The 72,089-nt window shown below is 37.0% G+C and overlaps 3 protein-coding genes across 3 annotated transcripts in view; 2 read left to right on the top strand and 1 right to left on the bottom strand.

Annotated features, from left to right (window-relative positions):
* Window positions 1-5,156: 5,156 nt before the first annotated feature.
* Smp_138160 (hypothetical protein) lies at window positions 5,157-9,576 on the top strand (the record flags this gene model as incomplete). The annotated part of the gene is made up of 2 exons (XM_018791258.1): window positions 5,157-5,242; window positions 8,772-9,576. The coding sequence occupies 2 exons, from the start codon at window positions 5,157-5,159 to the stop codon at window positions 9,574-9,576; spliced, it is 891 nt and encodes a 296-aa protein (XP_018645538.1).
* A 15,976-nt stretch (window positions 9,577-25,552) lies between these two features.
* Smp_029500 (thimet oligopeptidase (M03 family)) lies at window positions 25,553-46,232 on the bottom strand. Its single transcript, XM_018791257.1, has 13 exons — window positions 46,080-46,232; window positions 45,903-46,042; window positions 45,094-45,209; window positions 44,907-45,038; window positions 44,232-44,269; window positions 42,559-42,671; window positions 41,144-41,198; window positions 35,767-35,931; window positions 33,816-34,043; window positions 31,699-32,042; window positions 30,606-30,834; window positions 28,412-28,543; window positions 25,553-26,048 (listed from the first exon to the last, which is right to left on the bottom strand). The coding sequence occupies exons 1-13, from the start codon at window positions 46,221-46,223 to the stop codon at window positions 25,836-25,838; spliced, it is 2,049 nt and encodes a 682-aa protein (XP_018645537.1). The 5' UTR covers window positions 46,224-46,232; the 3' UTR covers window positions 25,553-25,835.
* Window positions 46,233-57,429: 11,197 nt separating this feature from the next.
* Smp_138170 (ablim, putative) overlaps window positions 57,430-72,089 on the top strand; it is a gene marked incomplete at both ends in the record, with an annotated part of 50,918 nt that continues 36,258 nt past the window's right edge. The window contains 8 exons of the mRNA XM_018791256.1: window positions 57,430-57,433; window positions 57,610-57,793; window positions 58,851-59,191; window positions 59,232-59,266; window positions 61,063-61,179; window positions 64,312-64,480; window positions 70,724-71,206; window positions 71,243-71,278. Coding sequence (XP_018645536.1) covers window positions 57,430-57,433; window positions 57,610-57,793; window positions 58,851-59,191; window positions 59,232-59,266; window positions 61,063-61,179; window positions 64,312-64,480; window positions 70,724-71,206; window positions 71,243-71,278 — 1,369 coding nt within the window. The remainder of the gene's footprint in view (window positions 57,434-57,609; window positions 57,794-58,850; window positions 59,192-59,231; window positions 59,267-61,062; window positions 61,180-64,311; window positions 64,481-70,723; window positions 71,207-71,242; window positions 71,279-72,089) is intronic.

Raw genomic sequence — 72,089 nt, 5'->3', positions numbered from 1 at the left:
ATTAATGTCTACTATGCGCTTTGTATTTGCTGTTATCTCACACAGTAAATCATGGCTCGATTTCCTTATTGCACGAAAGTCACTTTAATTCCGTCTTCAGTTTATTCACATGCAATACGGGTTTGGAAAATATCTAAACGTCTTCTGAAATTCTCCACGAACCCCACGATAGTCTTCGTATATGTTTGCTACTGCACATCCAATTGCCACATAAACAATGCTCAAACGAACGTTCAATACAATTGTCAGTATACGAAATGATGTTAATTCGATGTGACATTGCAACACATCCGAACTATTGTAGTTATTCAAATTCGACGTCGTATTTTTTTCATCTTATGAAGTATTGTGTCCGCGTGGCTGTTATCTAACAGATGATTTCGGCACATCAATCGGCTGTTCAACTACTCGACGATCTAAAGCCTGTCCAGTCCAATTGGTGGTTTGACGACACTCATTCACGCGAATCATCGGTTTACTCAGTCGAGCGAATCTCCTGCAAACTGACAACGATATTGTCGTCCCTACCCCAACACTGACAGCATTTTTCACCGATATCATTGACATGAGTCCAGAGTGACACTTTTGGTTTCTTATGTTCTTTTCGACATTTTCGGTTCACTCATCAAACAAACATGCAACACCCACCGTTTATAATCTTTTAGAGACTTCATCGTGCCACCTTTCGCTTCCGATCTGTATTCTTCGACCCTTATTGATTTTCACAGCAGTTATCAGTTTTTCCAAACTGACTGCAAGCTGATCAGAAGCTTCGCACAAGGAAACCACGACTTATCTACACGGTTATACTTCTGTACTTACAGTTAGTCTGTTAAATATAGATATAACTAGAAATCGACGCTTACGAACAGTTGTCAACGATACTTACTGACTTTATACTCTGTACCGAGAGCAGTACAAACATTGGCATCGATTGATAATACACTTATCGTACTATCACTGTGACATCACTACTCTTGCGGCAAACTTACCTTTTCTCACCTGAGGAACTCAACCACTTGTTAGAGCTATCTTTTTCAACGCGACTTGATAAAACTCTAAAATGTCATGTTTCTTTTTCTATTATTTCTATGGTTGATCGCTTAACATTCAACCAACGTCCTGGTTACGTGTTACTACTCGTTGTTTCCCGATCAGTTTCTTCAGCCTCCTTTCCATTTCTCGTGCAGCTCGGCAATACCCGGAGGATTCATATCAATCGTCTGGCAACCTCCGGCGCGCGACTACTCCCAGCATGTTTGGTATCGATTCAAACGGCCGTTGAATCTGGTGGGGGAGTATTGTAGGGTCGGTAGAATGTCACTGAATATCGAACAGATCATTGATCCCTGTCAAGGTCAAGGATAGTCAACGCGCATCAATCAATTATACGCCATGGACTGGCCCACGCGGCAGTGGTTGTACCTTAACTAATATATTCTTGTAATAACGTCCTTTGTGTTGTACAGTCCCCATAGCATCCATGGCCCCTTGTTACGTCGATGGGGGCAATCCACGTAAGGTGCTGGTCGCGAGGTGTGACTTCAGCGTTAGTTGGTTCGTTACCATTCTCGTCTAACTCTAGTAGGCCCCCAATCATTTCGACATAGACCATCAACGTTGATGCTCTCTACACGTCTCTTGTGTGTGGAGGGGTAATTAATCTCTTGGGTTTTGATGGTGAAACTTCTTCGATAAACGTAACAGTTAACAGAAATACTCTATGCATATGGCTAGAGTCAAATGTAAAGATAACCAGTTCGAGTCAATTAAGTCCATACAATCAACTGATTGGGAGACGGTAATATTGACCTCACTGAAAGACAGTTTGAAAAAGTGGAAACAATTGGAAGATACATTTCTATAGCTGCAAAATAACAAACGATAGTTGTTTAGTTGTATAGACTTTAGTATTCCGCATTTCCTCTCACCGTCCAATGAAACTATCACTATATTTGCCTCTTAACATCTGTTTAGGGAAGTCTATTCTCTGTCAGCTATGTAGCTTCGGGAACTACTAAACCTATCTCAAGAACTGTGAGTAACCTTGTTATTGGAGGAGCTATGTAATTTAATACGAACAAGTTAAATGAACATAGTTGTATAGCCACTTCGGATTATAGTATGTTACTGGGTATGTGGCTGTCAGATATATTGATTCAATGATAATGGTCAAACGGTGCTTAGTTATGAAACTAATTCGAATGCCTTTGCTGTTTGTATGAACTAATGATTCTTTTGTACTTGATTACCCGCTGATTACAAATTCCAAATACAATACGTTCATTTGTACTCATCTAGTTCTATCTGGCTTAAATTCCACTATTTCGGGAGTTCATTGATAGTACAATGATTCTAATATTTCAAATCATCATAATGTCTTATACGTGATTCTCAATATTTTTTTAATTTGTTTGTCTATACATCCACTAATAATGTTCGGTTACCATACTGATGTATAAATACTTGAGACATTCCGACACTCAGAACAGTTTGTTTTCATCTCATTATAATGCAGATAAGAACAGTAAAATTTAATCCTTGACTTATTTCTCGACGATGAGTTTGGTTGATAATCTAATATCAGTGTTATTTCTATTCTAAAATGGTTGCTAATGATTTTAATTACCATTGTCAATATAAACACAGTTCAATCACTAAGAGATTTAATTTTGGTGCTAACTCAATGCTACTAATTTTCCAATCCAGTTGCGTTCATTTTATCTGGTTTAAATACGAACAATTTAACCCATATTAATAAATACATGTACTCTGTTCTTCTCACCAATGTCATTCAATATGGAACCTGTGGATGTCTATAGGATAAGATGGTCATATTAACATGATGCATGATATCTGCCATAGACCTCTTTAACAGATTGCCAACACGTTATTATTAACCTACTCTGAAGTAGGGGTCACTTTAGGCCATGGCGCGAAAGAGGATATCACGTCGACCGTAGGTTGGAACAACGCACCACATGTAAACGTTTCTCAGAGCCATTTTTTCCAAAAAATCTTACAATACTCCATCTCTCACCTGATAAGCAGTACATTTCACACTCTTGATATCGATAATCACATTAAGTTTAACGAAGCATTCACGAAGATCGTGAAAAACTATTGTGTCCTACTACTTACTGAGGTAAAAGCTATATGATATGCACAAACTTCAAGAACATTAACGTCTGACGTCAAAAGCTTTGTCCAATACTGAGAAATAAAAAGACTCAATAACAAGTAATATGTGCTCAAGAAACTATTGCTTTACTTATTCTTCACGTCGTGTTAAGTTTTAGGACTTTTGTGAAAGCATATGAGTACATACATTTAGTACTTAGTAATTATTATTTCAAAGGCGCCTGAAGCATAAATAGATGTACCAGTATTCTTAGTGCCCTAAAAAAGTAACATAAAAGTCCGATTGGGTCACTATAATTATTTTAGCAGCCATCACGTGGCTAAATACACTGTTGTAAGTTGATCTGTCAGACTAGAAACCCATGTACATACGAATTTGAGGCCTTCAGAAGTTTATGTACAGATATTGTATTTACCACTAATTATACCACACAAACCAATAAAATGCCCACTATGGTTTGATGAACAGATGTTTACCTTTCTCCAAAAAAATAATATGGTAAAAAGTTAGGTTACTGGGCCCTATTTAAACTATATTTTAGTGTCAAAAACCTTTGCGAAGGCCTGGGTAGGAGTATGCAGAAATCTTTGAAAGATTCATGTTATTTTGGCGGGGGTATGAAGGATTGAAACGTATTCCAGCGTTGTCGATGGAGGGTCACATATTACCACCGACACAAGATGATTAGTATAGTTGATAGATTCCCATAATATTACAACTAAATATATACAGTAAAAGTATATTTCTCGGGGACGCATTTGAATTCTATTAACCCTTTTATGGGTACAATATCTATGACAAAGGCTCGATATCTTTGGGGCATAAATTAAATTCGGAAACACATTATTCAGCCGAATGATTCCCAGGTTACTTAAAAGACATGCGAATTCGATTTCATATCTCATAAATGTCTGCTTAACTTAAGGTCGGTTACTAGACTATTTTCATCAAAACACGCGGTATAAGTGTGAGAATTGTCATTCATTAAGTCTAACCAGCGTAGTCATCAGGGTTTTAAAGAAGATAGTTTACACTTTTTCTGTTGAATTTTAGTCCGGCTAGTTATCACGTGGTCTATTCGAAATCGTTATGCTACTTATTCGACCTTAGCACTGTGCCAGACCAATGACGTTCGACCAGTATCAGCAACCTGGAGTCCTTATTGGTCTTTTCTACTCTTGACTTTTCCAGTTGATTTCAGAACACCAATGGCGATTTCCACTATGAGAATCATTTGTTTCAAACATACCTGGTTTTTATACCAGGCAAGCAGACTGCCCCACACCACAAAATAAGGAATAACATACGCACAAGATTAAGCCAAAAAGTGGCAATGAACGTGGGAGGCTGTAATCAATAGACTGAGTATAATTTAAGAATGGTAAAATGTATCTTAATGGTCCCTATGTCAAAACGAAGCTTATAATAAGAAGTATATATATATATATATATATATAATCTAGTTGCTCATGCGATACGATTGTATGTATAACATTAGTTCATTATTAGTTTACAGAAGTTACCCGTAATTTAATCCTCACTAGGATATAGCATTTCTATTTGAGTATCTGTATCTAAGTGCGATGGGGTTTGATAAATACGGTAAGAGGTAAAATAATGTGTGTACCATATACAGTCAAGTCTCATATAAGTGGTATTTTAAGCCACAATATATTGGCTATGTAGTTCGTGCTGCTCCACAAGACCTACTCCGGTACTTTGGGTGATTGAGCGGCTCAAGGTATCTAGAAAGCCACCTATATATAAACAGTAAAATGAAGTTACTCGTAGCTGCTGAGTACGAATTGAACGTAATGAATAATCTAATCTCAGATCCAAATGACACGAAAAATGAAGTTCACAGCAATGTAGTCCATAATAGGCACACCATTGAGTACAGAGGATCAATCGAAATATCGGACACATGAAGAAGAAACGGCAGGATACAAGGCGCATAAAATTGTCAGTGTTTCTGGACTGAGAATTTGATCCCCGAATTCACTAAACGTAGAACATGTCAAAGCCCGATGTGCTCAGTGTGGGATGCTTGGAAAAGAAACGAAGGTTAGCAAATAATCGACTAGGAGGAGCTTTAGAAAAGTAAGGGTCAAGACCTTACACCTTCAGCCGAACCGGACTGCAAAGAATAGAAGAATGGGAGGACAGATGTTTGAACGCCTTAAAATTGTAAATAAACTTATAAGTGCTGAAAAGCGATGATTCAGGCTAGACAACCTCGGTCTGTTGATATGATTGACCCTAATTTGTAGATTTAAACACATTAAATTGTAACATCCACGAAAATTCTAATTCTTAGGTTCTGACCATAAACTCCTAGCACCTTGCCCCTAGTTTTCATACTTCTGAACTTTAACGTCCGAACTTAACACTCCTGACTTAGAACTATTAGCGCAAATATACTGACCTTAAATGTTCATTTTATAAGGAAACCACCACCCAATGCGCTCGAAATATGAAACATAATAAAGATAAAGAGTTTTAGAGGTGTGCTATTCTCAACAGTACTTGAAATCTGCTTATCGACTAGCCGAATTGTGATTGGTCGGCCCATGTCGCCTACACTGCATATTCTCACCGAGCAAAGTCCAAGGAAATCAACCTAAGAGTCATCAACCCAGATTTCCAACAGTTATCAGTTGTTTTTCACAAGGTGAAAACCTTCAGAAAAGGAAAAAAAGGTGGAGTATGAATACAAACCAAACAGCATGAAAAAGCTAGTTTACAAGCTTCTTCCGTAAATATGAGTAGCAGTTAGTGCGCACTACCTATGTAGATTAGGAAGAAATGTGAATCTTTGAAGCTTTCGGGAAGTTTCCTTTGGTAAGAAAACTTTCGCCTTCTTCGATAAGCAAAACCTTCTGTTAAAAATTCATAAAACGTTTGAAACCCGAATATATATGTGATCATCAACAGTGACCCAAGTGATTATTTTTAATGACGGTTTCCAGAAGAAAAACAAAATGGTGAGAAAAATGACAAAGATAAGTGTACTTGCATTCTCAGGTTTCAGGTGGAATTGATCCTTAAACTAGCCTGAGTGGTATGAAACAGTGCTTCACAGAAAGGATAGCTTTTATACAAATGCTCTCAGCTTACATGACAAGATGGCGAGGATTGGAGACGTAGTTAGTACGGAGCCTTTAATGCCATCAGTATCTCGGAATCACGGATCAGGATTAATGATGGCGAAATTCAACTGTTGGATTTCCTAATTTGTAAGTTCAATGAACTAAACGATAGAGGAGGCAGCGTCGTTCTGTGCCCGGGAAACACTAACCATACCAGCTCTCATGACAGATCGACTGCTTTGTAGATTTATTCCCTTTAGCATAATTAAGAGTAGGGAACACGTAACTATTCTATCATATATATCTTTGCTCTTGTCAGCCACTCACTTGCAACTATGACCTTTGTAACGTAAATAATAATGACAAATGTGTATGTTGGCATGTGTCCATCTACTTACTGTCTTTCTTACATGACTTGTATAACATGGGTCATATTGTATTCTGATTCTATTCATCACTGTTAAATACTAACATATATGTACGTATACGTGTCCTAAGAACGGTTCTTATTCAGTTTTCACCATCCAGGCTAGTTTGACTCAGTAAAAATGATTATACCATCAACTCAATATCGATCTTATATTATCTAGTCAGCTATGGATGCTAAAAATATAAGGGGTTGGATATCGACCTAGTTGTAGTGCGTCATTGTACGATATTAGTGATAGGTGATTTTCTAAGTAAAATGAAATCTTGTTCAAGGAGATTCGGGGGCATTTCGGAAGATGACATGAATACACCCTATTTATAGTGAATTAAATTAGAGCTGTGTTCATTGGAAAAATAGTTCCATTGCAAATTTTTACAAAGCAAAATTGAGTTAGCTTAAGTTCAGGATTTCCCCAAATATGACTTACAGTACTCTTGTTTTTTTTCAGAATCTATTCCATGGTAGGTAGACATAAGGATGAACTCCGCAGGTACAACTGAAGACCAGAAAACTGACTCGGATAGACCAGTGAAAGTCATGGAGTCACAAGTTCCATTGCTGATTACATTCTGAACGGTGACAAAGAAGATAGACATCTATCCTGAATAAACCAGGGGAACGCAATGGACAATAAGGCGAAATAAAATAGGCTTGTATGTTGAAGTCAGTCTTTCCACAGCAAATGGATGTGAAATTACAAGTCGACTCGGAATATGTGTATAATCATTTTCTATGTAGCACAGAGAACATGTGAAAACCAACTGCATTAATAGCAATCAAGCAGTCGGAGCGTCTGTTCTTATATTTGTTACAGGCCGAGAGTGAACTCGTGGTTTCTCAATTTATTTACCAAGGGAAATGGATCTCATATGAAAGATGAAGACCATAATTGAGCAGAAGAGATAAATGATTATTTCGAGCCGCCCATATACTCAGGACTAACCCCAAGAGCATTATCACCAAATCGACTACCGAGTGAGGCCTTTGGTCATTAGAAGTACAACAGTCAAAAGGACCGTAAACGCACTGGGATGTACATGTTTACTCGGATCAATATGATATTCACTATCCTACTCAACTAGAATTGGTTACCCATAAACAGAAAGGATGCACATGTTAACTCAATTCATAAGGTAGAATCAAGATAACTTTCATCAAACATCAGTACAATATTTGATAAAGTAGTACATGAAAGGCGGCTACTGAAACACGACAATATAGGAATTAATGAGCTACTGCTAGTGTGGATGATAGACTTTCTTCAAGGTTGCTGAGAAAAATAAGTATAAATTCCAACTGTTCTCTGTGAAAACTAGTATTTGTGGAGTTCTGCAAGACTCCATCGTAGGTCCTTTACTTTTTCCATTTAATGTAAGATAACTTTGTATACTGAGAGGCGGGCATTTGGAGTAACATGAGGTCTGAAAAAGCAACAAGCAAAATAAAAGGATAATCGACGACCTAGCAAGCGTAAACAATGAACTTACATTCACTGCGTAAAGCAGTATAGAGCTGACTGCAGTAACAAGCTTAAGATTAGGACAATCTTGGAATAGAAACTATAAATAGATAGCTTCACCCACTACAATGATTGCCGCCCGAAATACTCATCCCCTTCCTTCAACATAGTTTAGTAAAACTCAGAGGGAAAAGCGTGTGGGTTCAAAAGCCGATTGTTTAAAATAGCATCAGTATAAAGATTTTCATGATGAGTAACCAAGTCTTGGAGTCTACTTTCGAAAGAAATGGTGTCCACCATATCAATCTGCTAACTGATTGGATTATAAATACACAGAAGCTTACAAAAAATAACTAACACGTTTCAAAATCCTTGTATCGTCAATATTCGCATCGAAAATTCAAGGTCAAATGTTGCCTCACTCTTTTATACGTACGTTACGTAAGGTCTCGTGCATGCTTATTAGTGTCTCTTGCTATTAGCTTTCAGTATTACGTTTAAGATTATTCTAGATGCATAATGGTTCATTGAGTCTATGTTTTTGTCTCTTTTCGTTTAGGTGCATAAATAATTTCCTCATATTATTAACAACTAACTTTCAATCAGTTAGTAAACTTCTCAATAGCTGTACATTGACTTTGTCTTTATAAGCATGCCGAAAAAGGTAGCCAAAGTTGATAACGTTGATACAAGCAAAGAAATTTTTAATCTTGAGTTAGAAGGATTCCCGCCGGATATTAGTGATCGTGATAGCATTACAATCTTGTTGAAGCATCTTTTCCCTAACAACTGTGTTATCAATGTTGAAAATCTTGCCGAATATATTGTAACACAAGACTCAATTGGTACTGTAGTTAAACCTACATGTGATGATGAAAGCGATGATGATAGTGACGATGACAACATAGTTTTTGCAGTGACCAGCGTGGTAGATTTAAGCCATGAGTCAGCTGTGAAACACTCTGTAGTCAAGGACCTTAGAAATTTCATTCTTGAGGGAGTTAACGCCTCAAAAAACGTCCCGATGAGATGTAAGGTCGAAGAGCTTCTTGATAAGGATACGGACTGCAAATCATTTCTTCTTATTAATGAACGGTTCGAAAACCTACCTCTTTCAATTTGTGCTGAAGCTGTTTCTGCCTTACCATCTGAATTTAAATCCTCTAATTTACTTCCTACTCATCTCTTCATATTATCATGGGCATATTCAGAAGAAGCCAAAGACAATGATAAGAAATATGAATTCGCATATCCTGAAATTGAATTTATTGTTCCCCATGCTCTACACGTGTTGGAATTAGATCACAACAGTCTTACTCGTGATGGTGCAAAGATAAAACAATGCAGTGATGGCGATGATGATGAAAGAACGAACGACTTTAATACTTTGCTATTGATAATTATCCCAATGGACAGATTCCATGATATGTTAACTTCCCTGGCCAGTCACGTGTAAATATACTGAGTTTGCAACTGTTGTTACTATTTTTAATGGATGTGTATCCGGGTATACCTCCCAAGATGAAGTTAACTTTTCTTCAGTTTCTGGTCTTTTAAGGAACAAATACGTAAAACCAATATGTAGCTTTAAGTGGTAAAATTTCCGTCAAAATGAAATTTCGCTTCACTTATTTGCTTTCATATAGGGAGTACCTAAAACAATCAGCAAATAGTTTGATCCGTTGTTTTGGTTGCGTACATTCAGTCATCCCAAAGATACGTGACCTAACTTAGTAGTAAAAATAGTTCAATTATTTTCTCAGGCTTTTTTATTTATGTTTTTTTTCCGACGTTAAATATCTTTGTAAGGGTAGTATGTTAGCTAACGATACAGGTTTATTTTATTTTGGTTTGCTGGTAGTAAATAAATGAGTCGACTGTTGAATTATCGTGCTATATGCATTTCTAGTATCAGTTCCTACTCGTTAGATGCAAAATTTTGACATATCCTATCTTGATTAGAAAATGAAGGGATGAATCAATAATAAAATATAAGGTTGATGTCATTTTATGACCTACAAGGTGAGAAAGTTTAGATGTTAAATGAAATTGTGAGATTAATGATCAGAATATGGGTCAGATAGGTGGAAGGAAATAATAGTGCACTTAATAATCCGATTAAATGTGTAATGGGGAACTATATTGTCCATAAAGTTATACAAGTTCACTAAGAAACAAAGCTAGATGAGTAGTAAGTAAATTAATCGCGTGCTTGTAAGATAATTAGTGACGTTGAACAAATAAGAGCAATAATAACACAAAGATATGTGAATAAAAGTAAAAGCAATTATATTTGACCATGAAAGCTTATTCCTACATTGTTCAAACTTAATTATGCTATAGTTAAAACCGTTAGTGATTTATTACCTCTTGGGTTGACCAATTTATAATTTTGTTCTGAAAATTTTAATTTTATGTTTTCACACGAAGGGACGCTTAGTTGACCTACAGCTTACATTTCCCACTCGGAAGTCCTTGACTATCATTGGTTGACGGATTTTTTAGTACGCTATTTTGTTGCTCCTCCAAGGGTGTTTCTATGAGTGTATAAATAAGCTTGATTTGCGTGCTTAGTGACCTCGTATTTTCTGGGTGCTTGTAGAATACCTTCTTGATCTAGTTAGCAGGATCGGGGACAACGGATTAAAATGGCCTATCGTGTCACTGTGTCTTTGACCGTTCCGTTTACCGAATAAGGTGAACTCGTAATAGCATCAAGCATATCACATGGCCACGCATAAACAGCCACTGCCAGGGAAGTCCTACTCACTGCCTTCTCGAGACAGGGGTGTTGTTTACGAAATTCAGAGGACAGGAAGCGAATGTCCGGAGCTTTAACCCGGTTGGTGGATATAGAATATCCAACTAGGTGAGTTGGAAAACCCTAATTCCAGACCAATGGTGAACATGGGCTTCAAGATCCTAAGGGAACAAATGGTGTATGAACCTATTGTTAGTCACCAGTTACCATGGGACTGCATCTACTTACGTTGCTCCACTGTCTTATGGGTCAGACCTTTAGGTTGAAGGCTCTGGGTGTGGCCTGAGGAAACCACCTACTTCGGTTTGTGCACCCGGGCAGTGTTGTAGCCCACACACAAATCGAACGATTTGTGTGGTGCATATGTGTGTATGGTGTCCATTTGTACCAATATTTATGTGTTCAAATAAAATAAATAGAAGCTAATATTTTAGACATTATATAAGTTAAACTTATTCCCTTGTGATTGTCACTACGAGCTTTTCGTCCTTTCTTATGGACGTACGACCAACGATGGAAGCCAGTCTGATAAGATTACGTTGGTAATAATACTTATAAATTGTGATTCGCTTGGATATATTTGTATGCTAATTTATGGGGATTCTTATGAAGCCACGTATGTGTTCCTGAAAGATTGAATACATAGTATAAATGAAATTTCTCGTCCCTCTTTCTACTTAAGCGTACAAATACATTATGTCGGTTAATTGTCAATAAAGATGAAACGTGAAACATGTAAGCTTTTATATTAACTGCCTTCAAATGTGGAAAATATTCATTTGCAGCACTGTGTAGCACCGAGTCACTTTTAGTTGAGTGGTCACAATGCAGATCGAGTCAATAAGTTTGGGTCTTAACATGCAGTAATTATTATTATTCTCTTTTACAGTTTCACTATAAACACTTTCCACAGCAGTAAAACTAAGTAACGTAATTGTATTTACGTCCATATGCAAGTAAGTACAGACAAGGCGAATGTAAAGCAGCTGAATATATGGAATTGTGGCCTAGTGGTCAATGCATTCGACTTTCTACCGCTAAACCCCACATTCGAATGCCTCTTTACTGGTGGTATCACTAGCTTTTGCATATCGGGTGTGGCTCAAATCCAAGTGTATAAATCATTACCTGTTGAGTGAGTTAGTAATAATATTAAATTGTTTGTAAACTCGTGTTGCGCAAATGAGAGTACACCAACCTTATTTCAAAACAAATATGCATCCTTGGAAATATAAGACAATAGTATTGATGAATGAATCTTTACTAATATTATGGTGCAGTTAATAACTTTATATTGATTGGTAAAGAACCAAAAAGAAGCATTTAACTCATTGCTATGAAAATAAACATGACCAAAGTAATACTCTTAACAATAAAATATGAAATAAATGTATGACTGAAAAATGAAATGTAATGGTCAATTTGATAAAGAAAGTCATAGATTTCTCAAATGATGGGGAGAATTCGTGGTTTGGGTGGATACTTCTGGTCGTGTTGTGTTTCCAAAGCTCTGTGCTTTAACTGCGAGGTTTTCGTTGTTATTCTGAACCACACCATTAGGGCTTACTAAGCCTCCAAATTTTGGTGTTTTTTTCTATCGAATTTGTCTGCGCATTACATGCGAAAATTCAAATAATGCAAAGGGATATTTGGACGTATGCAAATCAAGTCAATCTGCAATCAGTATATGTATCGACATAGACCCTAATTACCATTGTATACAATGTGTTGTATTAAAACGTCAAGCGAACAAGACATCCAACAGAAATACGAGAAAAAATGAGGCTGACGAGATGTTCAAAAACAATTATTCACAAAAAGCTTGTGGAATAATTAATATACTTCTATGCAAAGTACGCTTTGATGATGTCTAAAACAGTGACGAAATCTTCACAATTGCATCACGATGCTCGGAGAACACAGCCTAAATCTATAACTAATCAACGTTTTCATGTCAAGGATTAGACTTCAAATACAAAACTCAGTTTAGATTATACATAATCTAGCTTTGGTTAGTTAGAAAGCCAGCAACATGCATACTCTTGTTATAACCATGAATAACAACATGAAAGTGTTTGATTTATTGCCTAGTGACTGGCTTACAAGAATAGTTACTTTAACAATAGTGAGCGAAGTAGTTAATTGTATTATCCACTTCAATTTTATCAACTTTGGTTTTTTAGTGGTTAACCATATCTTGGAACAGTTACGGGAAGTGTGCTTGGTGTTCTACAGTTTATCTGTATCTGTGTATAAAAGAATGGGTATATCATGCAGCAGTTAGCTATGGTACTTTATACAGATGTGTAATGATACACTCAAAAGCAGCGTATATGTTTGTACTACGCTTGGCAGCATAGAATTAAGTTGATGAAAAGTAGGATGTAAAACCGGGTCAGTGTATGGCACCACCTCACGAACTTATTGACTGCTGATCTAAGCCGTATTGTAAAATTCAAACTTTCTGGTTCTCCTGATTGTGAGACATCGAGTTGGAGACCTTAAATGGCATTGATCAAAAGTTACTCCAATAATGTGTGATATATTTGTTTTCTATGTTCGTCTAGAACTGAATATCCCATACTTTACATTTATAAATAGCCTTCAATTCCTTTTCGAACTATGGTTACAAATGTTTAATTTTTCATCATCACTGAAACTACTGTGTTACGTAGTTTTGCTGAAAAAATTTAATTAACTTTGTTTTCCTTTTCTTAAATAAGAATTATAACAATTTGATCTTACCTAGGTTTATAGTTGTTTACATTAATTTAACCTCTGTCTCGTTTTTCTAATGTTGTTTGGTTCATCATCACACATTTAAGACTTTTTATTTCATTAAACTACATTTAATAATCGTCTTGACTCTGTGATTTTATGTACTAGGTTTATTCATTTGTAAAAGGAACGTAAGACCTAGAATAGATAACTATAATTCAAATTTGCTATAACTCATGTCAACAAAGCAAGGGCGAATTCACTATACGAAAAGTAAAGTGGTCGGATCACCAACACTATCAGTGCCGAAGATGTTGTCCAGAAAGATAATGATGAATGTGCCACAATCGCACCATTCAACTCATGGAGAGTGACACCCCCAAATAAATGAATAGCATTAAAGCCACCAAGTGTATACTGTTCCAAAAGAAGTTGTACATTGTTTCGTTAAATCGTTAATACTACAGGTAGACAAAAGCAATTTACCCTCTCTTCTGTAGCGCAAACATTAAACCTCAAAGTCAAATAAAGTGTTACTTGTTAAGTATAGATATCAACACACACCAAACAAGAGGAAATAAGGCGGTAGATGAGCATTCATAAGAGCAACCATCAAAATGGTGCATATTAATAAATTTGATAGTCAAAATTGATGGTAAAGTTTTTTAGGTCGTGAAATTTGTCTCATTTTTACCTACTGTCCATTCGCCTCTATGTCCAATGGAATGGGTTGTCCTTCAGATATTCAATGATAAGTTTATTTTCGACAGAAACTGTCATTTCCGAGCCTAGTAATAACTTATTACCTCAGTCATGTTTTCTGTTATGCTTATTTTGAACAAGAAGTTTGAGAACTTAGTTTACATGGTTAATAATGAGTAGTGATGTTTAAAAAAGTGTACCGTTTCAATAACTGTTAAATATTCTTCTTCTATGACATTACTTTCCTACTTATTTCAAGGAATTCACCCGTATCTGTCAGTAAATGTAAATTATTCAAAGGGAACAGACATCGAGCATTTTGAAACAAACTAAACTCTACTTCTGCCGGATGACTTGGAGTTTCTTTTAGATAATACGCTATCAATTCTGCCAATGTATGGACTACTCCAGGTAGGGATAAATGAAACTGAATGTAACTGAAGGACGTTCCATGTATGGTAATTGACTTGAGAGTAGGAATGGTCAATTCAGTAGTAGCTCTCAGAAGACGCCTATTCCTCACGCTAAAATAGTTCTATATGAACAGTAGTCTGATGGATATGTTCTTTTAGGGCACAGTTGTTCGTTGCAAGATTTAATTCTTTGACTTCAATTCCTCATTGATAAACATACAAATCAAACGTAATTTAACTTGTGATGGCATGGATTAATTCTTTGTTTATATTTGGACTAAATTTTGATTAATGTTGTTATATGTGAATTGAGTGAAGATTACCTCGAGATAACTCACCGTGTCGCAAGTTTGCATAGAATATACAGAATTTAACTAGGATGGGCGTTCCATCCTATTTGGGACTCGTCATTTGAATGCGCCTGTATCACAGAGTTGAGGCTCACTCAGCTATTCAAACTTAGTATCTTCCACTTCAAACTCCAGAGCGTTATCCACTAAGCTGTCGAATGCAGATTGTCACTTGCTTTTGCAACAAGTATGAAATTTAATTTAATTTGTAAAGGTTTGGATTGTTGATATTACGACTGAATTTCTATCAGTGTTATGATTCATTCATAATACAAAGAGCATTTTTCTCACCAACTTATATAGATACAAATGCTCAAAGAAATGTCTCATTCATAATAAACACTGATTTGAATACTTTTAACAAACATGTATTCCAGACTCAAAGTAACGATATTTTAACGACAAACTGTAAATGTTGGAGTTTTGTATTTTTCTACCGTGAGACTGTAGTTTATTTGGTAATCCTGGTTTATCATTTCATAATATGGTGACCGATCAAATACAGATATAAATTAAAAGATTTCTCATGTATTCTACGAATATTTGCGAATAAATCTATCATCATCATTCAATTCTTAATAAAATACTAATATGCTAAAAATATTTTCTTAATTGTGAATGAATACCACATCAAGCTTATGATTTATTTCATTCTAATAGTCTGTAGCACTGAATGGTTCAAGTCTACTGAAAGATATGGGTTGATTACTTGACACAATTAGGTTGTGAATATCATAGAAAAAAACATTAAATAGTTAATGAAAAGATAGTGACCCTTGATAAATTAGACTGACTGATATGTACAGGCAGAAAAAGAAATTATGTATTGCTCAAACTACTTACTAATTGTCAATAGTATAGTACAAAAGTCAAAATAGCTAATGTATCCAATGTTTTCCGACAACTGAAGCTGATCTTTTATTATTACATAAAGTTTTAACCATCATGTCTGGTGAGATTACCTCACTGGTTCATGGTAAATGTTTAAATTTAACCGAATTGTAATATGATGCTATTACAGTGGCAAATTAGATGACATACCCAACCAATGTTCTAATATAAAAGCTATAAATTGGTTTTTGTCTGATATGTAAATATAACGATGTTATTGATTGAAAAGAAAAATTGTAACCAAACATGTTAAATTTGGAGTGTTCAATATCTTATTCTTAAAAAAATATACATGTATTATGCCTCAGTCTTTTGTCGTCGCTAGTGTCATCTACTTACGTTCATTCTGTAGCGAATTTCGGTATTGATGTTTGTTAGTTTTGGTGTTGCTTTGTTGAAAGTTATCAAAATTTTTTTATAATTTTAATAAACTGTTATAAACGTAAGATACTTGTTATAACACTTCTTTCACTTTCTAAACGTATGTGGGACGTTAATTTACCTTAGACGAATATCTACACTAGATTCCCACCCAGTGTCTATTCTACAGGACTTCAACACAACTCAGATCAAGAACACGAGATTAGCCTGACTAGAACGTCAACATATTTCCACACCGAAATTCGACACAAAGAACAGTCAATACATAATAAGGATAGGGGAATATTTAAACACATATAACACCTGTCATCCTATCTAATGTCTGACTCAGCAAACAACCAATCATTATCATCCTCGCCCACACATCATAAACTATGTTTACTGCATGAATTTAGCATTAAAAATCAATATTTAATCCTACTGTCTGATAAGTTTGAACGCTTAGATTCCTACATCGTAACAACTTGGTGATTTTCAGTTTTTCTGCTCTTGGACTCCTGATTAGGTGACAAGAAGTTAAAAATAACAGTTTTAATATCAAGGTTAGTTTATGAATAGGAAAAAAGGGACATTTATGGGATAAAGGTTCCATGATCTTCTGAACGAGATTTTTAAATTGGTGACACTATTGACAGTTCTCCAGTCAGAATAATGAGAACATAATTCATTGTTTTTTGGGATTCTCTTGGAATCTTCTGAGATGTAGCAATTTAGCAAAGCATTCTCAACATTTTCTTGACTTTCAAAAAACTTCGACAAGTTATCGATAGGCCCCAACACTTTTAGAGTGGTATTATTCAATCTTTTACACATGACGTAAAAATATTTCAGGTAAGTAGAAATATCTTCACGAATGTCTCTATCAATAGATCAATCAGTCAGTTAGCTGTTAACGATATGCGACCTAGCATGTATGAACGTAAGTCAGTTTGCTACAATGCGTTTCAAGACAACGAGTTGAAAAATTAAGCAGGTGAAAAGTGAACAGTAGTAATGATATCGATATCCGTAACAATAATCAATTTGTACCAAATGTTGTTATTAGAAAAATTATAATAATAAGTGAGTTTTTTCTTGATTGACTATCTGCAGCTCAACACTTAATCATCATAGTACCAAAATATAAACGACTGGTTTCTAGTCAGAAATGGGTAGTTATGTTTAGGTAAAAGTGTATTTCACCGACGAACCAGATGGCAGTTACATTATATCTTGACATTAGCTAAGTAATAAATACGTAACTAAGACACCTAATATTGATAAATATGGCAAGACTAAAAACTAGAGGTGAACTTGATCAATTACTAAAATGACGATGACAAAGCCATTAGTTTGTCGTAGAAAAATAATATGATCAAAGGAAATTATAACGTTGTTAGGATATTCACAAGAATATCCCAAAAATTATATTGAGTCTAATTCTAACGTTAAGTGGTATGTCTTCACATGTTTTCAGACTTTTCACATGTCGCTCCTTATTGGTCAATATTTACAGTTGTCCTAACTATAAATTTCACGTGTCGTTTTCCTATTGGTTAGTATTCACGGTCATCCTAACTGTATAAATATGCATTGTCTGTAAATTACTTTCGTTCTGCTTCTGACTCGATAAACAATTCTCATTTAACGGTTGTGTTCTGATTTATTGGAGTTTGGGGAACCGTATTGAGGTCGTACTGGGATATCTGAAGTTGGTCAATCGATAGAATTTCGACTAGTTCTATTGCGATACGTAATAAACGTACATAATATTTTAAGAGGAATCTAGTTTAAAAAGGTTTATCAATTGAGTATATTTTTATTTAACTGTTTACAATACCAAAAGGGGGTTTATTAAGAACCAGATACCTGTTTAGTGTGAGTGTACGGTTTTTTAAAAAATGATAATTTAACACTGTATGCAGATATAATGCTTGACTTCCAAACACTGAAATATTATAACATTTCTAAATAACTTCTTTTGAAGGTATTTCAAAATAGGTTGAAGTGCTGCTATAGTATATTAGTCGTTCAATCTATCTGATTCACATTGATCTCATTTTATGTGAGAAGAATCTCCCCTCATAGTTTTCGATTCAGTATTACCATTGGCTAACCCAAAAGATTTTGTGAACACTCAGTCTTTTGATTCAATGATTTTCTTAATTAGTTAAAAAGCTTGTTGTTAATAATGTTTAATTAGTTCAATACAGTTTCGGCAATTGTGTTTTTTCCTGATTTCACTGACCACCTTGCATTTTTTCATAGTGCAAATGTATTACTATATAAGAGAATTATTTTGAAGGAACAAAATCAAAGATGCATTCGCTAAACAGAGTAGTACTCATGAAGAAACTATAGATTTTATAAAACAGCTTAATCATGTCTGAAGGTGGGGGTATACCAAGTAAGGTTATTTTTAGTCGTTTGTTTACTCTATATAACTGACAGCCTTTCTGTCTCAGTATGTTTTTTATTGAACAGAATAATGTTTAGCCAACTAAAAAGTATTGGATGTAGTTGCAGCATCTGTAAGAACACTGTTTCATTTTCAAAAGACATGTTTTATGGGTTTCAGGGAAATGTAGTCAAATGACGTGCATAACTTATTTATACTTCAGGTATTTTCATGTTTTAGATTGGGATTAGCAACCATCCTTCCAGCAAAGAAAACTTTTCATGCGCTCGTGGATCCTGCTTAAAACATGGTAGATACTTATAAAATGACAGAACGTAATTCCTCTATATTGGCTGGTTACATTTTTGAATTCGTCCTGCAATTGATATGAGGCCTGTTTGGATGGAAGTAAATTGAATACGATTCAAATCTACAGCTTAATAGTTGAAAATTGATCGTTTTAACTATTAAATCATTACAATGTGCACGAAAGGATTCAGTTTACCATCGATAAGGCTTCAAAATGACTTTAAATTAGGTATCAGTGAAATACAACGGCTGATGAAGACCTAACAAGATAAACTGTTATTTTGCCAAATTCTTTGTTCTTGCTTTCTTCAAGAAAATAAAAGGAAATAACTGTATGACGTTTCTCAAAAACGTCTCCCTGCATAATTATTCATGTCACTTTATGGCTGTAGAATATTAATAGCAGTTACTGGACTTCAGTTCTATGATGAATTCGGCAAGACTATATATTGTGAACGAGTCAATCAGGAGCGTTTGAGCGATCTCAAGGTCACGGCACTTAGTTTAGAACCCAATGCTCACGTACGATCGGTTTACAGTGGATTTTAAAGACGTTATAAATGAGTGGCTACAACAGGTGTGATTATTAGGAAGTTCCTTTATTTGTGAATGTGGTAGTCTAATGACTCCTAAACCATGTGCAGACTATCATGATGATGTTGTATCCCAATGTAATATATGTTGGAGGAAAAAGTTTGCTAGAACGGGAACTTTTTAGTTCGATCGCGATTGAGACAAAGACATTAAAATAACTGTCGCAAACTGGATAAAAAAGGACCAGTAACACTGACTGCAAACTTTACAGATGTTACCGAAGCTTCGGCAGTTCAATGGTATGAGTACTGTCGAGATATATGTGCAATAAAAATCACAAGCTTGCATGAGTCGTTTGGAGAATCGTAGAAATAGACGAAACAACTGTGAGGAGGTGCAAATTCAATAGAGGACGAAATGTTAAGGAAGACTGGGTAATTAGCGTTTCCATAAGTATACTTAACAGGTCCTTGGTACATAGGATAGACCATCTCATAAAAGACACCTCCAGCGTGTTAGTACGAGCAGCTTAGAGTCAACTCCCAGTTTTAATGTTCCACCGAGATAGTAGCTTCTCGCTTAACCCAGCCGGTTCAGTTCAGACCACCAATATCAGCCTCTGCCATACAAATCATGTGTTTCAGACATACGCAGTTTCTATACACGCAAATCGGACCTCACCATACCATAGAAAACAACAATTATACAAGATCAGGCCAAAAGTAGCTGTGATTGTGAGACACTAACTAATAAATTGGGAATAACTTAAGAGTAGTAGATTGTATAATAGTAGTCAAATGGAAGCTTGTCAGTTAGTCAGCTACAACGTAGAACCAGGCACACACATGCATCGGTCCAAGTTGCCATACCTCGTTAGCACAACAAGATGAACACCGGATTCATAGAAATAGTTGATTTAGTGGTGGTAGTATATAATAGATAGGTTGTATATAAGGATATAGTACAGAAAGGAAGAACGTTATGAAGGAATTTTAATCTTAAGATTTAAGGGAAGATAAAGAGTGTCTATACCGACTCCATTGTGATCCATTCTGAGCCATGTCACCTAGAGTCTCCAACCATTGGTTACGATAGTTACGCGGACTCCAACCAGGTAGTCTGCATCTGCGAACATGGCTCAGACTAGAAGTTAGTGACTTCAAGCACTGATGCCACGTTTTGGTTTGGCCGCCTGATGTGAACCGCAAAACAAGAAGCCTTAACAAATTACGGAAGCTATTTTTGGGGACGTTAATTCATTTAATTCAAAGCTTGTAAAACTGTAACATTTACTTTTGTCCCTAGCCTATTCTACAGATCATAAGCTTTCGTTTGATGTATAATTCATTGCCATAGCATTTTCTGTTCTAAAGCTATTGTAATTTAGACGTAATCTTTTGTACCCTATTTTCTACTATAATCCCCCAGTTTTGGACATAATTGTATTTTCCTAATTATTGTACGTTGTGGTCAGCCTATTCATCTATTTATTCATGTAACCTTTCACCCTAATCTGAATTGGGAATTCGAGTGCTAGATCGGGGTTGGAATAAAGTGATTAGCGTTCCAGCTGTCTTTGTCTTCTCTCTCTCTCTCTCTCTCTCGTGCTTGCCAGCCAATCAGGGATAGAATAGTTTTCGTCTCTCTACCCCCACTTCGAACTCACGCATATTAGCCTCAAAGGTTAAGCCAGTCAGCCTACCGGGTCAATGTCTTAATCTACATTACACAGGTCATACTCGGCACAAAGTGGGTGGAAAGATTCAAGGACGTAACACCGCCCCTAACTCTTTTCCAACCATCCCCCACACTTGTTAGCATAGCACGTCGTGGTGATCGGTGTTCAGGCATACGTAACACGTGGCCTAACCATCTCAGTCGATGAAGATTCATGACCTCGTCAACTGGTTTACCATCATTTCCTAATACCCTGTGTCTAATCTCACTATTACCTACCCGGTGATCCCAGCAGATGCGAGCAATATTTCTATGGCATCTGATAATATAGTTACTTAATAGTTGTACAATATGAATATATATGATAATAGTCCGTAAACAGATGCTAGAGGTTACCATTCACTTATTCTTCAACCGGATATAACAGGTATATTATTGAATAATAAAGACGTGATTTAAAATGAAAACTTCTTATGCATTTCGTTTAATGAAATGGTTTATAATTTGTCCAAAAGTGAAGAGTGATGTTGATTTATGAAAAAAACCAAATATACAGTCAAAATTACAGGACTCATCATCATCATGATTGAACCATATTTTAAAATATACAATTTATCATGAATTGTTCAATAATCACACAACACAATATTGATCTAATTAAGTCAATTTTAATAAAATAAGGAATTATAACAATGATGACTATAATTATAAATGGTGCACACAATATTGATTAGTAAATAATTTACACGATTTTTTTTTGAAAGTAAACCAGGTTTCGTAATTGAAAAGAAATCACGTCTTGCAGACAATTCAAATAAGATTTTTGAGTGATAAATTAATTGGTGCATAGACCAATCAGAATGATGTATTTCGAAATCTAATGATTTCTGATGTTTAATTTGAGACAAGAAACAATCATATTATCCTTTAAACTTTATTCATTCAGTATCCTGAGGTACAGGTTGTTTGTATTTTATGTATCACAGAATGACTTTGTTTAGACCATCACTGGGAACTAGGAACCATTGGAGAGGTGTATCATTTTAAAATGAGAACATATATATTAGAGGCTGACTGTTATGAGGACCATACTTCATATAAAAAGACTATGTTAACAGTTATTCTTTCAATATGAATCACTGTCAATAGTTTTCATATGTAACAAATAAAAGAATTTCTAACACAATAGCAAATATTATACATCTTGGATTACTTTCGTATCACACGATGAGTTTGAGTCAAAATGATACGGACTAACAGAACAGCGACATAATTACTACCTCCTTGGGTAAAAGTAATATTTAATGCCTGTATATTTATCAGACCATTTTGTAGGATGATATCGTTATATTCTTATACTAGTTAATACGAATAATCTAGATATACCACTTCTATAACTTATTAGACATGACTCCAATTTAAAACCGCACATCTATCATGAAGTATTACCTACCTATTTAATGGCCTTTCTATACGATCAAAGCAGTGGTTATAAGGACAGTATACGCCAGGGTTCAATTACCCTGAATAATTTAACTACTTAAAGAAATAAAGACACAGTTACAAGCGTGTACATCAATATACAGTTTTTTATTTGAACAAAAGGGTCATTCACTACTTTATGTTACTAATAGGTATATATTGCCATTATCTTTAACATGTCCAGAAGCTATTTTCGAACAATCTAGGATGAAATTAAGAAGTCTACACGTTTCAACTATTTCTTTAATATATAGTAGGCAATGAAGATCTCTACATGCTTGTTGGTTTTTGTTCAAAACAAAAAAAATATTACTTCATTCATGTGGGAAAGATTGATATTTATTAATCTTAGCATTTAAAATGTGATAGTTGTATACTTAACGCAAATGAATTTCACCAATGTGTAATTAACTATCGAATAATGTGATAACAATTACTGATATCTATGGCCTATATTTTAGAGTAATCTTAATTGGAAGTAAATATCAAGAATTCTCCCAACATACACGACAAATATTTGAAGACACATATGGCCAACTAATATTAATCGGAAATCATTTTCTCAATTTTTCAAAACTGACGTTCCACACTTAACTGCTACCTAGTGTAACGAACTTTGATACATAAATCAGTAACTTGTTTTAGTCAAAGATGGTAGATACTTACAGAAGGTTGAATGAGTTTTTTCTATGCTCATCGTTTTCAGGTGATGACTTGCACTAAATATTCGGACTAGTAGATGCTCAGTGAAACGTATTGCGATCGTTTAGTTTTTTGATGAAGTATGAACCTTGTTTTTTTTCAATGATAACGACGTTTGACGCATTGTACGATTTGTCAAAAACTGATTTGAGCCTTCGTTTCAACACACGGCTGTTTGACTAACCTCTAAATGGTATAGTGATGTAGACATGCTTTTTGATGCCAAAAGTATAGTAGGTTCGACGTAACTCTGATAATCTTGGTCTTCCTATTGAAGTATTTAAGTGTATTAAAGGGAAAAACTTTTATATTTTTGGGATACTATTAGATATAACTAAGCAATTAAAAGCTTCCAACTCTGTCCAGAACCTACTCTTAATGTCACAAATCAACCACCATCTAAAGACAGGAAATAATCATGAACCGATCTTTGCAATGTGACTATTTAAAATCTAGAAGCACAGAAAGACCGTTTCGTCCTAGTATGAAACTTCCCAGAAGCGTACATAAACGACTGGAAACAAAAACTCGGAATATTCGGTCAAATATGAGGTAAATTGATATTTAAGGTTAAAACCATTTATCATCTATTACAAACACCTTATTAAGGCTTAAACAATCAAAACAATGTTTGAGTATATTTTTATGATGATAAACATTGAAGTCCATAACGCGCGTTCCATCCTACATGGAACTACAAAGTTGGAGTTAACTGCATCAGTACTGACATTCGCATCATGACGTGTACGCGATACCATTAGCTTTAAACACTTAATTTGTTACCCAAAATATTATCCAAATACCGTCTAGCTTGTGTCATAGGGATTGTACAAGTGTAAGAAAATCGAGTAGGGGTTGTATCCTCCAACGTTTAATTGATTGTTAGTCATCATTCAGCTAACTTGCGAGTTATTTGTAAAGTTGTTTATAGAATTCGTCCAAATCTACCAAAATCTTCTCACGTTCAACTCTAAAGTTCGTGCAAAAGAGAAGTTTGACTAATCTTTGTCTTAATAGCAGCCTACACGTATTATCAATCTTATTTTTACGTCATTAACTTTACATTTGAAAAAGTACTTCACTTTTTAATTATTTCTTACATCTTCAGAACTGTTTCTAATATCACTCAGCGGACAACTGTGTTCACGTGACCTATTTTGGACGATTAGTGTTCTGACTCGTTATAACAGAAATATTTATTTTGATGAGAAGGAAACAGTTCAGAGGTGAAAATCTTGTATGCTATTGCATATGTAAATTGTTCAATAATCCCTTTAATCTATGACCCAAATAGCCATCGGCTAATCTAATCATTCTCTTTGAAATAAAATACCAAAGCAACACTTTCAACGTTCAAAAAATATATCGTACGCAGCACTTTCGGCAATGTTTTCATTCATTTAGTGAATGAATGTTGTATCATAGTATCAACTACATTAAACATTGTGTTCCGAACCCTAGCTTTCATGAAATCTGTGTTTTCCCTCCAAATTATTAAACTGTAATATACTAGACGTGTTCATATCAAACAATTACGGATATTTTTAGGAGATTGAATTGAAAACTTCACTGTAAAATGCAATACTTATCCATTAAATTGTCAGGAAAACAGTCTGTTATATCCCCTGCTGAATTATGAATGGTAACTTTTAGGACTATTTATGGACCATGAGATATGTATATTTCCCATTGTATAGTTGTTAAATAACTGACCAAATCGTATTTGTGTTCCTCTTATCATTAGCTTTATTTTGACCTATAGACTATTATTATACGATTCTTGAGTTATTAACAGTCTATTGATTACTTTCCCCCTATTCACAGCCACATTTGGCCAATTATTGTACAAATGTTATTTTCTATTTTATGGTACGTTGTGGTCTGTTTGGTTGGTATATAAACCCAGTATGTTTGTGAATAATGATTCACATTGCAGAGGCTGTTATTGGTGTTCTGGACTTAACTGGCTGAGCTAGGCAGATAGCAGGACCGATACGCAGTCTAGACTGCTCGTATGGTTTTCGTGTGGCACTGTCCCAATCGATAATTCGCTCTTCTCTCATTGGCGGGAATCAGCACGTTCATATATTAAACAGGACACGCACTCAAGCAATCGTTATAACACAGTCGAATGTGCGCGATTCAACAAATTTATTGAACACAGAAAATAATGCGGAAAAATCAACTAAGAAGAATGCGATAGCAATATAATCGGAAACAGTCATTTCGAAATATCTGCGAAAAGCAATTACATGACTTACAAGATAATCCCTCAAGAGCATCTCGTAAAAAAACAAAACATTAAAGCAACACTATTAAAAAGTCCAGAAAAGGTTATATTTAAAAAACTCCAACAAAAGACAATCGAATTTTATTTTTCTCCTAACAAAATAAAAGTTGAAAGACAAATTACTTCAATTATGACGAATTAACTTTTAATAATTTGAAGAAAGCATGATCATTTGGTTCACGTCCAAGAAAATCTTTCAACATATCTGTAGCATCTTTAGAACCACCAGGACGAAGAATTTTTTCACGATAATCTCTTCCAACTGATTTACTAAGGCAACCACCATCCATAGCACATTGAAAACGTGATTCAAACATATCAGCACTGAACACTTCACTCCACTATAGGTAATAATAAATAACAAAGGTAAAGAGTACATCAGATAAGGAGTCAAAACTAAGCAATCATTTACAATTAAATGTTTTAAACCCAAACAATTGAAGTGAGAACCACTAATTCAGAAAAACATTTTTGACACCGATCAACTGTCTGGAATAAACAGCTAATAAGAATTTAGGAGACTTTTGTAAGCAACTCGATAATGAAACACTGTAAAGTTCACGAAATCTATTTTATCCATTTTTTGTTCATGCCGTTTTACAGTTCATAAACGTGATATGAGGGAATTAACGATTGAGCGCTAATTTATTCCTTACTAGTATTTCAACAAATGACACCCCAACGATGAGGGTAAGGAGAGTCCGCTCTCCTCAAAATGCTCCCATATGGCCATACATATACAGCTACCGTCACTGCCTTCTCGCAGTGGGGGTGTTTATTGAAATTGAGAGGACGAAAAGCGAATGTTCGTAACGTTAACCGAGTTGATGAGGACAGAGGACTCAAATAAGGGTGTCGAAAAAACCTGGCTCCAAAGCAATGGAGCACATGGTCTCCGAAATCCTGAGAGAACAAATGACGTATGAACCTATTGTTGATCACAAGTTACCATGGGACTGCATCTCCAAACGTTGCTCTACTGCTTTTTGGACTAGACCTCATAAGAAAACAACTTGTTTCGCTCCTGGCATCCGAGTAGTATCCCAGTCCACATATATTATTCTGTAAGTTATTTGCACGTACATTATGATACTAATTAGTGGGTAAAATTTAGTATTAAGCCAATATTAAATTCGACTTTTCAAGTTTAATTGATTAAATAACTGATCACAGTATTATATACTGGGGCATAAGGGATCAATAATATAACTGAAAAATTTGACAATAAAGATCAAAAAATCGCAGTTTGATCGCTTAAATTTGAAGTAATTAACAATAATAAGTTTATATAATGGAATGTGAGATTGGATTTTTGTGTAAAAGGGAGATAAATTAGCTGGTCGCTTAAAACGGAGCAAATGAAACAGGACTCGAAATTCTGAAATTGGTTTATAGGTAAATCTTAAAAATTATTGCTTAGCAACCTCTACTACTTATCAATGTTTTGTGCATTGAATGTAGTATTCTTTACAAAATGATATCAGTTAAAGAATCCCACTCCCAGGAAAATTAGGGAGCATTAAGCATGTGAAAAGTTAAGCTGGTGACGACGACCTAAAAGTTTAGTGAGTCTAGAATTCTCACATCTAGCAGCGAAAACATCTCCCTCAACTTCTTGAAATATAATCTGTTGGATTAAATTCCCAACATTATTTATTCTGGTGTAAGAGTAGGCTAGAAGTAGCCAAACAAACTTATGGAATCGGTCCATGAAGTCATTAGCAAACGAATTAAGTCATGCAGATAAGTGGAAACTATCTAGTTAGGGTCCTCGAGAAAGTCTTAACCAATATTTAGAGACTTTAAGTGATATGGCCCAATATTGTTTTCAATGGCACAGGTACATTCACGTTTATCTTTCCCTATATGCTGAGTTCTGAACTCTCCTTATATGTTTCTTCCTCTTTCCAATACCTAATCTTTTTTACTACTAATGATGTTACTATTACTTTTACTACCCTGCGATTTGTCTTGATAATTTTGTCCTGTTGTGCTACTGTGGTGTGAACACTTGAACCCCCGAAGCAAACAGGTTCTGCACTGTGTATGACTAACTGGTATCTAAAAAATTATTATTCAAGTCGACAGCAACAAACCATAGAATGTGTTTTTTACTTAAAACAAATGAAAAGACAGTGATTGATGAGTAAGTAGTGTAGCCAGTATCATGTTTACTTTTTCATAAGTGTTAATCGAGTTTTGTCGGCGGCCGGTTTAAATGACTCGAAAGCGTTGTGTGTTTGGATGTTGGGCAGTAGGTAGGTGACGCTCAGAAAGAGAATTTTAATCATTTCATGTCACTCAATAGTTAAGCATAACTAAGAAGTAGTATACATGATCCACACTGTGTATGACGTCTACTACTAATACTAGCTGTTTCAGCAGCCTAAATACTTTTCTAATTGAGCATAAATCGCATTTCGAACTTACAGATTAACAACTCAATGTTGATTAGTTCAGTTTCATTCGGTAGTAGAGATTAGGTGATTGAATAGCCCTTTTGAATTGAAGAGACTCGAAATTCACTCTACTCACAACCAATTCTAATTTAGATATCAGAAGAATAGCATTAAATTATCTGCTAAACGCAGAGTTTACACGTACACGCAAACTTGTAATTGGCATATATAAATTGTACGACAGAATACTGAACAACAATGGTGATGATAGTGAGAATAATAATCAATCAGAGTCATAAACTTACTAAATAGCTATAATAACGTGCGTCATATCCACCGGCTAAATGTCCAAATGATGCAGGCATAAAAGTACCTGGTGTCGGTTCAATACCAATCCATTTTTTGCTTAAATTTGTAAACGTGACTTGTGGATCATCCTGTGTCAGAAAAATGAAGCACAACACAAAATGTAATTATAAACAAAGTTATACAAACATGTTAATAATAATTATGATATGGTTTACACTAACTGCAGTGCACGTCTACCACCCCGCCCAAGACAGAACTCAGCTGGCTACACAACAAGTGACTAAGCATTCGATATTTACTAGGACGAAACGACTGGCCAATGTTTACTAGGTATTCAATGGTTGTCCAGCGAAGGTCAGTTTATGGTAAAAACTATAAAATTCAACTGCCTCTTTAATCAACCTATCATAATAATAACAACAATGAAATTTTTTTTATAAACGACCAATATTTATTAAGAGAGAAAAAGTTGTATATTTCACGTGGAAAATATAGTTTGGTTACTTGAGAAGCGATATGTAGACTTTTTTCCATCATCCAAAGACCAACATTGTATTGACCAGATAAACAATGAAAGTTTTGTGGTTGAAAGTCGAGAGCCTAAACCATTGAGTTACTGGCGCCATCAATATTTATTATAAGATAGAAAATGAATACAACTGTACTAACAATATCGGTTTTGATTTATTTCATCGAAATGTCTCCGAACCATTTCGGTGATGATTATTGTGTTAGACTTAGTTGTTTCAATGCAGATGAGCATGAACTCACTAACATCTGATCGGGGTTATATCTAGGTACATGTGCTCAAGTAGGTTAAAGTCCTACAAATAACCATAATCCGTGGTTGAATTGTCGTTGAATGATAGGAACCAGAATCTAATAGTGTTACGTTTGTGTTATGTACCATTATGCCTACTCACTCTCTTACAATGTCTTGGAGACAATGTCATTCTAATATTTTCATCACCCGTTCTCACTAATTTATCTTATGTTCAACTTAAATTTAGGCGTTTTAATACTATTAATGATATTATTTCTATGCATGTACCATTCTAAGGCTATTTTCAAAATAAATACTGACATCAAGTGTAGAGTGATGATTTCTACGAGTCGGGTAACATTCTTTAAAGTAAAAAGTTGAAGATTATGTCACTGATCAGCTAATACTTGATATTAATTGGTTGAAGGTATTCAACTTCAAGCTAGTTGGTACTTATCATCAAGATGCATCTGTAATGTTGATGGAATTGATGTCCAGTGCTTTTAAAATCTGAGACGTTACTACTGAATACACTAAACTGGTGACTGATCTCCTATGGGACTGAGAAAGATACATTGATTGGTCACTGGTTAGTAACCAATTTCATGTCTGTCTAGTTCCGATAGTGATGCTAATCGGAATCTGTCGATCAAGTCACCTCCAGCCTGAATGACTGCATATCGCGTGCACTATGTTTTTCATGTTATCAAGTGAAGTGTTTAATGCACACGATATCTAGTTGATTGGAATAATAGGTACGTTGCTGTAACTTGATCGGTACTATGGAGATTAGAGTGAAAATCAACTCTGAGATGCACGTACATCCAGCTGACGAGTCCGAAATAGGACGAAACGCGCGTCAAACTAGATTCCACTGCTAGCCACTATCCATCTATCATAATCATTTAAATGAATAAAAGATCCCTATATCGAGGCAATACGCACAGTATGCACATATGCCAATTAGAGACTGACCAGATGCAGTCTTAAAAACATCAATGGGAAGATCCAAACAAACAATACTAAGTGGAAAATGACATTGTTCACTTATCCAGAGAACAATCAGTTGTATATATCTGACCAAATAGAAACGTCTGACGATTTCGTGTGTGATCATTTGAAAGCATTTATTTCATACCAGAAAGTACAAAAACTAAATTCTGATCATTTTATAGATTGTCCCTTGCCAGCATCCAATAACCAAATCTATTTTAAAGTCAACACAACGTAGAATTAACGTCGCATCAAATGATCACACACTAAAGACGGATAGAATTCTCTAGAAATCCATAAGAAAATTGCAGACGGTGAAACTGATTGACTAATAACTCAAACTAATTAGCATGCGCAAGGGGAATCCGAAAAAGCGACAAAATAACAAACATTAAGGACCTATTATTATCTTTACCAAAAAACATCAAACTCACTTCCCAGTTCGTTGTATGAATGGCTTGATCGAATGAGGCTAAAAGTATTTGTCGAGAATAAAATAGACCAGCATTTGCTATACGTGAATTAATTAGATTAGCTAACAAATCTTTTGGAATCGGATCATCATTTGTATCAAGTAGCGCCTTCAGTCCATCAACATTCCATACCCAATTTTCTAGCATTTGTGATGGACACTCGACAAAATCTGTTTCTACAGCTGTACCACTTCAGAGAAAAACACAAGTAAATAGGAACAAATGTTATCAATATAATAGATGGATAGCGAAAAGTAGTGAAATCTTGGATGCCAGTTTCATCCTCCTATTCAAAACTTGTCAAAACTCAATCTACATTCATGACAGTGTATTGATGATCACGTTGGGACACACACCCCAGTATGTTCTGCTCAAAACGCCAAAATTGTTATTTAATGGGCTAGTGAGTTTGCATAACCATCAATGGTAAAGGTTTAGAATTATCCCGTTGTTGATATTCACTACTGTTAACAACAACGTATCTAGTCCATAAGACTTATGACAAAGTAGTTATATCGGGATAATCTGCACACGATATACATATGTTAACAACGACTGATCAAAATTCAGTCAACAATATCAACAATGGGATAACTCAAATCTTTATTCATCATTTAATCATAATATTATACCCACGGCTGCATTTCTGATATTTTTAGGATAGCAATCACTTGTCTGGATTGGTAGCAACATGTAACCAAGCCGGACTGCCCCAGGATACTCATACTTTAACTACTATTAAGGAATAGGCGTTCATAATATTATTGATATTCACGAAAACAGTGTTAATCAGAGCTTCCTGATGACTACCTCTAACCACAAAACATTGTATAATAGGATTTTTCACCCGATGAAAGTGTTTATAACAAAAACAAATGGTAAGGAATAACTGAATTTCATGTAAGAATGAATAATACTTGGCAACAACTGAGCAAAGCCCAAGACAGAGTTGACTGGAATCTATTCAGCAATCTATGCCCCACGAGGGGCATTAGGCGTAAATAACTAAGTAATGCATTACTATCTACTTCAATCACTGAAATTATTTACTCACCTAAAGAAAGCTGTTTCAGTATGTGAGCAAATCTGATGCATCAAATGACCAAACTCATGGAAAAATGTCTCAACTTCACTATGTAATAGAAAACCTTGACCAGTTTCTTTATCTGGTGCAGTAAAATTAGCAACCATTGCTGCTATAGCCAATTGACGTTCAGAGGCTAATGATGATGAGGAATGATCACGTTCATTCACCGTAGTATTATTGGAGTCCATTGATCCACGGCATCCTGGTTGTAAACCGAATACAGCTGCATGTCCATATTTACCTTCACGTGGATGCAGGTCAAGATAGAAATAACCTAACAAACTATTGGATTCAGAATCACTCACTGAATACTACAATGAAAAATTATACAGATAAAGAGAGAAAAAGATTCACACTCAATGATAGGATTGAATGATGTTTAAGTTTTAAATAAAATTTGAAAATAGTTTACATCAAGGACTGACTTTAATTAAACAACTGTCGAAGACTTAAAAACACTAAATAGCTATTTCATCCCGGTAAGGGAATCGTCAATAGTATGCATCTACGACACCATTGGAGATTGAACCTAGGATTTCCAGGTCTAGTGGTGGGCAATTAACATTTAGACCACTGAGTTCGCATTTAACAGTTTACATTTCTAACTCCAACTAATCTGTTATATTGAGCAACCATTATCAGTGGTGGGCAACTGCCTCACTCCTGACACCATTAGACTCCACTGGTCACGGCTCATCATTAGAACTAAGGGAATTAACTCTCAAATGATCACATGATTCAGATGAATGAATGGAAGAAGTTAGCTCTCCTGGACAGATATCACTTGTACATGATTATGGAAAATTAAGGCACAGTATATATAGTATTTCACATAGATTGAGTTTTCTTTCTTTCCAAGATAAACGAATTCTTAACCTATAACATAAATATTGCATACTCATGCTGTTTATGAGAACTTTTAACACTACGAATCAATTGAATTGCACTTGAATAGCCAGTAGTTTGACATATGCTTTAAAAAATTTATTTAGCCCTCATGCAACAAAATCGATGTAAATAATGCTTGGTAATATAAATGGTTAATATTCAACAGGGAAACACTCAAAGTGCATTAAATTCATAAATGAAGGTAACATTAATGAGTTGACTGATGACTAAGGCATAAACCTTACATAATCCAATATGTGCGTATACATCGACGACTACAAAAGTATATAATCGAGTTTTTGACATTCACTACTCAACAAATATATCCATATAGCAGAAGGAATATTATCATTAACCGGGTACAGATTTATCTGCTTGGCTTCCAAACACACTTCAAATGACGGCTATTGATGCTCCCTGGTTAACAAAACCGAAGTATTCATGGTGGAGTTCAAACGTGTGACTTAATGACTAAACGTCCAGCACCTGAAACGAGAGTCACTGCTCCGTCTACACAATCTACAGGATATCCGTAATAATAATGTAAGTGTTACCTTGAACAAGTGTGTGTAGAAATGAGGTGATCAGTTGAGTGCTGTTCTATGTACCCAGAATGGATTTCACTTTCCGGTTGCTGAAACTAATTTTGACGACCTGGGAGCACAAACCAAGTACCCAAATGACAAGTGTTTCAGGCCGATCACACAAGGCCTATTTGAGGGCAGTTCTTAATATGTTAGCTCCATTCAGAATTTGCCACTGATGACAGGAATCCGTAGGACAAGCTGAGGTGTATTATTTTCAGAGCCCACACTTTCTAATCCATTTAGTCCGTTATGAGAAGGCAACATCGCTGCAAACGCCAGTTGTCTGAAAGAATCACCAACTTACTGCCGTCACATTTCAGTACACTTAGTACAACGATATCGCACTTGGACATTAGGTTCTTGCTGTTATCTATACTATATTCTCCAAGCGACCTTCCGGGTTTGGTGGGACCTAAATGGATTATTTTTCCAGCTAACATAGCTCCACTGTGTCATCACAATGTCACACCTAATCACAACGTAATAGGTTTCAACCCCACACTCACCTACTTTAGTTTGGGTAGTCGAGCACTATACCGCTAGTCCTGGAAACAATAAACACAATCTTGACCAAACTGAAGAATAAAGATATCAAATTTATGAACTAACCATTTCTACCTCTTCGTGCCAAACTTCTGCATTCGAAACACGCTCAAATTTTAAACCAAGTAATTGTTGATACAATCGCAATATACCCGATTTTACAGTAGCCAATGGAAAATATTTCTTCAAAGCCACTTCGTCGACGGAATAATCTCGTTCTTTAACCATATTCATATAATATCGTGTATCCCATGGATTTAAGCAATTATTAAACGTGTATCCTAAACGATCACACTGGAAGAGGGAAATAAACTTAGTAAGTACATTAAATGAAAGTTGGAAACAAGAATACAACTGAAGATGATTTTCGTTATGGTATGTTGATGACTGCTTGATCCAATATCTGGTCAGAGAATCGCATCTCCAGCATCTAGAACTCTTTTACAGACGACTCCAAAGACATGGCACTACTATAAACATTCAGAAATGTCGGAATGGAACCGACTCCCTAGATCTTCTCGAGCATACTATTGACGATCAAAGTATTCACATAATATTAAATAAAGCCACCAATAATAATAATAATGTATTGTGCTATGCGGTACATTCAAAACTATGTGGAAGGTCAAGAATTAATCTTCTTCATTGATCGTAAACCTGTAAAGATTTTTTGTCTGAATACAAGTTAAGGGAAAAGGGTAAGGGTTTATGGTCGGTGAATAAAAGGAATACTTGTCCTTTCATGTAGTGTTCAAAGCGTCGTACAGAATAATACACAGTTAGGAGTTCCTTGTCGAAAGTGCTATACCTCGATTTAATGTCTTGAAACCATCTCGAGAATGTGAAATGTTATCAGGTTTTGTTCGCCCATTGCTGTAGGACTACTTCAATTACTCAGTCGGATGAGTTTATGGTGATACTAATGGGTGATTTGGTGTTGTGTTGTGCAAGCACAGTTGACTTGACGATACTGCCTTCCACTCACAAGAAAGTGTACACGCGTAACTAAATATATTCACTGAGTACCTAAGTCAGGTACAACTAACGACACTGGTATTCTTAGTGCGAATACCTACTAAACCAATTATGTTGTAGGGTTATTTAATTCTAAAAGATAATTTTATTTTCCAGAACACTGGTTTAATATTTCCAAGTTTTAAAATAACGAAAGAGACTCAGTGTATCAATGAATAAAGACAATGGCAAATCCGCGGAGAAATTTTTTCGATGGATATGTTTACTTGAGCTGTATATTTAATTTATCTGCTAAAAACAGTAGTTTATGGTAAAATGAATAATTGAAAGCCTTAAGAGGTATTATGTCGTGAATAGTTAGAGAAAATCAGATATTTTAAAAAAGTTCTGTGCATCTATCAGTTTACTTGTTCACGTGGAGCAGATTACAGTGGCCGCATAAAACGAGCTATTTCGGAAAGCATATCCGAACGCTGCTCTGGCTGGCTTTCTAAAGAACTGCAAAAGTCAATCAAAAGTTTAATCATCTAATTGATCCTGATCACTTTGCTTAACTGGAATCGTCCCTCGAAATCATCTTTATAATCAGTAGAACCTGCTCAAGAGGAATATAAATGAAAAACTCGCATACAGCAGAGGTTTTAGCCATTCACTAATTTAAACCTAACCTTTGCGTACGAAAACAATATGTTTGACTCCTCATTCTACCAAAGTCTCAATTTCTTTTCTGGCTCCCATAATTTATCATTTTTGTTTTTTCTAGTCCTTTTCCATTACTTTTTATATCTATTAATTATCCACTATTACAAATATAAATACGATTGCACAGCTTGAGTAAATGAAATCGACGGAAAGAAAAATTTCTTCGCTTAACAGCCTGTTTATTCATTCCAGTCTAAACATGCTGAAACTGAGTGCATCCTGCTCAAAAGTGACTTCACAACTATATCACGTGTAAAACAACTTTTAGCAACTATAGTTACAAAAAGCAACAGACCAATATGAAGAAGACAAAACATCCATTCGCTTATCAGAATCTTACCTCTTCTTTTTTCAATTCCAATAAACGTGCAGTCTCTTTTACTTCAGCTTCCTTTAATTTAGTCCCAACGTTATTTAAAAATTTATCAACATTGGCAGCAGTTTTAGCCATACGTAAATCAAGCATAAAATCAGCATGTGTAGGAAAACCAAGGATTGATGCACGCTAGAAATAAATTTATACATAAGAATACGTAATAGAAGAGAATGAAAGTCACAACCACTTACAATGTGCAAACAAAGATCTTAAGATATATATGGAGTGATAAGCTATATATATTTCAAATGTACTTAACAAAAGTGGAAATCAGTCTGTCAGTCACAATCGGTGTACAGCCTGGTACCAATGTGCGAAGTGATGTAATCGCAATGATAATGAGGAGTATTCATCATTGAGGATATCGTACAAAAACACAGAATGAAAAGGTTTATGTGATGAAGTATTGAGACTTAAAATCTAGGGTAAGATAAATGGTGAATAGATCAGCGCCACTGTAACAGATTCTGAGTCATATCACCCAAAATCTACGACTGCTAATTGTGGTTATCGTGTAGACCTTAACCAAGCGGTATTGACTCAGACCAAAAGTCAATAATTTCATGGACTGATCTCACATTTTGGTTCCTTCCAAATTATTCCTACATTAGTTAACACTACTTATCGGGGTAGGTGATTATTAGGTGCCTAAAACTGAGAAATAATCACAGGTTGATGTAATACAGAGACGGTAGATGGAGAAATAATTTGTTCAAACAATTCGATGCTACAAAAAGAGCATAGAATGTCAGTGCAACAAGACTGGATGGTGGTTAGCAGCTTATAAAGTTTGTGACTGAAGGCGATATCGAGACAATCCGCACAGGATGCACATATGCCAATAAGAGACTGATCAATTGCAGTCCTAGACATCAATGGAAAGATTCAACAAAGAATACAAAAATGAGTGCAACAAGACTGTTTTTCATCAATAAGGAGTTGACATTTATAAGGCTCAGACAACCACAACAGAAATGAAACAGATTAATGATGGTCAATGTCACATTGTTTCCCCATTCTCTCCTAAGTGAATGAAATCCGAATCGATTGAAATTATAAGTGTTAACTTCTGAACGTCAACTCAGTTGTTTAAAGCCAACCACTTATAGTTAAATCTGAAGGTTCTGGCTTTAATCTCAGGTGGGGTAGTAGATGTGAACTGCTGCTGAAATGTCCCATACCAGTACGAAACAGCTGTATATTGTCTTCCTATTCTCAATGGTTGCCGAACTAAGATCAGTTTGCGATGAGTGAGTACTATAATTCAAATCGTACATTAATATTGACCAATTTACTTACTAATTGATGTAGGGTTGACTAGTGTATAACTTCTGGGTTAGCCAGCTTAATTGGATCGTGACGACAATTTAGTGAGATCCTTCGAATTAAAGTCTTAAAACCACAATAATAAAAAACCTAAGATTCCTTTTGGATATTAGGTGGGCAATCAATAGACAAACGAAAAAACAAAAGAGAATGCTCTCACTGAATACGAATACCGAACCAGGCATTCTGAAACCAAGTACACCATTCAAACTGGCTTCCTTCAACGTTCGCACACTAATGCAGATCAGACAACAGATAGGGCTGGCTATGTCTTTGGAAGGTCTTAATGTTGACGTTTGTTGTCTATCCGAGACCCGTATTCAAGACTCTAGTGAAGTACTACAAATCCGCTCTCCATCTGTCGCCTCGAAAAGCTTGTTTCACGTGCGCTTATCCGGGGACCTTGTGGCATCTTCGTCTGATCTTGCTGGCGTTGATGTCGCACTAAGCGCTAGAGCTGAGGCAGCACTAATCGATTGGATCCCCATTAACAGTCGGTTATGTGCTGTTAGATTAGAAAGTTCCATCAAAGTGAGAAGAAATCGGCGTGAGAAACGGTGTCTTTTCGTCATCTCCGCCTATGCCCCGACAGATTGCAGCCCGGATGCAATCAAGGATGAGTTTTACCATCAGTTAACTGTTCTTCTCCAGAAAGCGCGTTCGGCAGATATTGTAGTACTAGCCGGAGACTTGAATGCACAGGTCGGGCGTCTAGGCACAGAAGAGAGTAGTTTAGGTGGCCGATGAGGACTTGTTGGTCGCAGGTCAGAAAACGGTGACTGTTTATTGCAACTTTGTAAGGACTACAACCTGTTCCTGGCTAGCACTAACTACCGACACAGTCATCGCCGATGTGCCACCTGGCGCCCTACCTCTGCATCTCAAGCCTGGACTCAGATTGATCACATCGCGGTCAGCTACCATTGGCGTAGTTATGTACTAGACTGCCGCTCCTTTTGGAGTACCTATCTGGACTTTGATGCATGCCCCTGTTTACACCAACCTTATCTTACGTTTCAGGGGTCAACAAATTCCTCGTCCTAAACGGATCGATGTTAGCAAATTGGTTTTAGCTTTTAATGCTACTAGATGTCAAACCGAGCTAGGTTTAAGACTAGCTAACAGCCCACCGAAAAGTGTCGATAAGCATTGGCTGCAATGGCATGACGCCATGAAAATGATGAGTAAAGTCGCTTGCTGCTTCGCGAGACGTCCCGCTTATAAGCGCTAAGTTTCTTTAGGCTTTTTACAACTCGACAACGAACGCCAGTCTACTCCAGCCAACCGCGAGTTTGAAGATAAACAAAGATTGCTACGCAATGAGATTGCGTAAATGCTGCGTAAGGACAGAGAAGCCTGGTGGTCGGAGTGCGCCAATGAGTTGAAAGCAGCAGCTGCATCTGGTAACTGCTGCAAGCTCTTTCAACTCATCCGAGCCACTGGCATCAAGAAGTCTGGTGTGAGTGAAACAATCTGTGAGGATGACGGGATGCCAATCACTAACATCCATCGACGTCTTGGACGATGGGCAGAATTCTTTAAAGGGCAGTTCAACTGTCCTGCCCTCCATGGCCTGTGACGACTGCTCCACTAAATGAGGCGGAAGTCCGCAAGGAACTTCAACTCTTAAAGCGCTACAAATCACCGAGACCAGATGATTTACCTTCATCCCTTTTTAAAGACGGTGGCGATCTTCTGGTTAAGAAACTGTCTGGCAGTTAGTGTTCCAACATCATGGAATGAGTCGATAGTTATCCCTATCTTTAGAAAAGGTTCACGTCGTTTCTGTAACAACCGTTGGGGGATAAGTATACTTCTGATTGAGTCCAAACTATTGGCTTTCGTCATACTTCGTAGGTTGATCGAAACCTGAGAGATTGACTCGCAAAGAGCAGGCTGTTTTTCGATCTGGTCGAGGATATATTGATCTTATCTTCACCCTCCACCTAATGTTAGAACACCGTCAAATTTATCACAGGCCAACAATCGTAGTGTTTCTTGATATCAGGGCTGTCTTCGATTCGTTGGACAGGACTTTTCTTTGTGATTGTCTATTGAAGAAGGGTGTGCTGAGAAGTTTATTAACATCTTAAAGGCCCTGTATACAAACACATCAGGCAGAGTGAGGGCATAAAATCATCTCTCTCCACTGTTCCATTCAAGCAGTGAAGTTAGGCAGGGTGGCTTAATCTCACCATTCCTCTCCAACTTTGCTATCGATGACGTTCTGGAAAAAGCTCTGATGGATGTAAGTAATGGCGGTGTGAATCTGTTGCCAGGAGAAAGACTTCTCGACCTTCAGTATGAGGATGATATTGTCTTACTATGCGATGATATTCAAGCTATGCAATGTGTACTTAATCAGTTGGCAACTGGTGTTCGTAGGCATGGTATGTTCTTTGCGCCTTCTAAGTGTTGGTGGTGGCGCAGGTGATGAGGCAAACTCACGTATGGTGAAAGCCAGAGCGGTTTATGCTAATCTGGACCACCTTTGGCGCCTTCGTGATGTTAGTCCGGTTATAAAAGGTCGGATCTACAACGCGTCAGTGAGAGCAGTTTTGCTCCATGTTTGTGAAGCCTGATTTCTCCGAGTTGAGGACGTTAAGTGGTTCAATGTGTCTAATCACCGTTATCTCCGACGAATTGATGACATCCATTGGCAACACCATATTATTAACGCAGAGGTCGGGTAACGTATGTTTGGCCACAGCGAAGACAATTTTATTGGTGTCACCATCTTGAAACACCGGCTTTGGTGGTTTGGACGAGTTCTACGAATATCGTCCCAGAGAACTCCACGTCATGCATTATTTTATATAGTTGAGATCATGAGTCAATCGAAGCTATACCACCATGGAAAACCTGGATGCACTGGACGGCTTGGTGGTCTAGCTTCAATTGACTCATGATCTCAACTATATAAGATTACTAAAATCTCCACGAAACCCCCTTCTGATCGTGCATTATTTGCCGACGCTGGGACTGGTTGGAAAAAGAGGAGAGGTGGTCAGTGTATGACATGGTATCGTGGTATGAAAGAAAGTTGTACAGGACTGGCTTCTGTTGGTCCTTCACGACTCCCTGGTTGGGGTCCTAGAGATGGTGCAACACAGTGGCTGGAGACGTTATCAGATATGGCTCACAAAAGAAGCCAGTGGCGATCCTGCTGTAACTTTATTCATGAAAGATGGATGTAACTTCTTTAACTGGAATAATTCTATCTGTTTGTACTTTTTCTAACTGAACTGATTCTCCCATCATTATTATTTCACTATAATACATTAATTTCTGTTCGTTATTGTTCCCGTTTTTCTTACACGCACCTTACATTCTCTATCTCGTCACATTTTCACTGTTACTATGGGGCGTATATGTTTTCGGTGCCCCTTTGTACCAATATTTATGTGTTCAAATAAATAATAAGTAAATTTATTTATTTGAACACATAGATATTGGTACAAGGAGGCATCAAATATATATGCGCCACATATACCATTTGATTTGTGTGAGGGCTGGGATACTGCCCTGGTGTCCCAGCCCTCACAAGATACCTTACTCTATAGGAAATGGTGAAATGACAAATATGCACTGAAGATATCAAATGGGAGAGTTCGTCCCTTGAGTTGTGATGAATAGAATTCGATTGCAGAACATCATTATTAGGGCTACTGTGTAAAATATTTATTTGAGAGAGTTTGTTAACCTCCTTCATGAAGATGATGAAAATTCCATTAAATGACCATTATAAGCATACGGAACTCGTGGTCTGCATGTTAAGCATTCGCGCACGAGAGGAAGTCCCGTGTTTGATATCCGCATGGGAGTCGAGGATGTGTGTTGCTGAGGACTCTCATACTAAGATGAAACGGCAGTCTAGTACCTCTAGTTTTTCGATGTTGATCGAGCTGGATCAACTCACGATTAAAACTATTGAAATGTACATAACAAATGGTTAAACTTTAGTTCAAATAACTGTTTTTAGTTACAAATTCGATTGTCATTACGAATCACTTACTTCTCTCCGAAGTTCCATTAGACGTTTCAGTATGGGTGTATTTTCTTTAATACACCTAAAAACATAAATTATAAGTCAAAAATAAATTCACAGCCCAAGTGAATTTATAAGAAAATACCTAACACTAATTTATTATTCAGGTTCATACTGAAAGCCTAAATACTAGACACTTATAAAATATTCTTCAACTAACTAATATCTACTGATTAATGGAAGTTGTTTTTATCGACTTCGGGAGTTCACAAATCTTTAAAAGCAAAGAATATTGGAGTAGAAAAACATTCTCAATAACTTCTGGAATAGGGATAATCGAACATATAAATATCCCTATCCTTTCTCACATGGTAGATAATGAACACGGTATTAAGATAGAAGTAGTCTTCAAGGTTTTATGTTAAGTCTTAAGCAGTTCACTGGAAAGAGGCAAGACTACGTTCTTTCCAAAAGCAGGAACCGAACTGATGAATTCAAAGAAGTTACATACAGGTACTTTGTTTAGCTAAGCTCACAAATGAGTGACCACATTCTTAATATTCATACTATAAACTCTAAACCTCAACATCGCCTTTATGCTCATCCCTTGTCCTGTCGCTTTCATATGGAATGTTTTTAATTTCACATTTATATTTTTAATCCATATGACTTGCCAATTAAAAATATCACTATTATTGTTAGCTGATTAGAGGTGGTCGACAGGAAACTCTAGACCTATATTTCGTGCTAGTTGTGACTCATCAGTAAGGCATACACCTGTAATCTTCAAGGGACTGACATTGGTCACTGCTGTGTGCAAGTAACTGTAAGTTGTTACAATTACTCTAACGCAACAATTCTCCATTATATTCACATGATTTCACCGTAACCACCGTAATTCACTCCTATGAGTGATATCTATTACTCGTTCTTATATGATCCTTCAAGGGTAATGGCATATTCTGTACTTACTTAAACTGTAACTGATTTAAACGTCCGTCATTGTCAACAAAGAACATTAACTAATTCAATCATAACTTATGTACGTATGTCCTACTTCAACCATTAAAATACAATATTTAAGAATTTACAACTATGTATCATTAATGATGAAGTAAACGAGAACAACCGTTTTCTCGAATTTTCATCCGACAGTCTGAAATCAACAAATTACTTGATTTGACTTGGGCCATATTGTTTGTTGTATGAAGATTAGTGACACTACCAAGTAGCGAAAACCAAATTAGTTAGAATTGGGTTCTGACCTCCAACCTAGAGGTTGGAAAGTAAGTACATGTAACAAAAAACCACCTATTTCAAATACAATCTAGACGGTGATGGAGCGCATCTATGCAAATCTCATTGCATTGTATTTATCAATGATGATGACCAGTACTTTTGATAAACCTCTAAGAAAACCAATAGCCAAACGTTCAATTTACCTCGAATTAAAAGCTGTTTCTAATGTTCTCCTTGTTTCTGGATTAGATGCTTTTTGCATGATCGGGAAGTAGTGTGGATATTTGAGAGATACTTCACGTTTGCCAGAAGGGAGCTATTTTTTAATTCATAGATGCATTAAAAAAGAAATAATACGCCACAACATATTAGACAGCATACAACTAATTTGTACAGGAAAATTCGTAATTAGTATCATTATCATTATGAAATCATTGAGATGTGATTCTCATTTTGTGGTCGACACGTTCAAATAGTTTAATGATCAATTTCGTTCAATAATTAACCTGAGCCACTTTGTTGTTGACCATCTGTATTACACATTCCACTAACTTTTACTTTCAGTGACACAGCAACAATAGAGGCGTAACAATCTTCACTGATAACATTAGGTTGCAAGAAAGCTAACTAGATATCACAACCTATCAATGAACAATAATCTCGCTCTCAATGTATCTATCAATTAAAATGAAAGTACATGCCCATGTTATGAAATCAATTACTTTCAACAATATAAACTAGTAATGAGATTAGACGTGAGAAGCATTTGAGAAACGCGTTGGACATAGAGAAATCAGCTTGGTCTCAAATCGATCTATCCACATACTTCAGTACTATTGAAGTCAAGTATTAAGAAGAGAAGCCTTTATTGAAAGAAGAAAGCCCCGTTTCCTCCGTTTCAACATTCATATACTTAATCATGAGTTTTTGAGGGTAAATAAATGACGAGTAAACAATATTCAACTACGGTTGATTCTCTGTTAACTAAATCTTCGGAAAAACGATCTTCTGATATGATGGAAAAGGATTTTCGCTATAGTTCCTTTATAGCCATAGTGCACAGAAGTACTAAAGTTCAACGAATAAATATCTCCATTATGTAGCGCTTAAATATTAAATTATATGAACAATATTTTTTACTTCACAATACTTATTGCTCTTTTTATCAATATTCACTGATGAGAACTTATCTAAAATTACAATACAAATCATGTACGCCATATATGGTTGGTGTTGGTGTTATCATGGTTAGGTTGCATGCAATCTGCAAACTAAATTAATCCACCTTATTTTGATACAATCGTTGCTCAGGTACTTAAGAATTTAAAGAATTTGGTTGGAACTGGGTCACGCAAAACACTATGGTATATGCCTAACTACTAGTTAAATCCTGTGTTAATTTGAGTCCTGCAATAGATTACGAATATCCCTGACAAGGCCCACATGCCTGTCGAAATTAATGACAATATGGTTCAAAACTAGTTTTGCTTATATTTTATCTCAACTACCAGTCAGCTCTCACTACAGCGTACCATTTAATTTCTTTGCGATCTTCGTATTATTGTTTCATTTTGAGGTAGTGAAACATCAACATATACACACTGATATCAGATTTGACTATTTCAACGTGACTATCCGTCAGTTAAGACTACCAGTGCAACTCAATAAATAAGTGTTCTATCGTTTACTAACTCCAACTACGTCTAACAAATTAGAGAGGGTTGCATAATGTCAGAGTAATGATCAAGCTGAAACAAATTATACATTATCTCTAACGAACAACTGTGTTATCGATGAGAATGCTGACAATAGCTACACTGAAAAAGTCAAGAATGTACAACTACAGAATAACATAACACGAAAGAAACTGAATCACCTTTTTCAAACCATCAATGAAATCAGCAGGACATCCAGCTACAAAAAAAAAACAAATTAACACAATATCAATTTCCATAAGGAAAACAATACATGAGAATAAATTTACTGAGAACGTTTTACTAGCTACTCTAAAAACCGTTTATCGCAAGAAAATGTCATACTTTCTACAACTATTAAAACTCAAATACATTGTATTATTGATTTCCAAACAAATACCCATTAAACAGAAAAATCAATTAAAAATTGTGTGACTGGTGAGGCAACAACTTGACGGTTTACTACACTGATGCTCGACGATGGATTTGTGGCCAAACTAAAAGTATATTAGGAGGTGGCATTGACATAAGTTATACGACAATCAGTTTTATCGCCACAAGATGAGTTGCTCAAGAGAACTATCACTTTTGATTATCTCATTAAATAGAAAAAGAACTCTTTAGTTTCAATGCGTAGTATTCATAACCAATGAAATAAAACTATCAGAAACACGACAAACTCATCAAATAGCCTGCAATTATGGTAACTGGACATTTTTATACAACCATCTACCGTTTTAGCCTTAAAACACTACAAACAATTAACACACAAAGCATAGAACCTCCATAACTCATCACATATTATCTACATTTTATTCAGATAATCTAAAACTTTATCATTGTTATTGTTAACATACTCAATTCCTCATCTGTAAACTTTAACAATGTGTTCTCTTCGTTTAGAGCACGTTGGAAATCAATACATAGTTGATTTTCTTCCTTATTCAAGGCTTCTATCAGTTTTCTTTTATCGTCATCCAGGTGAAGACCTATTGTTTACAAATACAGGTATTCATTAATATCATACAGGAACAAGCAACAAACCATTTCTCCGACCGAGCTGAACTTTTCTATCTACATAACGACGATATTCACCGGAGAATGATGAATCTATATTCTTTTGGACAGAAACAAACTTTTCAAATACGTCCTTCCGCATTCTGAGCAATGAAAATTTAGGAAAATAACAGTAAAACATGACGAGTAGTATGACGAGTATATAATCAGACATTTAGAACATCACGAGGAAATCAAATGAAGGGAAAATAATAGAACGGACATTCATGCGGAAAGGAGATATGAGTTTTCCGACCACAATATGTTACGAATGAGTCATTTGTTTTTCGTCGTAGATTATAATTTTCCTAAAACCTACAACCAAGAAGTTTACGTTTACCTATACGTTTATCTTCATGACCTCGGACGATAATGATTAGGATTCTGTGAGTATCTCAATAAATTAAGTAGTAAACAATGTGCATAGAATGCCTAATGTCCATGCAAGCTAATAGGAAGCAATACAGTTAGACCGAAACAGATGTTGCTGATTGATATTTATTCCATAGACTTGACTGACCCCAGACTTCTTAAGCGCATAACACAAAATTCACAGGACGTTACATTAGTTTTTATGATATACTCATTTATAATAATTTCTCACCAGCTGCAATTAGCAGGCTATGCAAGCTAAATTTACTCAAGTCTTATTCACATAATGATGACCCCAATCTCCCTCTTTTGAGCGAAGTTTTGAGGACGTCACAATATTTCCCAACAGCTTGGGGAAAACCACAATTTTCATATTAATTTTAGGAAAACCCCGAAATCGGGAGGTAGGGACAAAGTTAACTTACTCCAATTCTACTTCAACATCGGAAAGTTTACGAGTGGCATCACAACTGGCATCTCTTATAGCTTTACAAGGGAAAGTGTGTTGAGGGAAATCGATGGCATTCCTTTCTGTTTGATATTCAGCTTCGAACAGAGAAATAGGCTAGAGACATGTCGATGCAATCAGTATTGTAATTTACCAAAACCACTGACTCAAAAGTAGGTTTAGATGACCCCACTTTGTCATAGACTGAACGAGCATAATTTATAAGAGCTGATGTCCTTTTGACGATATCTCCCACAGAAGTAGACCACTTAAGACGACAACCTGAAGCAACAGACATTTTCAAAATAGTGCTAACCTAGACAAGTGGAGCTAGTAGTTTTTAGAACTACGTCCAATATCCAAAAGGTAACATATGTAAGTGTTAATTATTTGACACACTTGACGTTTGAATATTTAGTTTATTTAGCCGTAATGCAAAGTCATTTGCATGTTTAATCAAGAAATACCATAAAATTACGTTTCACTAATTTTTTGGCTGGGTCACTTGAAGGGACTACATGTTCCAGGTTCAGTTTCAGTTTGGAAAGGACAGGAGGCTTGATGGCCTGTGTTAGTCCTGGCAATGACGGTCTCTCAGCTGATCCAGCTTTCTTTTGAAAGATTCGACGGATGAAGCCTCAACCACGTGCTGAGATAATTAATTCCACTCCTTGATGGTTCGATGGGAAAGTCGATAGTCAGCTGACAAGTAATTCGTTCTGGGCTTGTGAACTTTTTTGGAGTATCCTCGTAGATTTTCTGTTTTGGAAGACAATAAAAATGAGGGCATATCAGGTGCAAATTTATCATTAAGCAATTTGAAAACTGTAATCAAGTCGCCTCTGATTCTTCGATATGACAGCGGGAATAGGTTAAGCTTGGTCAGTCTAGTACCATACGGAAGCTTCGCTATTTCGGGAATCAGCTTAGTGACTGTTCTCTGAACTCTTTCCAAGAGTTCACTGTCCTTTTTAGGCAGGGGCTAGCTGCTTGTATGCAGTACTCAGGTTTAGGATGCACGAACACTGTATACAAAGTCAGATACGTTTTAGCGTCGAAAAGACTAAAAGCCCTACTTATGGGCCATAAAGTTCTAAAACCTTTGGCAGCTTGTAGTGGATGTCGAGTCGAGGACGGACTATGATCACTACTATTCGATTACGCACCCACAAACGACTTGGTTCCTTTGATAACTCGTAAATCAGAAGGCTTTATTAATCCAGATCAAGTATATTTATTGGCGATCTCATGGTATCGAAATAATACCCAGACGTGCCAAAGGGTACAGGCGAAATGGGCAGTGCGTGAGCAAGTTCGAACCAAACAAGGCGGATAGTGAAACAAGAAGTGAAACTGATACAGTTAAACAAATACAGTAAAACAATCTCTGGTACAATCGGTTACAATAATAATGATTGTTTCTGTTGTTCCAATCGTGTTCTTATCGAGACTGGCCGGTCAATACAGGAGCCCCCCGCTAGAAAGGGTTTACACTTTCGATACGTAGCGGTTTCGTTCGTGGGACTGATCGCGAAACGTGCAATTGTAGGACGAAGGCGTTGGCAGAACAGGAAGTGATCGTTGATCCTCGAGTTGCCACCAAAAGTCTTTGACGTAGAACGGTACCGGAAGGAACGTACTGTGTTGATTGTTTGGATTAGCATGCTACACCAGAGTGGTTTGTATCCAGAATCTGAAGGTTGCGTTCGTAGAGGTCCGGACCAGAAACGCTGCAGACGTAGGACGAAACCAAATGGAGCCAAGGAACCAGATGCGACCAGAGTAACCATGTTTGGGACCAAATGTATACCATACGTATTTGGAGCAAGAGAGATCGACTGAGTGCGTTGACTAGAGCGTGGGTGATCAGGCCAGCTTTCGCCAAGATTGGTGAAGTCGACGATACCGGAACAGCGATGGTCAGAGGCGTAGGCTCGGGGTAAACAAAAAAATGAAAGAAAAAGAGAAAAGTGTAGCATTCGTGTAGTATAGGGTTAGGGTCCTATACTGTATCCGCTGCTGGTTATGAGGTTAGTCGAGAAAGCGTACGGGTAAGCGTACTCGGCGACCGGAACGTGAGACGGTAGTCTCATTCGAACCTCGTGAGCCTGCAATCTCATCCTCAGTCAAGGGCGGTGTGGTCTGCCGGTCTGGACGTGAGACGGAAGTCTCGTCCGTAGACAGGGCAGATGACACGTGCTGTTGACTGGGACGTGAGAATGAGGTCTCAGGTGCATCTAGCGTGGGACCCGAAGTAGATGTAGAGATCCCGCTAGAAGCTTTGATGGGTCTAGAATTGGGTCTCGGCTTATCAGGTATAGCACTTTCATCGATGTGTGCTGGCTTGAGACGATCAATGCTGACTGTTTCGATGCGGCCATGTCGATCAACCTTGAAGGTCTTTTCGTGACGGGAAATCACGTGAAAAGGTCCTTCGTAAGGCTGTTGTAGAGGTTTGCGTACCGAATCTACTCGTATGAAACATGTGAGCAGGTAGATAGCTCTCGAGGGGGAGCGACCTGTCGATGTTGTATACGAGTTGACACCGGAGTCAGTGTTCGCATGAATGCAGACAGTCGTTGGACGTAGTCTGATTCGCCGAACTTAGTGCTGCTCCGTGGTGTGAAAAATTCCCCAGGCAGACGCAATGTCGTGCCATAAACAAGTTCAGCGGCAGAACATTGAATATCTGCCCTTAAACTCGTTCTGATTCCCAGGAGAACGAGCGGTAAGGTTTCGTACCAATTGTTGTTTTCGTGTGCTCGAAGAGCACTTTTAAGTTGGCGATGAAACCGTTCAACTAAACCGTTTGATGCTGGATGGTAGGCAGTAGTGCGTATGCGTTCCCTACCAAGCAGCCGTGTTAGTGAGGAGAATAATGCGGACTCAAATTGTTGTCCTCGGTCAGTCGTGACAGTCGAGGGACAACCGTACAGAGCTATCCATCGTTCTACGGAGCGGTGAGCAACTGTCTCCGCCGTAATAGACGTGATGGGAATAGCTTCGGGTCATCTTGTGAAACGATCAATGCACGTGAGTATGTGATCATACCCGTGCGATGGTGGTAATGGTCCTACAATGTCCATGTGAACGTGATCGAAGCGAGCATCAGGCGTAGCGAAGGTGCCAATAGGGGCAGCTACGTGCCTGTGCACTTTTGATCGTTGACATTGTAAGCATTGCTTTACCCACATACGGACATCTTTATTCATGGACGGCCAGACGTATCGTGCAGCGATGAGGCGTAGTGTGGCTGCGATACCAGGATGAGATAGACGATGAGGGGCATCAAAGACGAGACGGTGATAAGCGGAGGGTACGATGGGTCGAGGGAGGCCCGTGGAAGTATCGCATAGGATAGTACCTGAGCTAGTAGCTAGGGGTACTTCCCGACACTGAAGGGACGTAGACTGTTGTGCTTCCGTGCATGAAGTATCGTTTGCTTGGGCGGCGGCCATAGCAGGTAGATCGAGCACTGGCAAAGTAACTGCATTCAGTTGGATACGTGATAAAGCATCAGCAACACAGTTCGACTCGCCTTTGACGTGACGAAGGTCTGTCGTGAACTGGGAGATATAGTCCAAATGTCTGCACTCTCGTGGTGAGTAGCGGTCAGACTTGGTATGCAGAGCATACGTTAAGGGCTTATGGTCGGTGGATAGGATGAAATTACGACCTTCTACAGCGTGCCGGAAATGTTTGATGGCGCAGTAGGCTGCTAGCAGTTCGCGACCAAAAGCGCTATATCTCGTCTCCGTGGGAGTGAGGCGTCGTGAGAAAAATTCGAGGGGCTGCCAACTACCGGAGATATTCTGTTGCATGACGGCTCCTATGGCGAAATCCGATACATCAACCGCTATACTAAGCGTGGCTTGAGCTAGGGCCGTTTTGATATCTGAAAATGCAGTACGTGCGGCGTCGTTCCATTCCAGTTTGCGTGGATTACCGCGAAGTAAATCGGTTAATGGTCGTAACTGTTCTGCCGCGTGCGAAATGAAGCGTCGGTAGAAGTTGACCAAACCGAGAAATGCCTTCAGTTCCTTGAGTGTGGACGGTACAGTGTACTCCATTATCGTACGTACTTTATCCTCACAAGGTAGAATACCCTCATGCTTAATAACATGACCTAAGAATTTTATTTCCTTCTTCCCGAGTTCACACTTGTCGGGGTTGACTATTATTCCATTATCCGAAAGGCGCTGGAATAGTAGCGTCAGGTGTTGATAATGTTCATCTACGTTTGGTGATGCGATTAGCAGGTCATCAATATAGACGTGAACAAAATCTAGGTCTCGTACGATGCTATCGATAAACCTTTGGAAAGTTTGAGCAGCATTCCGTAATCCAAATGGCATTCGTAGGAACTCAAATAAACCGAAAGGAGTCGTGATAGCAGTTTTCTCTATATCTTCAAGAGCGACTGGGATCTGGTGATATGCTCGTACCAGATCGATCTTGGAAAAAATTGTCGTGCCCTTGAGTGATGTCGTGATGTCATGTATGTGGGGGATGGGATAGCTATCGAAACGTGTAGCTGCGTTTAACGCTCCGTAGTCTCCGCATGGTCTCCAACTAACCCCATCCTTTTTTCGAACCATGTGGAGAAGTGAGGCCCAAGGACTGTGAGAAGGACGAATAATACCAGTAGCTAGTAAATTGTCAAACTCACGTTTAGCGAAAACTAATTTGTCCGGTGCCAGTCGGCGAGGTCTTGCCGTGACTGGTGGTCCGCGGGTGACTATGTGGTGTACCACACGATTGGTCACCGATGAAGTCTCCTCGAGGGGTTTAGTTAATTTGGGGAATTTCTGAAATAAAGCGTGGAATAAATCGTCATGCGAATGAAATACACCTGTGATTCGGTACGCGTTTGTGTGGGCTTTAGAGCCCATAAAGTTGCTGTTCGACGAATTATCAATTAGCTGCAGCTACGTGAATCGACTAGCAGTTCATAGTGCTGTAGGAAATCGATACCGAGTATAGCTGTGGGAACATCGGCAGTGATGAACGTCCACAGATACTGTCGTCAGTTGCTCAGGTTGACCGTAAGTTGTCGTGTACCATAGGTGGGAATGACTGAGCCATTCGCAGCGCGTAGTCGAGGCATAGTGGCTTGAGACTTACTGTTACCGATAGGTACGACAGAAACTTGGGCACCCGTATCCACAAGGTACCTAGCGTTGATGCGATAATCGTGCACGTAAAATAAACGGCCAACCTGAGGTGAAGTGCCGGCGAGTACGGCTGCATTTACTCGCCGGCTGAGGAGTTTCCCGTCTTGTATGAGCAGGGAGCTCGACAATGACGGGCACCGGCCCCGAAGGCACGGTGGAACCAGCACCAACCCGGACTCGCTTCCGAAGCCGCCTTCTGGCGTGGCTTGGAAGATGCCCGTTTGGGGAGAGTCGTTACGGCCTTACGAGATTGTGACCTGGGTAGGAGGACGTAGGGGGCTAGCACATTTGAGTGGTCTCGGAAACTGAGACGAGTATGGATACATCTGTCCCTATCCCCATGAGCCGAAGGTCGTCTAGCATCGAAATCCATGTTTGAACGAGAAGTAGAGGCAACAATATAGTTGTCTTTGGCGCTAGCTCGTGCCAGAATTTTGTCTGCTATGAGGGCTACCTTGTTGAGTGGGGTGTCCTCGAGCAGGGCCGTAAGAGTTGGTTGGATACTAGCTGGTAATGCTTCGAGCCATAACTCTTTGACTATCTCGGAGTCGGCTGTCGTGTTTCCTGCAAGGGATTGCAGGCGCGTGAGGTGGTGGCTCGGCTTAGCATCACCCATAGGGTGACGTGCTAATAGTGTCCTCAATCGTTCCTCTCTTGATGGGAGGAAATGTCGAAGGATGGCATCCTTAAGACGGTCGTAAACGTTTGGAACGTTCGGATTGAGGACAACCGCACGTACAGCGGTTAGGTGATCCCCAGGCAATGATTCCAAAGCATAGGCGTACTTTTGCCTTTGGTTGGTTATGCGGCGGATCTCAAATTGAGATTCCAGTGCCGCGAACCAGACTTCTGGATCATGAGGGATGAAAGGAACCGGTCGAAAATTAATAGCCTGTACCTCGGAGTCTATTATATTTATACTATTCTTATCGTTATCCACCATAGTAAGTTGCCAAGATATTATATATTGAAAATATCAATACGAATATATGCAACAGAAGTGGATAGATAAACAGACTCACCGAATTGATCTGGGTTGGAAAATTGGCCAATTTTGAATCGTGCTCGATGAATTGGGTTACCAGTTGTGGTTCACCAGATGTTTTGCGTGTTCCAAAATACGGGCTCACCAGTTTGTAGTGAGTATTCCAAATACGGCTCACCAGTTTGTAGTGGATGTCGAGTCGAGGACGGACTATGATCACTACTATTCGATTACGCACCCACAAACGACTTGGTTCCTTTGATAACTCGTAAATCAGAAGGCTTTATTAATCCAGATCAAGTATATTTATTGGCGATCTCATGGTATCGAAATAATACCCAGACGTGCCAAAGGGTACAGGCGAAATGGGCAGTGCGTGAGCAAGTTCGAACCAAACAAGGCGGATAGTGAAACAAGAAGTGAAACTGATACAGTTAAACAAATACAGTAAAACAATCTCTGGTACAATCGGTTACAATAATAATGATTGTTTCTGTTGTTCCAATCGTGTTCTTATCGAGACTGGCCGGTCACTACAGGTTATTGCACGGCAGTGTGCAGTAGTCTTTAAGTCTTGACTAACGGTGACGCCTAAGTCATTGTGTGTCTAGACAATAGGTAACTTGGTGTTATTCATCGTGTATGTATCTGTACCTTGATAGCTAATATGCATCACAATACACTTGGAAGTATTTATCGGCAATTGCCAGGTTTGGGACCATTCAGATAATTTCTCCAGGTCGTTTTAGAGTTCTAAGCTATCATTGTTACTTTGTATCGCTCTCCATATCTTGACATCGTCAGCATAGAGCAAGACTGTTGACGATAGTAGACGAATGAGGTCATCTACGTATGAGAGTAATAATACTGGCCCCAAAACTGTACTCTGTGGGACTCCACTAAGCACAGTTACCCAAATAAACAACTTGGAGTTCACCCGTACTCTTCGCTGGCGCCCAACTAGGAAGTCTTTTACCCACATCAATAGATTGCCTCCAATCCCGACGTTCCTTAGCTTATATAACAGCCGGTTGTGCGAAACATTGTCGAGAGCTTTGTTGAAGTCTATGTAGGCTATGTCTACAGGTAACTTTTGGTCCTTAAGAGCGCACCAGCTTTCATGAGCGACTGATAAGTTAGTGAGACCAGAATAACCTGCTCTTAAAGCATGCTGCTTCTCCGAGAGGATCCGATTTTCATCGAGGTACTTAAACAGCTCCTTCCGAATGATCTTTTCTAAGATTCTAACAACCATACTAGTTAGGCTAATGGGTCGGTTATTCTCTGGCTTATGTTTTGTACCTGTTTTGAACTTACTATGGCATTATTCCAGTCTTTTGGTAGACGACCGTGGGTCGTAGCAGTAAATAGATCCCCAAAGTCAATAGCTCTGTAAGTGTCCGACGTTTGATGCCGACCACGTTAGTTTTAATGGAATCACCTAGCTGAAGGCGCCCGGTCATGCATCCCCACCAGATCACGAGTTGGAACGCCGTGTTCAACTTCTGCGATCACTGGCTAGTTTAGATCAGTCAGTTCTCGATATATTGATGATCTATTAAATTTATCTTCCAACCTCCTCACTTCTGACTTTTGATTTCACTGGGTGGGCATGATTTAACTACAGATGTTACTGGTAAACTGTTGCCAAACCACAACAGTAAAATAAATCTTCAAAATAAAGTTCTGTAAGCCTTCGACATTGATGCTGACTTTGGTAGTTTCACAGAACACATCATTGCTGAAAATACTCGGCCACACATTCGTACCGGACCAATAGTAGGGGTACGCGATGCTACGCATATTTTTCAACGACTAGTCAGTCATCGTCAAACGCTTCTTCGCATATCGATAACCTTCTAGATCTATCTTCAAAGACACGGAAGCAAGGTAATCGACTTTGCTTTCCTCTACATTTAGCGGCCTGAATGACAGTGAGCATTCGGTATTTTAGGGGCTTGAGCACGTTTGCAAGCATGTATGCCATCATTGTTCCCGGATGTTCGTATACTTGCGTTGTCTGTTGATGTCTGAAAACCATCAAAGTAATCTCTAACAACATAAATCGTATCTTGGGATATTATCAGTATGTGGATATGGAGACTGTTACGTTTTTGACCGAGATCACTGCCGAGGAGTCCCATAATATGATGAAACTTCCATCCAGTGCTTCCAGGTTCTCAATGGCTGTCTAGCATTGTTCAATTCATGATCTCAATCAAAACTTTAACAATCTCCACAACCACAAACTGATAATTACCATGTGCTCACTAGAGACTAGCTTCTTGAGGGAATTCTCGGAGTTCTAAAGAGAAGTCGTGACCAGTGAAGCTAACCCATATTGAACAGAGATAACTACCTACCTCGGATGGTGAAATACGATCGCGCGATTTTGGTGGATTGATTGAAGTTTGACATCAACACTTTTGGATTATTATTCCCCATCTCTAACCACTGTTCCCAAAATTGATGAGCCTCTGGAATATTACACCTTTTCAATGCCATGACCTTTTTATTCAACAACGTTGGAATGCACAAGCTAGTCGAATAAAGCATTTTTGACAGCATTGGCAATGGTGTCTTTCCCAGCCTTATGTGTTACTGTAACAACTAGGAGCATTTGAATTATAGTACAAATAAAGAATCTCAGAAATAACGCAATTTAACCGAGAAGTACTAGATGAGCACGAACGAGCATATTGTATTTGAAATTCGAAGCCGAGCTTCCACTGACAGCATACGCTGCGAACAGTATGGAGGGAGGCCCACTAGAACTCGTCCGGCAACAGAAATCTGACCCTAAACTTTGAGAGGTAGTCAAAGTGATAAAAGAGGGGCAGATGTTGACAAACGAGCAATGGATAAGGAGGTAATAATGTTGCTTCGGCAAAAGGAAAAACTGATAGTGAACACATGGAGCCCTAGTCTGGCAGGACGATAACAAAAATTGGGTGGCTGTGATTCCGAAAGACTGGTGGCGTAAGATGATACATGAGTGTGGCCATGTAACGTACAGTTATCGCAAGGGAGACGGAATTACTAAGATAAAGTGCATACTGACCAGGCATGAGAGATGATGTGACCAAATACGTGATAACTTGCCAGCAATGCCAACTAATGAAAAGCGGTTAGTACACACAACACCCATTGCAGTCAGTCTCAGTAACTTCAGTCGGTGATCTATGGTCGGTGGATGTGACGGGGCCGTTTCCACAGACGGCTAGCGGCAATTAATACCTGATAGTGATGACGGAATATGCTACATGGTGGGTCGACGCCGAACCCATTGCTAATCAGTGGACAAAAACAGTGACCGAAGTAATAATCCGGCATATTGTAGCGTGTCACGGAATACTGGAGATGATATTCACCGACCAGGGTCCCTGTTTTAAAAGTGACGAATTTAAAGCCCATTTAAAGCAGTTTGGGATGTCACCCTTCCTACTTATTTATGGTAGACAGCCACGACTTCCAATCCATAATAAGTTCTGGTCACAACAACAGGAGTGGACAACAACAAGATTAAGAAAAGAGATGAGGTAGGCAATAAGAAACGTGGAAAAGAAAGAAACATCAGATACAAAGAAGGCGGAACAGCAGAGGAGAACTTGGGAGCCTTTTGCAGTAGGGGATCTGGTAAAGTGTAGAGAATGGAGAGGTAACATAGCAGGAGGACCAGGGGCAGGAAAATTGATCCCGAAGTATGGAGGGCCGTACATTGTCACGGAGAGACGTGAATCGGTTTACAAAATCCGGAGAGAAGACAAACAGAAGCGTAAAAATGCCCGTCAACTGGAGAGATGGTTTCAAGAGCATCATGAATGCAAGTCCTCATTTCACCGGATCCTTACAATCGATGTGTCATAGATTAGAACTCACTACCTTAATCTTTACATGTGATAAGTACGAAAGATCCGAGCAGTCACTAAGGATTTACATTTCTAGGTTCAGTCGTGTTGACTATATTTATAAGACTTATAATGTTGTCGAACTGCAGTGACTGTGACTGTGATTCACTTTCCTTTACTGTTCTACACGATAAGTCGGGTGCTTTGAGTTAAATGGTAGGAAACACTCACTTGTCCTGTTTTTTGTTGATTGACACTCATCAGTTATATTTGTTTGGGGACCGATCTATTCTGCGGCATCCCATAAGGCGTAATCTTGCTTCTTATCGTAGGAGGTTACCAACAGGCTACTCTAGTAGTGATTTGCCTCCTATAGCACTGAGATATTAAAATGTCTACTTCATGTTGTCACGATAATGATATTTATCATTGTGTTTATATTCTTGGTACTACTAAATTGACAAATATAAAAGTATCTTAACAATTGAATTCATCAGTCAATCTAAATTACTTTACCCTCCTGATTAGCCTCCAAACATCACCAGGCGATGATTATGTTTGATTTTGTTCAATATTATTTCAATCTATGAAATTTCACCTCTGATTCCCTGCACCATACTTTATATCGTTTGTTACTGTAAACAATTTGCTTCTCATTTCTCCCTCTCTCATGACACACAGTATTATTGCTATTTTCCAATCTCCAAATAACTTCAAGACTTAACCAAAACACATAAAGTAGTTAAAACGCTGGCCGACAGTTTATTTTCATAGAACTGTTGGATTCATCAATCTAATTGCAACTTTATTTGATTTGAGGTTGTGTTGATATATTTCACAGTTTGAGAAAATTCTGATCGTAATCATAAAAAATCATTAGCGATTCCACACTAATTATTTCACACGCGACATGCATGCATGCTAGTTACATAATTCATACAATTACACCTGTTAAAAAGTCGACAGACTGTCATTCAGCACATTTTTACCAAAGAGATTCAGTGCGATCTATATATATTCTTGTGATTTTATTTGAACAAGTCAATATAATTGCCAATATTGTCTATTTAAACCTATGGTTTATTCACAGTATCAAGAGGAAAAAACATTGGCGACTGTCAACACTGATGTTCAGTTGCTATCAACTCACCATCATCTGGATCAATGTGTGACCAAGTTGTTGGGACGAAACTATTCCAATCATATATGAGAATAAACTAATCCCAGTTAGAGTGATGCATAAATACATATATACTACTGACTAAGTATCCCAATGGATGTAACGAAATCTACTGAAATGTATTGTTTGTAATAATTTGGTTCAGCTAAACTGAAACATTAGTTACTTGGTTACAAAACCACCTCCTTTTCTGATTCGAAAAAAACTGTGTTGTAAAGTGTTCCACTTCTTTGTTTTACCATCTCACATAAATGTAATTTTACTCAGGGTCACTTGAAAGTTTTATTTGAAATCACTCATGTGGATGATAGCCAGAAATGGGTAAGAAGTAAATTGTAAAAAGTAATAAAGTTCGCTAAAATCAAAGGTAAAATTTATTGTGATAAGTGTCGTCGAAAATGCCGCGGAGATGTTTTGAAAGTGTCCAATAAGTATTTTCATAAGGACTGTTTTAAATGCACAGGTAAGAAATTCCAATCCTATTAAACAATACATAGAGTGCAACAAAAGCCTCGAACATGGTGGATTTTTTGTGAAAGATGGTGGGTTCTATTGTCAAGATGACTATCGGCGTTATTTTGTTGCAAAATGCAAAATTTGTTCGGAAGATCTAACTGGAGAAGTAGTGACAGCTCTTAATTTCTCTTTTCATCGGGGTTGCTTCAAATGTAATAAGTGTTCGTAAGTTTTAGTTTTTGAGGTTCTATCATAATTCCTACGTGTAACATGGTTACGATTTTATGAACTAAATATCTGATGCATTTAGGTTTTTTGCCGCAAGTGCAATAAACTTTTATAGGAGGTATAAATGCAGCTTGCGAAGTCTAGAGACTTCGGGGTTGATAGTGTTTATATCTTTAAGACGTTCCAGTTTACCGAATTTAACTCTGTTGATAACGAACTTTCCCACGGTTTAGCGATGGTCGTATTTTGGGTGATATCAACGTAGTTTTGTCTGACTTTAAATAGTAATAAATTAGTGGTATTACCAAGCACTAGTAGAAGCCACAAATCATCTTCGCGCCTGGTTATCAGTCTGTCTTAAGGAGCGTAAACAAAGTACAAAATCTCGTTTCCTGGGAAGTCGGAAACTTACGTTCTAGTATATTTGTCTCTGAAATAAGATGTCTTTGCAATTCAGCTCTAACCTTGATAACAGCCACCTCATGTTTATCGCAGTTAAGTGAAGTGTGGCTTTGTACTAGTTACTGACTCTTGCTGACGTTCCACATTAGATTTGCGTATTCGGTAAGCCATCATAACATCGTATATGGTTATTTTAAACACTATAAAATCAAAAATCGATAACGAATTCGCCACTTATTTACCGTTATGTTAATTTCTTAGTTTTATTTATGTCTAGCAGTAAACCTAAGCGAGTCAACCACTACTCAAGATGTGCTTTAAACACTGCCATCTCACTAACAATGCATATTATTCTAATTAGAATTTTATCCCTTTGTTTTTCGGATATATGGTTTGATCCATTTATTATATATAGCACCAAGCTTGTAACCAGTAAATTTGTAAGGCAACACATTACTTATGAAATTCAAATCCGAAACCTTGAACTCCCATGTATTTTGTTTAAGAGATTGTAGTGACAATCAATGTTACATGTACAGTCCATCGAAGCAATATTTATGCTTTCGTACGATGTCATTTCCTTAAGTGTCAGTTCATGTGAGTGAAAAATATTTCATTCTGATTTGCCGTTCGCTTCTAATTTTTGTGATAGGATCACATTCCGTCCTGGTGATCGTGTTACTGTTTGGCAGGAGAAATTCTATTGTCCGCATTGCATCAATCAAGTATGCTGTTCTGCAACTGTTGGTAGTGTTCCTAGTAAGAACCTTCTCCAGACACCTTTGTCTGTCACTGATGATGAAGGTTGTGTCAGTGCCAGTGATATGGCATCATCACAGTATATCCATGAGCAGCCAATAGAGATGAACCAACCGCAAAACGATTTTTCATGCATTCCTTCTGCTGGACTTCCTCAAAAATCAAAATCTATTCTTCGAAAACCTGTCACAGAACAAAATGGTCTCCATGTATCCAAGGAGAGAGGATACCTAAGTAAATCATTACTTTATCGAGTCCTAATTTTAATTCACAGGCACAGATTCTGGTCTAGGAGATCGTTTATGTGAAGTAAGCCATAGGTATTATGAAAAACCTTTTGCTCATATATTCACTTGAAAAATTATGTATTGGATTCTCGGATTGGTCTGTTACTGTCACTTGTAACATTTGCCTCATTCCCGAATGGCTTATGGTTTGATCTGCTGGTAAAATAACTTTACAACACCGTCCATCTACCTACTAAATTTGCTAGCGTTACGTTTTTTCTCCTTTTTGTAAATATTAATATGCAGAAATAGTAGTTATTTTTCGTGTTTGAATATATATGATTTAGGTAATTTATTGACATTAATTTGCAGAACTAATATATCATTATTAGTTAGACTTTGATTTCACAAACTTTAAAATAAGAGTGGTCTGATTTCTTTCTTGATTTCATGTAAAACAGAAAGACATCGGGGTAGATTTGCTTTGGAAACATATATTTTTACTACTTCGAAATGTATTCTGTTAAAAGACTGATATATAATTACAGCAATGCAGTTTAGAAGTGGTTTTAGTCGCAATATAAATCCACTTTTATTTTACGCTTGTACAGCAAAGTATCGTCCTAATTAAATTTTATTCACTTCCACTCATCTTTTTCTATTTTTTCCTATGTACCTTATTCCTGTTTTTACTATCAGCTTTGTAATTTCATCCAACTTATTTCTATAAGTTTGCTGCCTCAGGTTTCTCAAGCGAAATCTAAGTGTGTGACATATTTTTTGAATTAAGTGGCAAACTAAACTATATTTTCATGTCGTTTTCAACCCAACTTAACAAAATGAAAGGGTTATTTTTGATGTGATTCTTATAGTGGTCAACTTATTAATAACTATATATCAGGACAAATTATTTAAAAAGCAGTATGACTCACTAACTAAATAACACTGTTAAGTTATATTTTTTATGTGGTTAGTTAGTGATAACAACAAACTTTAAACTAAAGTAGTTGATATGTAGTGTGGACCTCCAATCTGACAGAACTTCGGGATCAGTTCACATGTTTTAGACAATGTTGTACTAGCAAAATAAACTTTTATTGCTGTTAGAGTACTATGATTCAGTTTATTTGCGGTACATCAGTCAGTTTCATTAGCAACGTAAAACCTAGCACATTTCCATTGATCCAGTTCGCCAAACCACATAAGTACAGTGAGATTAAATTATCCAGAAAAATTTTAGTCAGGGCAGTAAAAGTAACAACATTGTTAGAAAACCGCTAGGCATAGATAATATAATTTGAGAAGACAAAATGAATTCACGGGAATAAAATGTATGAAAGACTTTTGAAACTCATGATCTAATCGAAGATAAAGAGTGGATGCGCATCTGTTCTATAAAGTCGATTGTCAGCTGTATCACAATATATCTCCAACTACTAATTAAGATAACGCACTAACGCCAACCAGTTTATCTGAACCGTCAAACTTTTCAGGATTCGAACCCCGAACTTCCTGATCTGCAGTGAGACGTTGTGACATAAGCCGCAGGTATTCAAACACTGGTTAATGGGTGTGTAGGATAACATCGTATTCTTTTATCAAATAACTTTACTAGTTTACCGAACAATTGTATTTATTTATCAGTGTACGGATATGACAAATGGGTCGGAATTTTAAGTGTTTAGAATGAGTCATTAAATGGTTGTAATTCTGTGTTGAATATCATCCATATCACACTTCGATTCGGAAGTATTCATTCGCATTACCACACATGTATGGTGATAGGAGTTGTTCTATACCTTTCACATTAAGCTTGCTTTTCGGTTCTGGTGTTATTTTAAATTTGTTCAAAGTCCTTTTCTCACTACAATTTTCTAGTCAGCCAATTTGGACGATTCAAACTATAGGGATTTGTATGATGGAAGTTCTGGTCAGGATAAAACTAATCTACGTCAGGAGAAGTCTCACACTCTGTCTTTCCATCTGTCTAGACACGTAAGTTTCTGAATAGTTCTTTTAAAAATATATCATACCAAGAGAACGATTGGTAATTTTAAAAAGGTATCCAAGGTTTTCTAAACTATCTACCAGTTTTTAATTGGTGCAGACAAAAATTTACTAGTGGGGTGCAGACATATCTATTCTTCATATTTCTTTGAATCTAGAATATGCTATAGCCATATTTCTGTCTCTCTCTCTATATATATATATACCCTATTTATTTATATCTTTTCTTAATTAAGAATTATTTTTCTCGTGCTTATTGATTTGTTACGTGTTTTTAAACATCGAATGATAACCATTATCATACCTGTTTTATCCTTGTCGTACTGATCGAATCTAACCGATCATGTTTCAATACGGCCGCCCATCTAAGTAACTTAATATGTTGTGCACTAGTTGCCTTGATATTTCATCAAAGTTAATCAATAGGAAACTATGGACCTAGGTTCAATGTCTTAGTTCCTTCACGAATGTTAGAAAGATTGAGCGAGCTATTTTAAGAACAGACCCAGGGTACTAGATAAAGATGACAAATTGATTGATGAGATAGTAGATCTTCATCGACTAAGGTGGTTTAGACATGTACTACGTGTATGTTGAACCACCTCCTACATCAACAAACTATGTTTGTTGGTGTAAGAGTAAGTTCAAAATATAGGTAAGGACAGCCGAACCAAAACATCAGATTTGTCCACAAAGTTGTTATCGGTTGGGCTGAGCCATGTTCGTAGGTGTAGACTAGCTGGTTGGAGTCTGCAAAAGTATTGAAACAAGTGATTGCAAAAGTTAGTTGATGTGACTCAGAATTTGTAATAGTGCATGTGAATTTATTCCTTTTTCCTTTTAGTTCTTGAGTTTTCGAATTGCCTTGTACTTTTTTACCCCAATAATTTATCCCTTCTTCTAAGAGCAACATACATTCAATGTCTAATATTTTCTTCTACTGCTGCCATTCTTTGCTACTTTCACTATTCTGGCAGTTTTCTTGATGATTTCACTGAACTGACATAGGATGACAACTCAAAACAATGTACATATGTTCCAGGCTCTACGTTACCTATAACTGATTGACCAAGCCACCTATTACAACTAAGTTTCAAACATCGAAGCCCAATTGGAAGTTAACAACAAGTTTCGAAATCTAGAAAGTTCAAATTGGCATGCCTAACAACTAAATTTTCACTAAGAATATTCTTAGTTTATTTCAAGTCATTATGCACACACATACACCAACATTTTTCTTTTGTTTAGAATTCTGAAAAATTTTAGAATTTTTCAACAAACTAAACTTTTATCCAGTAGGCGATTCGGTTTGTTCGTTCAGTGTATTTGTGGTGGTATGCCAAAACATTTGATTCATTCATATGTAACATTATACATGTTTACAGTAAAAAAAGTGTATGTTAACCCGATATATTAAATAATTGTAATCAAAATTTTATCTGTTCGAAGTAACTTTTCAATGTGCTTTATTTTATTCAACTATATGGTTGAATATTGACAAGAGAGACTGGAACACTGACCAAAACAAGAAAATTCAAATTTATGAGTAAAGTATGAAACTAAAACATCATTGACCTACAGTTATTTCTCTAATAACGTGGTAATTCATAAGGGGGGCGAATAAAACAACTAAAGATAACTTTTGTTAAATCACATTAAGCATCACCTGTCTAACTACAGTTTACCTTTAGGTGGTGAGCAGGAGTCGGAAGGGGGCTTTACTCGACCTGGGGTTTGCGCTAGCTGGGGTTTGTCAGCAAGTTGTACCAGTAATCTTGATGGAGCTGATACTCCCTGTGAGGGTCGAATACGCATCATCCAGCTTCACAATCTAATACGGCACTACTAAGCTATTCCGCCCGTGACTAACTTCCAGTAAGATTTAGGTGTTTAAATCAACCGGTCAATTCGAGCTGACTACTTCAATCTTCATAACATCAAAATATCTTGCACGCTACTCAAAGTCCCTTATACTCGTATCCATATAACAACCTGACAAATAGAACACAGTCAGCACCAAAGGATAAGATAAACATGAGATTGGCCTACCGCTCAGCGAACAATCAATCGCACAACGTTTTGTTACCCTTTATACACAGTAAAGTGATTATAAGTATTGGTGATTTGTTGAGGTTGTTCAGTTTTAGCTTACATTATGGACTGGCAATTATCTGAGTTAAACCAGTAAGCACCAGTCGGCTGTTTTATTCTAGTATTATCAACAATATACATCCACAACCTCGTCAGAGAACAAACCCAGGATCTTCATATATATATATATATATATCCCATCTGAAATGTGATTATAAAAATAGAAGTGATCATGTGCATTTCTCGGAGAACATATATTCTTTTCAGTTGATTTTATGGTATGGAAAATTCTTTTCTTCTAGAGACAACTAATCAATCAACGAGTTAGTCATTAAAAAGTGAAACATTTCACAAATGAGTTTCGGTTTAGGTCATCCATAGTTTATATCAGCATAAAGAAAGAGGAAATTAACCCGCGATGTATAATGATTAGTTCAGAGTAATAGTTAGACTAATGATAGAAAAAGTTTATAATGGTGAATATGGCTCGAAATATCTAGGAATAGAAAGTATGAGATATTATTACAATTTCTAATGTAAAGGGAAGATGAAAAAATGAATGCAACTATTCTTGTGATCGATTTAAATCCACATAATTTAACGTTTCCAACGATGGATCGCTATTATCTCACGAATTCCAAGCAGTATGTCTAGATATATCAACCTGGTTCAATTCAACCGTAAGTAAATTCGTCTACTTATTTCATGTCTTCAAATCATTGCATCTAGTTTTTTTCGAATATGTTCCTTCCAAATTTGGCATTAAATGTTGACATAAGCGTTTAGTAAACATGCACCGTAACTAACTGAGACGATGAAAATATGTAGCTTTACCAATCAATATGCTATTTCTACTTAAGATGCTACGCCTAACTTCAGCACTACTCGTACTTAGGAATTAATACACTTGATTATCAAATCATTAATTTAAATTCACCTCAACTATTCCGATTTCATTAGACATACTCTGTGAAAATGTAACTATTTTGCTTTACAATGTTTATTTACTTTTTTTGGTGTGTATTTTAGAGTTTATGTGGACGAGTACCAAGCTCTAACTATGGTCGATATTTAAATCAATCTTATATGCAATTGAATAATCAAATCCCCATACCGAATAATGATCGGTATAAACGTAATCTATCCACTACAACTTTAAATACTTCGTCACAACCACGACAGTTTCATTTACCTGATGGTTAGTTTTATGATTCACATGGTTATATGGATACAGTTAATTTTTAATAACCGAATAATGTAATAATAATCAACCACATTGATTGATCATTGAGAGTTATCCAATGACATGTTTATTGGTTTCTTAGCCCTGATCCAGTCCTATTGGTCAAGTTGTAATATGGTCACAAATCCAAGTGATTTGACAATCTGTGTACCGTGCTTTGGTGTTAGGTGTTTTGAGGTAGTTAGTAACATACCCTGAACTTAGATTTCGTCCATGTCTGTACTTGTCAGAAGGTTTACCTGCAATCTTTATAATCCCTGTGGTATCGAACGAGTGCCTTTCCGTTTCATAGTTTTAGATGCATTCACTCTTTGTCTCCTCTTAGTTATTGAGAACTAAATTTATCTTACACTTTCCATTTTGAGGATTCATTTTTCCCTTCCTGAATCATCAGATTTCCTATGAGTAATGTTTCGAACTACTACTGATATTGTTACTATCGCTATTAATCTGGTGTCTCAGTGTACCGATATGTGTGTGGCGATTTTAAATAATGCATTTTTGACAGGTTCGTTGATGCTTAAATCTGACTGACAAATTCTTAATTCAAAACAAAAAAAACATCTATATTAAATGCTTTAAATCTCAGTCAGTTAGCTACAACGTAGGACCAGGTACATATATGAATCGGTCCAAGTTGCCACACCTCATCACAACAAGATGAACACCAAATTCATAGAAGCGGTTACTTCAATGGTAGTAATATATAAAAGGAAGATTGTGTATAACTATATAATATAGGAAGAAAGAATTAGTTCCTGGAAATAAAGGTATGAAGCAATTTTAATCTCATGGTTTAAGGGAAGACAAAGAGTGTATATATCGACGCCATTGTGATCGATTCCGAGGCATGTCACCCAGAGTCTCTAACCATTGGTTACAATAGTCGCGCGGACCCCAACCAAGTAACCTACATCTACCAACATGGCTAAGACCAGAAGCTAATGACTTCAAGCACTGATGTCACGTTTTGGTTTGGCCGCCCCTAGATTTCCTCCAACCATCCCCAACACTGGTCAGCATTGCTCATCGTGGTAATCGGTGTTCAGGCACACGTAACACGTGGCCCAACCATCTCATTCGATGAAAATTTACAACCTCATCAACTGATTTACCATCATTCCCTAATACCCTGTGTCTCACCCCACTATTACTTACCCGGTGATCCCAGCAGATGCGAGCAGTATTTCTAAGACATATGTGGTCAAATAATAGAAGCTTACGAGTATTTTCTACTCTTAATGGCCACATTTCGTAGCCGAACAGTCGAACAGAACGAACTGCTGCACAGTGTAATCGTCCCTTAATTGATGGACGGATATCTCGCCTTCGCCATATGTGACGTAGGTTGGCAAAAGAGAAACTAGCTTTCTGAATCCGTGCAGAGATTTCGTCAGACACCAACCCATTAGGGCTGATCAGACTTTCAAGACAAGTGAAGTTATCGACGCGTTCGACTACTTCACTCCCTATCCTTAGTTCAGGTGTTGACTCAGGTCAGTCCTGAAGCAACAACTCGCATTTAGAGGAGGAGAAACGCATCCCATACATCCGGACATTGTTGCCTAGTGTTATCAAAGGACTGTGAATGTTATCAGAGTTTTCTCCAAACAGGACTATGTCATCTGTGTATTCTAAGTCGATAGGTGGACCTCCTGGAAGGAGATCAATTCCTGAAGATGAAGTCGGCGAGAATGTTATTATTGATGAAGTTGAACAAAAATAGTGATAGTGGACAGCCCTTCCGGACACCACTTGAGGGTTGCAAAATCCGATGACAGTTCGCCACAAGCTCTCACTCGACTGGTAGTGTTCGAGCAAAGAGCCTCCACAAGGTTTATGTATTTCTTAGGTACACGTTCCGATGACATACACTGCCTCGGAACCTCTCGATCTGTAGAGTCAAATGCTGCTTTCAAGTGAAGAAAAACTATCATTGATTGCGTACGTTGAAGGTTCCAATGTGTGGTTAGGAGCGAGGTTTTAGTAGACCTGGGACAGTGTTTCGCCCATTAGAATCTTTGGCTATGGTAACACTTGAGGACGAAGTCAAAATAGGAAGTTTAGAGTTGAAAGTCGAGGTAGGAGAAATAACAGGAATTGAAGAGGGAGATTAATTATGAATACAATGATCTTCAGTGCTTTTAGAAGTATGAGGGCGGTTACCACTTCCAGGTTGCCCACACTGTGGAAGGGCTCTTCTGTAGGTACCTAAAGAGGGAATTGGGTTATATGTGGTCTTAGTGACCTGAAGTCGTGACTGTGGTGCCTGAGGCACAACTGCTTGAGGCCGGTCACACAGGACCTTTTTGTGAGTAGCTTTCATGTTAGCTCCGTACTTGTTGGGACCTTAACGCTGGAGACGGAAATCTGTGGGATAAGACGAGGTGTGCATTTTTAGGGTCTACCTTTTCTAACCCCACCCCTCCTTGTGGGAAGAAAGCATCATTGTTATGCTGGTTTTCTGAAGGAAACATCTTACCGCCGTCACACCTCTGCACAATCTACAGTACGACTTCGCCCTCGGATCTTGAGTTTGCTGTTTTTAGTCTTAGCGCTTTTAACCAACCTGCCTGGTATGGTAGGAACTTGAAGAACGATTGTTCCAACCAGTATAACTCGATTGGTTCGTCACGGTAGGCGAACCCGATCACCACGTCAAGGTAGCAGCGACGGTGATTCTTTTACTGTGCTATCATTTCGCGATTCGAAATAACTTGGTTTTATGATAAATAACATTTATCTAAATTTCTCTATTATTCCTACAATTCACTTCTCAGAGTTACTCAAGTTTCTTTCCTAACACTCCTACTTTCTATTGACTAATTATTTTTCGGTAGATATCTCAGTTATGCAATAGAATAAATATTATATGTAAGAATTTACACTTTTCCGTTGTTAATATTAAAGATTGCAACTGATCACTTCCTTCTGGCATATGTACGTCATGAGCAGATGACCTCAATATTGTCACTTACAGGTTTTTATTATATTTGGCCAGCAGTGAAATTCAATGTGCCATCAGAGGCTGACCAGTTTTAAAGATCAACAACGGTAAAATAAAAGCTTTTACAAATTTAATTAATCTGAATTGTGCTAGGTGGTAGCGATCTGAACTCAACAGCTTAGTAACTAACTCGTTAGGTATATGAAGCAAAATTCACTGGGTACGAGTCTTAATTTAAACATTAACGATGACATTTAGATACATCCAATTGTAACGAGTCCCAAATCACATTAAACAGATCTACCGGAATCCACTACCAAAAAGAGGGAGATAGAAAAACTGTAGAACAAATGGGATAATTCCTTCCCTTTTTCTTTTCATTTGACATTGCTTGTAATTGAACTGCATACTTGAATTCTTCTAAACAACAAAATTGTTGTTTGTTGAACTACTGTTAACAACCTTTAGATTTGATTATATATGTCAATACATAAATTCAATTAATTTTTCCTTATAATCTGTAAAAAAAAATCAAAAGATTATATTTTATGTGTATAATGTTCCTAGTATTGGTTTTATTCCGTGTTGTTTTTTTTCCTTTCCAAAAAAACATGTTACATTACGTTGGATTATGTTTCTCACAAGTGTTGTAAATTATATAATATTGAGCTGTTTTAAAATTAAATAAATATGAATCTAATTTTATATCAATAAACTAGATATTTAATCAAACTGACACCATGGCAATAATAGTTATACGACAGTAACAACAATAACAAAAATTGACTGGATAAAATTTTCTTTTAAATAACTAAATAAAAAAAATAGAACTATCTTATTTACAAAGTTTGTAATGACTTATGACTGATTTGTTAGTTTGTTTTCTTTGTTAATAGTTTACAATTTTATGTGGGTTGTTAGTTTTGACAGAAACTTGATTTTTATACCATTTGTTGTTTCACATTTGGAAGGTATATTGCGTTCTCTGAAAGCTGGCTGACTGACTGATTTATAATCATGAAGCTCTGCTCATCTCTCTTAGAAATATCAGAATCTTATACTTTATCGATGAAAGTAATCAAAATAAACATACAAACAACAGCCATACAGTTGTGAACAATAATTAAACAGATTCCACGTCAACAGAACAAGTTGTTTGTCAGCTGTCGAGACATTCTCTAACTTCTCATTTGTTTTCAAACTATATTCTGATGATATTACCTAGAAAGGCAATGAAAACTTCAGTATTAAAACACTAAATAGACTTTTTTGAGCTACAAATACTCCTCATCATTTCAAAAGGTTTGGTGAAATTTTACGGCTTATTGTTTGTAACCGTATTTTTCTTCTCTAGTCTATACTGATGCTGATTATGTGACGAAATCACGATAGAATTAGCCAGATCAAATAACGTAAAACTTTCGAAGTCTGCTTCCGAGTTACAAATTCCCCTCGTCATATTGTTTTGTTCTTACTATTAAGTGGTGGTTGGAGATTGTTGATAAGAAATCTTGAATCTAAGCTTCATCGAAGAGGCATGCATCCAATCGTGAAGTTACTGACTCCTTCTTCTTGGAGTTTAAACCTACACCACTCAGCTTCACAGTGTGAGGCGTTAATACTGAACTACTTGACTAGCGACTATTCCCATATGTAACCGAGATTTGTGCACTGAATAATCATCGAGTTGTAACCGATATCATGTTTATTTATTCTTCAGTGCTGACGAAATTCTATCGTTACTTGTTAGTGACGTTTTCATTATTTTGTTCCATTAGTGCAAACATCCAATTCTTAATAGAGGTCAGTTGTGGACCAAATATCTCAGCGGTAACATGGATATTGGTCATGCGGCTTCGAAATCCATAGAGAACATCACTTCCCACAAAGTTGTAGATACTCCTTGTTGAAAAACGCCAACAAACATAAAATATAAGTTAATGATTACCTGACAACTACCTCCAACCATTTAACATGTTATTATTTTAACCTTGCTTAAGTAGGATAACTCAATACTCTAGTGGTTTACTATCATGAAACAGTTCATAGTTTACTTGTGTAACAATTGAAAGTATAGTCCATATATATTTGATGAACCATTTCTTATTGGTACAATAATATTAAAATCATTTAAGAAATATGGAATAATGCAACGTGTTTCATGATGCTTGAATTGTACTTTCATACAGATTTTCAATATACATAATGTAGAAACTTTGTTTCTGTTGTATATGGTACTGACTTTATAATAATATTATTATTGTTAAAAAGAGTTTAAATGATCTTGTTATTGATGTTGTCGACTGAATTTTAATCAGTCTTTGATTAGTATATGTGTATCCTCTATGAGTTATCTCACTATAATCATTTTGTCACAAGTTGTTTAGAATGGAGGGATTGTGGCTAATAGTGGAATAGCTATATTGAAACAATCCACACACAATATGCATTACCCGATCAAGACTGATCAAGATCAGTCAACAACGGGACAGTCTAAACTCTTTTTGATAATTCACTGTATTGTTTGCTTGTATTTTTTTGATAATGATATATATATATATATATATCATACTCATTGAATAAGTTAGGAGTTATTTGAACTCAGCAACTCAGTGGGTAACAGATTAGCATTTGAAGCGATTAGTACTGTATTCGAGTCTCAGTCCTAAGATAAATACTGGCATTCAGTTACCTCCATCTGTGACGAATTCTTAAAAGGATGAAGTGCGCATCATGAATTCCACTGCAAGTCACAATCTATACGTTCTAGATAATAATTAACTTTCACTGGAGTTAGATTAGTTCATAATTTCTTAATTTAACATACATGAACGCACATTGATTATAATCAATTCTGTCTTCACTGTTACAACTCAGTAATTGTAACTTCTGAATCTAAAATGTTTAAACCCAAGTTTATCTTCATTCTAATAATGCTCCAGCATTTTAACAAAATGAAGTGAATAGAATCACTGTCTTGTTTTCTTATTTATATATGTTTGTTTAAAACTCATACATCTGTGACTAATTAAAGATTCAGAAACTTGGTTTTAAGTGAAGTACGCCATTGGTTTCAGCCTTATTATGTCAAGATTTATGGGAAATCATAAGTGATTTGACTAACTTTTTTCTATAAGTACTCAGCCATAACGAGAAACTAATTGAAAAGAAATCTCTATTTTTCTACCAGTACTAAAAAAGATTTAAAAACGTTTTGAGTTTAGTCAGTCAATTTATTTCTACTTTTGTAGGTGGTAAAAGTCGTTTTCTACCGCCTGGTACAAAATTCTACGCAACATTATTTGGTCGTTCAGCTAGCAGTGCAATCTCACCATTGTATAATAATAATAATACAAGTACACCACGTTCAACTAATACTGCTAGTACTGGTACTAACAATTTTCATCCTGATATTATTACATCACGTTCTCTAAACAAACCTTTTGCATTGTCAGCTTTCAATTTACATGATAAACTTAAAACTGATAAACTGTCATTATCGACAACAACATCAACAAAAAAAATCGCCAGAATCTTATCTGATACCACTGATGATAATAATAATTACAATGATAACATTAATAGTGAACATACCAGTCAATTAACATCGAAATCACATCGAACATATATGGACGATATTAGTCAATCTGGTCCAATTTTATTAAATGATCGTAATATCACAGTAGAAACACGTAAATTAGCTTGTTTACCGGCTGGACAAGAACGTGATAAAAGTACTCCAAGACCAATTGAACGTTATGATTGGCCAGCGCCACCTGCTTCTGGTGTTGTTTTAGCGGAATTAAGTAAGTTGTTGTCTTTTCCATTATACACATTCGTACTAGTTTTATATATGCCAGCTTTATTTAACATTACAAATTTTGATACAATAGAGAATTTTGAATACCAACTGTACAACACTATGATGCACACATATTTGGGGATCAGCTCCGTCCCTCCAGATGCAAAATTTTACTTTCGCATTGGCTTGCGTCATCTCCTGAACTAATGATAAGGAGGGAAGTAGGTAAACTCATCGACTGCTTCACTTATCTTGGGAGTATCATCAGTACCGATGGTTTGGTGTCTGACGAAATCTCAGCACGGATTCATAAGGCGAGATTGGCGTTTGCTAACTTGCGTCACTTGTGGAATATGCAAGATAATCGTCTTCCAATCAAGGGGCGAGTTTCGTGCACAGCATTTCGCTCTGTTCTACCTTATGGATATGAAATATGGCCATTAAGAGTAGAGGGTATCAGTAGATTACTGGTATCCGGTCACAGGTGTCTTGGAAGCATTACTCTTGTTTGATTCAAAACAAAATTGAACTACCAAGGTTGTTGCTTGTGAACGGTCGTCAACCTTCTATGCTAAAGGAAATTTTAAATTATCGAAATCAATAATTATTTCCATTAGATACCGTTCTATGTTGAGTATTAATCTTTTCTGTATCAACACAACATATATATTTGTATGATGTTGTTAAAAAGACCCAATACTGCGTGGTTGACGGCAATTGGTAGGAATCCTTACTTCACCTATGTTTCATACTATATGACACAACAGTAAATAATATCTGTTTTAAACTTCATTAAGTTACACTATCACGAATGT

This window comes from Schistosoma mansoni, assembly GCF_000237925.1.
Source record: "Schistosoma mansoni, WGS project CABG00000000 data, chromosome 3 unplaced supercontig 0124, strain Puerto Rico, whole genome shotgun sequence".
In the NCBI taxonomy this organism is placed as follows: Eukaryota; Metazoa; Platyhelminthes; class Trematoda; order Strigeidida; family Schistosomatidae; genus Schistosoma; species Schistosoma mansoni.
The sequence above is the reverse complement of the archived record's forward strand: the minus strand, read 5'-3'. Positions and strand labels throughout refer to the sequence as shown.

Bases quoted from the DNA above. Each gene is read 5' to 3' on its own strand.
- Smp_029500 (XM_018791257.1), bottom strand. From the start codon at position 46,223: ATGTCTGTTGCTTCAGGTTGTCGTCTTAAGTGGTCTACTTCTGTGGGA. The intron at 41,199-42,558 runs GTAAATTGAACG...TTATGTTTTTAG, and splicing joins GAAACAGCTTTTAATTCGAG to GTGTATTAAAGAAAATACAC. The intron at 30,835-31,698 runs GTGAGTAAATAA...TTTTCTCTGAAG, and splicing joins ACTGAAACAGCTTTCTTTAG to TGGTACAGCTGTAGAAACAG.